The sequence below is a fragment of the Somniosus microcephalus genome, unplaced genomic scaffold (genome assembly GCF_052327205.1).
Source record: "Somniosus microcephalus isolate GS21.2 unplaced genomic scaffold, FLI_Smic_1.0 unresolved_chr1, whole genome shotgun sequence".
NCBI classification, from domain to species: Eukaryota; Metazoa; Chordata; class Chondrichthyes; order Squaliformes; family Somniosidae; genus Somniosus; species Somniosus microcephalus.
In genome coordinates, this window is record NW_028225179.1 from 44,316,378 (window position 1) to 44,388,466 (window position 72,089).

A 72,089-nucleotide genomic window follows, 5' to 3' on the forward strand; every position below is an offset into this window, starting at 1 on the left:
TCCAAATCGTTAATATAGATTGTAAAGAGTTGGGGACCCAGCACTGACCCCTGCGGAACACCACTAGTTACTGATTGCCAGTCTGAGAACGAACCATTTATCCCAACTCTCTGCTTTCTGTTAGAGAGCCAATCCTCTATCCATGCCAGAATATTACCCCCAATCCCGTGATTTTTTATCTTAAGCAATAATCTTTTGTGTGGCACCTTGTCAAATGCCTTTTGGAAGTCTAAATACATTACGTCCACTGGTTCCCCTTTATCCACCCTGTATGTTACTTCCTCAAAGAACTCAAGCAAATTTGTCAAACCTGACTTCCCCTTCATGAAACCATGCTGAGTTTGTCCAATTAAATTATGTTTATCCGCACTGTGACACCCGGTCTTAGAGGGGGAAAGCACAGTGTATCTATCGAACTGTGACATCTGGTCCCAGAGGGGGAAAGGACTGTGTTTCTGACGCACTATGACACCCGGCTCCAGAGGGAGAAAGGACAGTGCATCTAACGCACTGTGGCACCCGGCTCCAGAGGGAGAAAGGACAGTGTATCTAACGCACTGTGACACCCAGTCCTAGAGGGGGAAAGCACAATGTATCTATCGCACTGTGACACCCGGTCCCAGAGGGGGAAAGGACAGTGTATCTAACACACTGTGACACCCAGCTCCAGAGGGGGAAAGGACAGTGTATCTAATGCACTGTGACACCCGGTCCCAGAGGGGGAAAGGACAGTGTATTTAACGCACTGTGACACCCGATCCCAGAGGGGGAAAGGACAGTGTAAATTGTAATGTATATACCTTTAAGGGGGGGAACTACTTTTTACAGCTCATGTATACTGTAGTACCGGCAGTGACCACACCTGTATATAGCACTGAGTAGTAATCTGTACCGTTCAGTTCCAGAGTGAGCCACGTTGAGTAAACACCTGTTGTACCATTCTCCTGCAGTCTTGTGTCTTACTACTGACGGACACAACATTAGCGACGAGGCAAATTCGATCCTACCTGCAACTCTGCATCACCTCCCACGGATTCGTTCCTGGAGACCAGTAGATTGGAGGTCAAGGCCAGAGACACGGGCGTCGACCACGGGCAACCGCCCAGTCATCCAGCAGAGACTCGAGAATTGCGGGGGAGGCTGTTGAGAGCCAGGCTTGGCTTTCCAGTCATGGTGGTCCAGCGAAACGGGCTGGCAACAGGTAGTGCGCAGACCCTTCCCGGACAGCGGCAGGGTAGAGCCCGACCGAGCGGCACAGCAAAGGGCCGAGCAGCATCAATGGGAGAGAGAGAGAGAGGGCAGAGTGCACAGGGCGCAGCCGGTGTTCAGGGGCCGAGCAGCGTCGAGGAGAGGGAGAGAGACGCGCAGAAACCCGCGAGGCGCCGCCATTGCCACGAGGACCGCCGAGAGCGGCGTTGGCAGCAGCGCAGGAGAAGCGTGCGAAACCCACAGGGCGCTGCCATTGCCACGAGGACCGCCGAGAGCGGCGTTGGCAGCAGCGGGGGAGGAAGGAAAGCGCGGGAGATGCCATTTTAGGCCATTTTAAACCACACCCAAAATGCCGAAGAGTGGCAGTATCACCGCATTTGACAATGAAGTCGAAGATTGGACTACATATGTCGAACGAATAGAGGTATACTGCAAGGCAAATGAGGTGTCAGGTGACAAGAAAGCGCCGCTATTGTTAAATTTAATGGGTGCAAAGACGTATGGCTTATTACGAAATCTAGTAACCCCAGCGAAGCCAGTGGAAAAGAGTTTTGGAGACATAGTGACGATACTACAGGAACATTTAAACCCCACACCGCTGCTGATAGCAGAAAGATTCAAGTTTCACAAACGGAACCAGCATAAGGATGAAAGCAATGCTGATTATTTAACAGAACTGCGCAAACTACTGAAACACTGCCAGTTTGGAACGGGACTGGCAGATACCTTAAGGGACAAGTTTGTGTGTGAGCTTCAAAGTGAAGGAACCCAGAAACGGCTTTTATCTGAAAAGGACCTTATGCTGGAAAAGGCTTTCAGCATTGCGGTATCATATGAAGCAGCAGCACGGGGCGCTGCAGAGATACAACGGAGACCGCAAGAATATGGCACAAATGAAATGTCATACAGAACAGAGAAGTGCTATCGCTGCGGCAGAACAACACACGACCACAATGATTGCTGGTACAAAGACAAAGTGTGCAGACAGTGTGGAAAAGTAGGACACATAGCACAAGTCTGCAGGTCGGGAAAGAAAACCAGCAATAAGAAATCTCCAAAAGAAAAGTACAAGAAGGTACATAAGGTGACGGAGAATAGTTCAGACGAACAAAAGAGTGATACCGACTCCAAAAGCAGGGAGCTGAGTTGTCTGAAACTACATAATGTGATCAAAACGGAGGATCACCGAACCATTTGGGTCACTCTCAAGATAGCAGGAGTCCAGGTAAAAATGGAATTGGACACAGGATCAGCCCTAACAGTCATAAACCGACGGGACTACGAGCGGCTATTCTCACACATACCCTTGAGAGACACAAAAATTATTTTGAAGATGTACACGGGGCAAAAAGTCTACCCCATAGGAAAAATAAGGGTGACCGTTATATATAATGGTAAGGAAACACCAAAACTAGACCTGTATGTATTGCAAGATGGAGGACCACCATTACTGGGACGTGAATGGATCCGGAAAATACAGCTGGATTGGCATTCCATACAAGCACTGTCTGTGGCTGCCAAAAAGGATGACGACGTCACACCTGGGCGACTGTCAAAGATCCTAACCGACGTGCAAGAAGTGTTCCAGCAAGGACTCAGAACACTAAAAGGCATGACAGCATCAATTAAAAGTGAAGAAAACGGAAGCCCGAAATTTTTTAAGGCCAGACCGGTACGTTATGCGATCCGCCCAGCCGTCCAAGCAGAGCTGGAGAGTTTGGAACATTCAGGAGTACTGTCCAAGGTAGACTGGAGCGAGTGGGCTACACCCATCATCCCTGTGATGAAAAAGTCATTGAGCAGCACGCCTGGGGAACCAAGGAAGGTTCGCATCTGTGGGGACTTTAAGGTGACAGTGAACCCAGTCCTTCATACCGTGCAATATCCACTTCCGCAGATTGAAGATATTTTCGCCTCGCTATCTGGAGGGAAACGCTTCACTAAGATTGATCTGGCCCAGGCGTATCTGCAAATGGAGGTAGAAGAAGCATCAAAAAAATACCTCACAATCAACACCCATAAAGGTCTCTACCAATACAACCGGCTGGTATTCGGGGTAGCATCAGCTCCGGCTATTTGGCAAAGGGCAATGGAACAAGTCCTGTAAGGGATCCCAGGGACCCAGTGTTATTTGGACGACATCCTGGTCACGGGCGAAAATGACAGTGATCACCTCGCCAACCTGGAGCAGGTGCTCATTAGATTGAAGGAATATGGGCTCCGAGCTAACCGCCCCAAATGCGAGTTTTTTAAAAAACATATTTCGTATTGTGGCCACGTTATCGATAAAGAGGGGTTACATAAGTCCCCAGAAAAGATTGAGGCAGTAGTCAAGGCTCCAGCACCGGAAAACGTGTCACAACTGAGGTCGTTCCTCGGGCTAGTAAACTACTACCATAAGTTCTTGCCAAATTTGTCTACAATACTACACCCACTGAACACCCTACTGCAAACTGGAGTGCCATGGAAGTGGAGTGACGAATGTAAACGAGCTTTCCAGAAGAGCAAAACACTAATCACATCGAAAGAGATGTTGGCCCATTTCAACCCAGCACTACCAATTCGGTTGGCGTGTGACGCGTCACCCTACGGCATTGGAGCAGTGCTGTTGCACAAATTCTCGGATGGCTCAGAGAGGCCAAAAGCCTTTGCGTCACGATCACTAACCTCAGCCGAGCGTAACAACGCCCAGATTGACAGGGAGGCCCTCAGCCTAGTGTGGGGAGTGAAAAAGTTCAATCACTATCTGCACGGGCAGAAATTCACCTTGCTGACTGACCACCAGCCTCTTGTCTCCATTTTTAATCCGAAGAAGTGCGTTCCGGTGATGACTGTGCAACGACTACAAAGATGGTCACTCTTTCTAGGGGCGCACCACTATGAGATTGAATATAAGGCACGAAACAGCATGGAAATGCTGATGGGCTATCACGCCTGCCACTGCCTACTGCGGAGGGAGCACCAGCAGTGGATCCTGTCGAAATATTTCATTCGACTATAGTTGAATACCTACCAGTAACTAACGCTCGTATAGAAAAGGAGACCCGAAATGACCCGACACTGTCTCGGGTATATGATTTGACGGTGACGGGATGGCCAGCACATGGCGACTCACTGTTGCCAGCATTCTCGACAAGAAGAGAACAGCTGTCAGTGTGCCGGGGGACCTTGATGTGTGGATCCCGAGTGGTAATTCCACCCAAGTTAAGGGATAGAGTGCTCAATGAGCTTCATGAGGGTCATCTGGGAGAGGTAAAAATGAAAAGCCTTGCCAGGGCTTATGTGTGGTGGCCGGGAATTGATAAACAAATCGAGGACCTGACCAAGAGCTGCTCAGGATGCCAGAAAGTCCAAAATGCACCACCACATGCCCCTCTACACCCATGGGAGTGGCCCTCATCTCCATGGCAACGGGTACATATTGATTTTGCTGGTCCATTCATGGACTTAATGTTTTTAATAGCCGTGGATGCGCACTCGAAATGGCCTGAGGTCATCAAAATGTCCTCCACCACCACGGAGAAAACTATTGCAGTCTTACGGACCAATTTTTGCCAGGAATGGCTTGCCAGAACAGATTTGCTCCGATAACGGACCACAGTTTGTGTCCGAAGAGTTCTGGAGGTTTATGAAGAAGAATGGGGTAAGGCATTACACATCCGCCCCGTATCATCCAGCCACAAATGGATTGGCTGAGAGGTTCGTACAAACCTTTAAGAAGGCAATAAAGGCTATGTACAATGACAACATTCCGCTGCAGCATAAGGTGGACAATTTCCTGTTCGCCTACCGGAATGCGACACATGCAGTCACCAACCAGGCCCCAGCCATGATGTTCTTTAACCGGAGGTTAAGATCTCGCCTGGATTTGCTCAGACCAAACGTACGAAGAGATGTTGAGAGTAAGCAATTCCAGCACATCCATGAGAAGCCAACAAGGAGCTTCAATGTAGGGCAACCAGTCTTGGCCCGCGACTACCGAACAGAAAAATGGCAGCCAGGAACGATATGCACATGGCAGGGCCCACTAATGTACACAGTGGACGTTGGGGAGAACATCGTGAGACGCCATGCTGACCAGATCCTAGAGTCACAGGAACAAGTCAACCCCATGCCTCGCCCATACGTACCTGGTGAGGAACCCGACGTACAGGTCGCATCTACCCCAGAAACAGTAGCATCGGAAGCTGATGACCCAACCGACGACAGGGTGCCAGAATCGCCTCCGCACCAAGAGCGAGACACTCGGGAAAGGCGCTATCCAGAAAGGATCAGGAAGCCTCCCCAAAGACTGAATATATAAATGGACTATTTTCAGTTAACATTGTATGTTAAAAGTGTTAATTGTAATTAGTTTGATATTTAATTGTTAAATGAGTGTTATGGTACTGTTAATCTAAAAGGGGAGGAATTGTAATGTATATACCTTTAAGGGGGGAACTACTTTTTACAGCTCATGTATACTGTAGTACCGGCAGTGACCACACCTGTATATAGCACTGAGTAGTAATCTGTACAGTTCAGTTCCAGAGTGAGCCACGTTGAGTAAACACCTGTTGTACCGTTCTCCTGCAGTCTTGTGTCTTACTACTGACGGACACAACATATCTAACGCACTGTGACACCTGGTCCCAGAGGGGGAAAGGACAGATTATCTTTATGACTAAGCTACAGATTTCCTGCGTTCTTACCGCTCTCCTGTGTGTCACCCCACCCAGTCAGCCAACATTTGGCTCCACAGTCGATCTGGAAGGTAGAGCTTGGTAGGCAGATGGGCTGGATGTAGTCGGTGTACGAGATTCGAAGAGTAAGTCGCAACAAAGCGATGTCATAGCCATCTTGGCCTTCGACGTATTTCTGATGATGGATGATTTCTCTGACTGAGGAAAGATCTTCATTCCAATTCACACCCCCCTGCTGATATCTTCCAAAGTAGATGGTGTATCTCTTCATCTTGCGACTGCACAATGCAACAAACACATAAGTTTATTTTCGAGATTTCCAAACTGTGCTTAATTGCTGACATCGAACACTCCTGGCGATGGTGAAGTACCGAGTAAAACTCGCACTTAACTGTCCCAGATACAGAGTAAAGCACCCTCTACACTGTCCCCATCACACACTCCCAGGGCAGGTACAGCACGGGGTTAGATACAGAGTAAAGCTCCCTCTACACTGTCCCCATCAAACACTCCCAGGGCAGGTACAGCACGGGGTTAGATACACAGTAAAGCTCCCTCTACACCGCCCCATCAAACACTCCCAGGGCAGGTACAGCACGATGTTAGATACAGAGTAAAGCTCCCTATACACTGTCCCATCAAACACTGTAAGGGCAGGTACAGCACAGGGTTAGATACAGAATAAAGCTCCCTCTACACTGTCCCGTCAAACACTCCCAGGGCAGGTACAGCACGGGGTTAGATACAGAGTAAAGCTCCCTCTACAGTCTCCCATCAAACACTCCTAGGGCAGGTAGAGTGCTGGTTAGATACATAGTAAAGCTCCCTCTACACTCTCTCATCAAACACTCCCAGGGCAGGTACAGCACGAGTTAGATACAGAGCAAAGCTCCCTCTACACTGTCCCATCAAGCACTCCCAGGGCAGGTACAGCATGGATTAGATACAGAGCAAAGCTCCCTCTACACTGTCCCATCAAACACTCCCAGGGCAGGTACAGCACGGGTTAGATACAGAGTAAAGCTCCCTCTACACTGTCCCATCAAACACTCCCGGGGCAGGTACAGCACGGATTAGATACAGAGCAAAGCTCTCTCTAAGCTGTCCGATCAAACACTCCCAGGGCAGGTACAGCACGGGTTAGATACAGAGTAAAGCTCCCTCTACACTGTCCCATCAAACACTCCCGGGGCAGGTACAGCACGGATTAGATACAGAGCAAAGCTCTCTCTAAGCTGTCCGATCAAACACTCCCGGGGCAGGTACAGCACGGGTTAGATACAGAGTAAAGCTCACTCTGCACTGCCCCATCAAACACTCCCAGGGCAGGTACAGCACAGGGTTTGTAAGTGGTGGTGTGTGTGGTCAGCTTTGCCTCTGACTCCTGAGTGGTTCGAATCGTTCCCACTCCTTTGGTTCGAGACTTTGGACGTATTTGGGGGTTGTAATGAAATTGCAACAGACAACTGAGTTGGTGAAAAGAACTTGGATTTTTATTTGAGACAGGAAAATATGCACAACACAATAATCTTATCACTCTAAAAGGGGGAACACTTCAGAATATACGAGGGAGAATGACAATAGACAAAATACTTCACCCCTCCCAATCCCACTACACTAACTAGGTTGGATTCCAGAGGACCAGGGAAAATGCGCACCACATGACTTTCTTGACAGTTGTAGAGGTTCGCGATTTCGGGGTTCTCTAGGTGTGGCAGTTGGGGCCTGCCGTACCCCGGACATGGTAGAAAACTTCACCTGCGTTGGGTTTTCAGTCTTCGCGTGTCCGCTGACGCGGTCGGGTGCGTATTGGATCTATTGGGTAAGTACCCAATTTCCTTTGGTTAGGTATAGCGTTTAGAGTCTTTTTCATCAAATCTTACCCAGGGGTAAGTCAGGATAGCTTGTAGAGTGGAAACAAACTTGCGAATCTTCGGTTTCTTCCAGGTTGGTTTCTTGTTGGTCACGGTGGCCCAATATTACCTAGTTGTTGGTAATATTGTTAGTTGTTGGTTTCTTTGGGCCCTTGGTTGCCGCGATTGATTGTCCCGAGGTTGATGTGTCTTTCGAATGAGCTGTGCCTCTGTCTGTATGAACTGTTTCAACTGAAAAAGCAGGCCTCAATTATACCGTTTGAGGCCTTGCTTACCTGCCCACCAAATCTTCTCTGGGCTATTGTCATTTTTGGCGGGCTCATTAACGTTAATAATTTTAAATTCTTTAACGGGTTCCGAGCTGGTCCCATCTAATTTTAATTGACTTAAGTTGGTGTAAACTAGTTTCGGGATGGTCCGTCGAAACCTAAATTAGCGTTTAATGGCTGTTTAATCTTTGGTCCGATTAGTGAGTTTTGTCTTTTCCTGCTGGGGTCAGGGTCCCTTTTGTTGATCAGTGGTATGTACTGCATTATGCATACTCTTGATGGCTCTGTAATTTTGGTGGGAACTGTCCTTCCATAGGCCTATTGTCATTTATGTGGAATGACTGAGACGGTCCAGAACATTCCCAGAAAATTTGGCCTATGCCAATACTCAAACTGTTTGTTTTACAGAGGCCCATCCCAACTCCTTTATTGCAGCCTTCCACAGGCCTGGACATGTCCTTTTTAAAATAACCGAAATCTTGGGGTTTTAACTTTAAAACCCTTTTTGGCCCAATATTCTTTAAAACAGTAATCTTCTTGGTTTGGGGGAATCTGTAGAATTTTGCGAACCTTACACGTTAGATCCAGAGTAAAGCTCCCTCTACACTGCCCCATCAAACACTCTCAGGGCAGGTACAGCACGGGTTACATACAGAGCAAAGCTCCCTCTACACTGTCCCATCAAGCACTCCCAGGGCAGGTACAGCACGGGTTAGATACAGAGTAAAGCTCCCTCTACACTGCCCCATCAAACACTCTCAGGGCAGGTACAGCACGGGTTACATACAGAGCAAAGCTCCCTCTACACTGTCCCATCAAGCACTCCCAGGGCAGGTACAGCACGGGTTAGATACAGAGTAAAGCTCCCTCTACACTGCCCCATCAAACACTCTCAGGGCAGGTACAGCACGGGTTAGATACAGAGCAAAGCTCCCTCTACACTGTCCCATCAAGCACTCCCAGGGCAGGTACAGCATGGGTTAGATACAGAGTAAAGCTTTCTCTACACTGTCCCATCAAACACTCCTGGGGCAGGTACAGCGCTGGTTAGATACAGAGTAAAGCTCCCTATACACTGTCCCATCAAACACTCCCAGGGCAGGTACAGCACGGGTGAGATACAGAGTAAAGCTCTCTCTACACTGTCCCATCAAACACTCCTAGGGCAGGTACAGCACAGGTTCGATACAGAGTAAAGCTCCCTCTACACTCTCTCATCAAACACTCCCAGGTACAGCACGGGTTATGTGGTGTATGTAACCTGTTCCACCTTAAGAGAACTACCTTAAGAGATGTACTACTTTCTCTTGGCTGCTGTATACTGTAATACCGGTGGTATATAAACGTTGTGTAGGGATTTGCTGGGCAGTTCAGCCCTGACCTCCGAATAGTAAAGACCTGTTAAAGTTATTCTTGTGGTCTGTGTCCAGTGATTTATAATAAGCATAACTGGGACACACAGACTTAACAGTGGCGACGAGTCCGATCTTACCCTGCGGCAGTTTTACATCCAAGGCAGCTTCGTCCTCAGAACGGGCATCGAGAAGAGGCATCCGCCCTCATCATCCTGCTGAGCACCATCGCACGGGAGGCATCGAGAACCCGGGTTAAAAAGAAAAATTCTGACCACGAAGCCCTCCATCAGCGACAGGCAGTGATCATCCCTTCTACCACGGTGGTGGGTAAGCCAATCAGCGACACGAGCAGAAAGTCGGCCGCATTGACTGTGGAGTGGGGGAGGGAAAACGGAGGAAAAAGGGCGGAGAGCTCGACCACGGCCGGTGAAAAGGGCCGGGCTGCAATCGAGGCCGAGAGGCGCAGCGACTGGGGCAGCTTAAGGCACGAGAGCCGCGGAGAACTCAAACGCAGCCGGTGTAAAGGACCGGGCTGCATGCGGGGCTGAGAGGCGCAACAGCAGGGGAAGCGTGAATGCCCACGGGAACCGCAGGGGAGTAAAAGCAGCGTTGGGGAATTGCGAACCGCTGGGGAGGCGAGAACGGCAGCAGCACGGCAATCGCCATTGCAGCCAGCGGGGGAAGAAGGCAAATGCGGGAATCCGCCATTGTAGTCGGCGGGGGAAGAAGACGAGCGCGGGAAAGACCACCAAGCGCAGGAAGCCGCCATTTTAGTAGGCGGGGGAAGAAGACAAGCGCGGGAAGCCGCCATTTTGAGAAAAAGAAAAATTAAAAAACTTGCAAGGATGCCTAAACATGGGAACATTAATACCTTTGATAGCGATATCGAAGATTGGACCACGTATGTAGAACGCATGGAAGTTTATTGTAAAGCAAATAAGGTACCAGATGAAGAGAAAGCACTAACCTTATTAAGCTCAATGGGTGCGAAGACATACGGGCTATTGAAGCACCTTCTATCACCAGATAAACCGGCGGATCAGACTTTCGCGAATATTGTTACTGTCCTGAAAAATCATTTAAACCCCACGCCGCTGATGATAGCGGAACGATTTAAATTTTACAGAAGAACGCAGCTGAAAGACAAAAGCAACGCTGAATTTTTAATTGAACTGCGTAAGCTATCAAAGTACTGTCAGTTTGGAACAGGGCTAGCAGATGCGCTGAGAGATAAATTTGTGTGTGGATTGTTAAAAGAAGGAACACAAAAGCGACTGCTTGAGGAGAATGATCTTACGCTTGATAAAGCTGTCACTATTGCAGCATCGCACGAAGCTGCAGTGAGAGGCACTGCAGGAATGCAGCTACGGTCACCGGAACTCAGCACCAATCAAATGGTCTTGGGTACAGTAAAATGTTATCGTTGTGGAAAGACAACGCACGATCAGAACCAGTGCTGGTTCAAAAATCAGGAATGCAGAAAATGTGGCAGGCTTGGTCACATAGCTAAAGTATGCCGGTCAGGAAAGAAGACCAGCAACAAAAAGTCACCGCAGGAAAAGTACAGAAAGGTACACAAGGTGACAGAGAACAGTTCGAACGAACAGAAGTCAAATTCAGACTCCAGCAGTAATGAACTGGGTAGTCTAAGAGTACACAATGTTGGTAATGAAGCAGACCTCCAAACAATCTGGGTCACACTTCAGATAGCAGGAGTCCAAGTGAAGATGGAATTGGACACTGGATCGGCATTGACGGTCATGAATAAGCAAGATTACAAAAGGTTATTCCCACATATTCCCCTACGGGATACGGAGATTGTATTGAAAACATACACGGGGCAAAGAGTATACCCCATCGGGAAGATAGAGGTAAAGGTGGTCCACAAGGGCAAAGAAAGCCGAGGAATGGACTTATATGTGCTACCTGAGGAAGGTCCACCACTACTGGGACGGGAGTGGATTAGGAAAATAAATATGGACTGGCATTCCTTAAAAGCACTAACGGTAGATTCCGGTAAAAAAGATGTCAAACCTAAACGATTGTCCAGAATATTGGACGATGCTAAAGAGGTGTTCCAACAGGGACTGGGAACACTGAGATGAATTACGGCAAACATCAAGGTTGAAGAACATGCAAACCCAAAATTTTTCAAAGCCAGACCGGTACCTTATGCGATACGACCTGCTGTGGAAGCTGAGCTGGAAGGGCTAGAACGTTCAGGAGTACTGTTGATATACCTATCAATTCGTCCAATGAAAAGCGACGAGTTAAGAAAGTAACTATAGGTTTTTATTGACTAAATAACAGAGCCCACCCTCGTGGGTGATCGGATCCAAGAAGGAGGAATACCAGCCAGTCGACCACCTTTATACCCGGGCAGGTAGGTGGAGCCATGGGCGGAGTCGGCAGTGGTCAGCCCAGGTATAGCAGCGTGACAAGAGGCGACCTCGTACAGTGATACAACAATGTGAACAGTGATAACTATAGGGAAACGATCTAACAGTGATAACTATAGTGTAACGATAGTAAACGGTAAAAGTGGTTTACCACATTCACCCCTTGTTTAGATTTGAGTCCGGCGGGGTGAAGTGTACTACCAGTTCTGGTATGTCAGTCTGTCCGGAGGCCTCGTAAGCCTGTCTGATCGTCGCAGCGGCGGTGTTGCGTTCTCCGGTGTTAATGCTGGCGTCTGCGAGGTAGGCGAAGGCTCTTGGGGTTCCGGCGTACCGTCTACCTGGGCTGGAATTGGGGGGGTGGTGGGGGGGGGTAGCGGTGGTGTCTCCGGAGTGCCCGAGGGTGCGAGGTCTCGTAAGGAGACTGTGTCCTCCCGCCCATCTGGGTATGCCACGTAGGCGTACTGGGGGTTGGCGTGCAGGAGGTTCACCCTCTCGACCAGGGGGTCCGTTTTATGGGCCCTCACGTGCTTTCGCAGCAAGACAGGCCCCGGAGAGGTCAGCCAGGTTGGTAGCGTGGTTCCCGTAGTCGACTTCCTGGGGAAAATAAACATTCGTTCATGGGGGGTGGCGTTAATGGCAGTGCAAAGTAGTGACCGGGTGGAATGCAGCGCCGCCGGGAGGACCTCCTGCCAGCGAGAGGTTGGGAGGCCCTTAGACTTTAAGGCTAAGAGGACGGCCTTCCATACCGTCGCGTTCTCTCTTTCCACCTGGCCGTTCCCTCGGGGGTTGTAGCTGGTGGTCCTGCTAGTGGCGATGCCTCTCGCTAGTAGGAACTGACGGAGTTCCTCGCTCATGAAGGAGGCGCCCCGGTCACTATGTATATAGTTTGGGAACCCGAACAAGGCAAAGAGGTCGTTCAGGCATTTAACGACCGTGGTGCTGGTCATGTCTGGGCAGGGAAAGGCAAAGGGGAAACGGGAGTACTCATCAACAATGTTGAGGAAGTACACATTACGGTCAGAGGACGGGAGGGGCCCCTTAAAATCGATGCTCAAGCGCTCGAAGGGGCGGGTGGCCTTGATCAGGCTTGCTCTGTCCGGCCTAAAGAAGTGCGGTTTGCACTCGGCACAGGTCTGGCAGTTCCTGGTCATGGTCCTGACCTCCTCGATGGAGTAGGTCAGGTTGCGGGCCTTAATGAAGTGGTAAAGCCTGGTGACCCCGGGGTGGCAGAGGTCGTTGTGGAGGGTCTGAAGTCTATCAATTTGCGCGTTGGCGCATGTAATTCGCGATAGAGCGTCAGGGGGTTCGTTCAGCTTACCAGGCCGGTACAAGATATCATAATCGTAGGTGGATAGCTCAATTCTCCACCTCAAGATCTTGTCGTTCTTGATTTTACCCCTCAGCTTGTTATTAAACATAAAAGCGACTGAACGCTGGTCGGTGAGGAGGGTAAATCGCTTGCCTGCGAGGTAATGCCTCCAGCGGCGTACCGCCTCCACAATCGCCTGGGCCTCCTTCTCGACCGAAGAGTGTCGGATCTCAGGGCCCTGGAGGGTCCTTGAGAAGAAGGCCACCGGTCTCCCCTCCTGGTTGAGGGTAGGGGCTAGGGCGAAGTCGGATGCATCGCTCTCCACTTGGAAGGGGATGGACTCATCCACTGCGTGCATAGTGGCCTTAGCAATGTCTTCCCTGATGAGGGAGAAGGCCGCGCGCGCTTCTTCCGTAAGGGGGAAGGAGGTGGACTTCATGAGGGGTCTGGCTTTGTCCGCATAATTCGGCACCCATTGGGCATAGTAGGCGAAGAGCCCCAGGGTTCTCTTCAGCGCCTTTGGACAGTGGGGAAGGGGTAGCTCCATGAGGGGATGCATTCTTTCGGGATCGGGGCCGATGATTCCGTTCTCTACTACGCAGCCGAGGATGGCAAGGCGCGAGGTGTTAAACACACATTTCTCCTTATTGTAGGTGAGGTTCAGCCGTTGGGCCGTACAGAGGAATCTTTCCAGGTTAGCGTCATGGTCTTGCCGGTCGCGGCCGCAGATGGTGACATTATCTAGATAGGGGAACGTGGCTTGCAGCCCGTTCTGGTCAGCCATCCGGTCCATCTCCCTTTGGAAGACCGAAACCCCGTTGGTGACGCCGAAGGGGACCCTAAGGAAGTGGTAGAGGCGGCCATTCGCCTCGAAGGCGGTATACTGGCGGTCCTCGGGGCGGATAGGGAGTTGGTGGTAGGCCGACTTAAGGTCGATGGTAGAGAATACCCGGTATTGAGCAATCTGATTGACCATATCAGATATGCGGGGAAGGGGGTATGCGTCCAGCTGGGTGTACTGGTTTATGGTTTGGCTGTAGTCGATGACCAGGCGGTTTTTATTGCCGGTCTTAACGACTACAACCTGGGCACGCCAGGGGCTGCTGCTCCCCTCGATGATGCCCTCCTTCAGGAGACGCTGCACCTCAGAGCTAATGAAAGCTCTGTCCCCGGCGCTGTACCGCCTGCTCTTGGTAGCGACGGGTTTGCAGTCGGGGGTGAGGTTAGCGAACAGGGAAGGTGGCGGGACCTTGAGGGTGGATAGGCCGCAGGTGTTACGCGGTGGGCGATTTAAAGGCTGCTGGTTGTCGACTGTGAGCGGGGGGAGGGGTCCACCGTATGCTAGAGTGACGCTTTGGAGGTGGGATTGAAAATCCAGCCCTAGTAGGACGGCAGCGCATAGCTGGGGCAGGACGAGGAGTTTAAAGTTTTTATACTCCGTGCCCTTAACCGACAGGGTCACAACACAGTAGCCGCTGATGTCTGTGGCGTGGGACCTCGATGCCATCGAGATCCGGTTGCACGTTGGCTGGACAGTGAGGGAGTAGTGGCTCACCGTGTCTGGATGTATGAAGCTCTCCGTGCTTCCGCTGTCGAACAGGCAGGTCGTGGCGTGGCCGTCTACTTTGATGTCCATCATTGACTTGGACAGCTGATGCGGGCGAGCTTGGTCCAGTGTGACGGAGGCTAGTGTGTGGCTGAGCGGGTCGCTGTAGTCTGTAGGTGAAGCGGTCGTCAGGTCTGGAGGTAAGGTGGCGGTCGAGCGTGGTGGGTAAAATGGAGGCACCCACGAGGTGGGGCAAAATGGCGGAGAAGATGGCTGCCCCCACAACCCACATGAGGCACTGCTGGCGTCGGTTGCCTGGATCAAAGATGGCCGCCCCCATTGCTCATCTGTGGCCTTGATAGAAGATGGCCGCCCCCACAGTTCGCATGAGGCACTGCTGGCCTCTGCTGCTCTCCCTCTGCAGGCCTTCGCGAAGTGGCCTTTCTTCAGGCAGCTGGAGCACGTCGCGTTTTTGGCTGGGCAGCGCGACCTCGGGTGTTTCGCCTGCCCACAGAAGAAGCAGCCGGCGGCCCGGTCGCGGGGGTCCGAAGTCGCAGCCGGTACCGGGGGTGGCGGTCCCGATCGGGTCCGGGACGCCGACGCTGAGGTAGGTCCCGGGGGCGGCGCTACGAGGGGTATTGCGGTCGGGGTCGGGCCCGAGTCCCAGAGTCGCAAACTGTACCTGGAATACACCTCGAGGTCCCGCTGGGTCACTTCTAGGGAGTAGGCCAAGGCTGCAGCTGTGTTCAGGTCGAGGTCCTTTGATTCCAGCAGTCTCTGCCGTGAGTAGTCGGACCGAAGGCCTTTCACGAAGGCATCGCGGATGTTATCTTCAGTGTTTTCTGCAGCCGATACTGCTTTAAAGTCACAGTCCCTGCCGAGTGTTCATAGCGCCCGTAAAAATTCAGCTACAGACTCTCCTGGCTGTTGCGGGCGGGATCTTAGGAGGTGTCTGGCATACATGGAATTTACCGGGCTCCGGTACTGTTGTTTCAGTAGGTTGATAGCGGCCTCGTAAGTAGTAATGTCCTGGATGAGTGCGTATACTTTAGGGCTCGCTTGGGCGGTCAGAACTCTTAGTTTGGATCTCTGAGGGACGCCGGATTCTTCCAGGTAGGATTCGAAGCAGCACAGCCAGTGTTTGAAGTCGAGGGCTGCATTTGTTGCTTGTGGGTTTAGATCCAGGTACGGTGGTTTGAGGGCTCGCAGCCAAGCCGGCTGCTGTGGCTGTTGTAGCTGGGCGTCTGGCTGGTCGTTTGGCTGCTCCGTTGACTGGTTGTTTGGCTGCTCAAGTGACGACATTTTAAAATTTAGTCAATAAAATTGATATACCTATCAATTCGTCCAATGAAAAGCGACGAGTTAAGAAAGTAACTATAGGTTTTTATTGACTAAATAACAGAGCCCACCCTCGTGGGTGATCGGATCCAAGAAGGAGGAATACCAGCCAGTCGACCACCTTTATACCCGGGCAGGTAGGTGGAGCCATGGGCGGAGTCGGCAGGGGTCAGCCCAGGTATAGCAGCGTGACAAGAGGCGACCTCGTACAGTGGTACAACAATGTGAACAGTGATAACTATAGGGAAACGATCTAACAGTGATAACTATAGTGTAACGATAGTAAACGGTAAAAGTGGTTTACCACAACTGTCTAAGGTAGACTGGAGTGAGTGGGCCACGCCCATTGTCCCCGTCATGAAGCGTTCATCGAGCAACAAGCCGGGAGAACCGGGGAAGGTTCGCATCTGTGGAGATTTCAAGATCACTGTTAATCCGGTGCTTCACACGGTGCAGTATCCGCTTCCGTGGATTGAGGATATCTTCGCTTCGTTGTCTGGCGGGAAACACTTCACCAAGATAGACCTGGCGCAGGCGTACTTACAGATGGAAGTTGAGGAAGAGTCACGCCAGTATCTCACGATCAACACGTATAGAGGCTTGTACCGGTATAATAGACTGGTTTTTGGAGTGGCATCGGCTCCAGCAATTTGGCAGAGGGACATGGAGCAGGTATTACATTAAATTCCAGGCACACAATGTTACCTGGACGATATTCTGATTATAGGAGATGATGACGAGGAACACCTTGCAAATTTGGAACTGGTGCTCACCAGATTGAAAGAAGATGGACTTCGAGTTAATCGCCAGAAATGTGAGTTCTTTCAGAAGCGGATCTCGTACTGTGGTCATGTCATTGACCAGGAGGGGCTTCATAAGTCTCCTGACAAGATCGAAGCTGTTGTGAAGGCTCCCGCTCCGGATAATGTATCCCAGTTGAGGTCGTTCCTAGGGTTGATTAACTATTACCATAAGTTTCTGCCAAATTTATCCACGGTGCTGCACCCGCTGAATGCTCTTTCGCAGAAGGGAGTACCATGGAAGTGGAGCGAGGACTGTAAGAGGGCCTTTCGCAAAAGCAAGGCATTGATCACCTCAGAGGAAGTGTTGGCTCACTTCAACCCAACGCTGCCTATTCGTTTGGCTTGTGATGCTTCTCCATATGGTATTGGGGCAGTACTCTCACACAAGTTGCCAAATGGCCTGGAGAGGCCAGTTGCGTTCGCATCCAGATCATTGACCTCCGCTGAGCACAACTATGCTCAGATAGATAGGGAGGCTCTCAGCCTTGTGTGGGGAGTAAAGAAGTTTAATCATTACCTGCAGGGCCAAAAGTTTACGCTTCTGACAGACCACCAGCCGTTGGTATCCATTTTTAACCCTAAGAAGGGTGTTTCGGTGATGACAGCACAGAGACTGCAGAGATGGTCCCTTTTCCTAGGGGCACATCAATATCAGATCGAATTCAAAGGTACAAAGCAGCATGGTAATGCTGATGGGTTGTCGCGCCTGCCACTACCTACAGAGGAGGAGGCACCGACGGTTGACCCTGTTGAGTTATTTCACTCGACCATCATCGAATGTTTACCAGTCACCAATGCAGGTATTGAAAGAGAAACCAGGAACGACCCGACACTGTCCCGGGTCTACGAAGTGACAGTGAAGGGATGGCCAGCACATGGTGATCCACTGTTACCGGCATTCTCAGCAAGACGAGAACAGCTGTCCGTCTGTCAAGGAACATTGATGTATGGAACAAGGGTGACAATTCCTCCTAAGTTAAGAGAGAGAGTTCTAAAGGAACTGCATGAAGGTCATCTGGGGGGAGTCAAGATGAAAAGCCTTGCTAGGGCTTATGTGTGGTGGCCGGGTATCGACCAACAGATAGAGGATCTGACGAAAAGCTGCTCAGGGTGCCAAAAAGTGCAAAATGCACCTCCGATTGCACCGCTGCATCCATGGGAATGGCCTTCAACCCCATGGCAACGTGTACATATTGACTTTGCTGGTCCATTCATGGACTCCATGTTTTTAATTGCGGTGGACGCACATTCTAAATGGCCAGAAGTGATTAAGATGACTACCACTACCTCGGAAAAGACGATCGCGGTGCTAAGAACGATATTTGCAAGAAATGGATTGCCAGAACAAATATGTTCAGACAACGGACCGCAGTTCGTGTCAGAAGAATTCCAGAAATTCATGAAGAAGAATGGGGTGAAACATTATACCTCTGCCCCATATCATCCGGCTACAAACGGGTTGGCCGAGAGATTTGTACAAACGTTCAAAAAAGCAATAAAGGCCATGAGCGAAGATCAGATTCCACTACAACACAAGGTGGACAAATTCCTACTGGCATATCGAAACGCCACTCATGCAGTGACAAACCAAAGTCCTGCCATGATGTTCTATAACAGGAGGTTGCGGTCCAGGTTGGACTTGTTAAAACCAAATGTGCGGAGGGAAGTTGAAAACAAACAGTTCCAGCATATAAATAACAAGACCACTCGGAGTTTCGAAATAGGACAACCAGTGTTAGCCCGGGACTATAAAAACGAGAAATGGCAATCTGGAACAATTCGGGCCAGACAAGGACCCCTGATGTACACGGTAGATATTGGTGAAAATGTAATACGGCGTCATGCTGACCAACTGGTAGAATCGAGAACAAGGGTCGAACCCAGGGTTACGGTAGAGACAACCGTGGAAGAAGTTAGTGAACCTGAAGCATCTACCTCAGAAGTGAATGTACCTGAGGATGATGTCCAATCCATAAGAGATCAACTAGATGAGTCACCCCAGCAACGAGAATCAGAGACCCCTGAAAGGCGTTATCCAACTCGAATCAGGAGGCCTCCTCAGAGACTGAATCTTTGAACTGTTTTGCATGAAGTTGTATATATATATATCTATATGTTATTATGTTATGTTAAATGGGGATATAACTGTTAAGCTAAAAAGGGAGGATTGTGGTGTATGTAACCTGTTCCACCTTAAGAGAACTACCTTAAGAGATGTACTACTTTCTCTTGGCTGCTGTATACTGTAATACCGGTGGTGACCACACCGGTATATAAACGTTGTGTAGGGATTTGCTGGGCAGTTCAGCCCTGACCTCCGAATAGTAAAGACCTGTTAAAGTTATTCTTGTGGTCTGTGTCCAGTGATTTATAATAAGCATAACTGGGACACACAGACTTAACAGGTTAGATACAGAGCAAAGCTCCCTCTACACTGTCCCATCAAGCACTCCCAGGGCAGGTACAGCACGGGTTAGATACAGAGTAAAGCTCTCTCTAAACTGTCCCATCAAACACTCACAGGGCAGGTACAGCACGGATTAGATACACAGGAAAGCTCACTCTACACTGCCCCATCAAACACTCCCAGGGCAGGTACAGCATGGGTTAGATACAGAGTAAAGCTCTCTCGACACTGTCCCATCTGTAATGTATACAACATTGAAGGGACTACTTTGTTTTGCGGATGTACATCCTTAGTTGCGAGTGTATATAACAGACGCGTATCGATTTGTATAGTCAGTGCCAAAGTTCCAGTTAACCAGTAAAGATCACTTGAAGTTACTCTCAGTCTCTGCTGCTTTATTATTTTATGTAGTTGTGTATAGCGGTACAAACACAACAAATTGGCGACGAGAATTATGAACCTACGTCTTTCTATTCTGGCATCGCATCCAGAGGACACCGAAACTTGGAAGGAGCGAGAAGGTAGAGAAAACGGAGCACGCTTGCTAAGCTAGGCAGGGGATACGTAAGTCAAGTGAAAAGTGCACAGGACTTGCATGACGCTAGCTAACTAGTAAAGGAAGAAAAACGGGTTTGGAAAAAAAAAAGGCGATGATTGGCACGATTGCAGCATTTGATAGCAGCATTGAAGACTGGGCAACTTACATTGAAAGAGTGGAGTTGTACTGTGAGGCTAACGGAGTGGAGGTAGAAAAGAAAGCCACTGTTTTGCTGAGTGTTATGGGCGCAAAGACATCTGGGCTGCTACGTAGTTTACTAAGCCCTGAAAAGCCAGCAAACAAAACATTCAAACAAATAGTGGACACACTCCAAGACCATTTAAGCCCCAAACCACTGCTCATAGCTGAAAGATTTAAATTCCATAAACGGAACCAGAGCAAAAATGAAAGCATTTCTGAATATTTGGCAAAGTTGCGCAAATTATCAGAACATTGCCAATTTGGAGTGGGCTTATCAGACGCATTGAGGGACAGATTTGTGTGTGGTATGCAAAGTGAAAGCACACAAAAGAAGCTCCTGTCTGAAAAAGACCTCACATTGGAGAAGGCTCTGAGTATCGCAATATCAATGGAAGCAGCAGCACGTGGCGCTTTAGAAATTCAACAAAAATCCCTGGAATATTCCACTAATAAAATGTCACTGAAACAAGAAAAGAAGTGCTATCGCTGTGGCAAAATGTCACATGACCACAATGACTGTTGGTTTAAAGATAAAGGCCTAGAAATTCAGTATAGCCACTTTTGGGGCGCTAAAGTCGGGCGGCTGCTAAAGTTTGTGCCCGGCGCAAAGTCGCACCCCCTTTGCCAATATTCAGTCGCATCGCCCCAAGAGGTTGCTGCTGCACTAAAACAGGCGATGCATGACTATCTTTAGGCGCTAAGCCGGCGGTGCTGAGCGATACCCCCGAGGCCGGGCGCAGCGCAGGTGCGGCGAGTTGTTGGTTGACGGCAGACACTCTGGCGCCGGTCATCTCTTAAAGGGGGAGGGTGGATTTGTTTGCCTGCCACGCCCTGCACACTGCAGCCCTCAACCTAGGCCTGACCACTTCAGCTTCACCTGTACAACGCCCAGGACTATGGAGAAGGCCAGGGAGAGAGCGCAGCGCTTCAGCAACGGAGACCTGAGGGCACTGGTTGGCGGAGTGAAGCGCAGGCGCCATGTTTTGTTCCCAGAAGGTGGCAAGAGGCCGCTGCCCAGCGCCTACCGGAAAGCCTGGAGGGAGGTGTCCAACAGGGTGTCTTCCAACAGCGTGGTTGCCAGGACTCCTGTGCAATGCCGGAAGAAGTTCAACGACCTCACTCGGGTTGTCAGGGTGAGTACCCTTTCCAGTGTCCTCCTCATCCTTGCATGTGCACCTCACATTATGGGCAAAGGGACCTGAAAGCCCTAATGGCCAGCCCTCATCCAGCAGCTATGGGACTGGCATGAAAATCAATTGCACATTCAGCACTTTACACACTGTCCAAGCTATTCGACCATGGGAGGCATTGCAGACAAGATCAGGGCGACACACTGTCCAAGCTATTCGACCATGGGAGGCAGTGCAGACAAGATCAGGGCTACACACTGTACTTAGAGGCCGTCCTTTCTCTTGCAGGCCAAGGTTGCGCACAACCGGCACAACCGAACTGACACCGGCGGAGGCCGTTCTGACCTCAAAGAGCTCTCCGACCTCGACCAGCGTGTGGAGCGCATTATGGGAGGCCGGCTGATTGGCCCCGTCGCCAGTGGAGATGCCGACCCTGTTCTGGGCACCAATGGTAAGGGCATCACCTTTTGGACCTCTCTCGTTCCACTTGTGCATCAGATCAGCATCCTTTGCCACTGTCCGACCAATGCGGTGAATGGCACCACTCATGCCTCCCTCGCTGCCGCCCTGTCCTCACTCTAAAGCTACTCTTGTGCCTTCCTGCTTTCAGATGGTGAATCGCCAGGTGAGGAGGCGGGCCCTCAAGCTGCCACTGTCAGCCCTTCGGAAGACGAGGAGGAGGAAGAGGAAGCCGGCCCATCAGTGCCACCCTCAGCCGCGCCAGCCCATGGCGATCTAGGGGACACGTCTTCCCTGGAGGGGAGCCGGGGGGAAGGGTCGGAGGAGAGTGAAGCTCCGGGGCCCAGCGGCCTGCAGCAACGCGGGAGGGGTGGGGAAGCTCGGCAGACTTCTCCCCAGAGGGTGAGTGCGGCCTCCAGTCCTGCGACGGTGAGCGCAGAGGAGGTGCACCTCCTAGAGGAAATGGCCGTCCAGGCTGAGTGCAGGCACACTGAGCTCATGGCTGCAGTGGCAAGGATGCCTGACTCCATAGAGTCACTGGCAAGCAGTGTGCAGGAATTCGGGGCAGCACATGCCAGGAGTCTGCAACAATTCAGTGCAGCACAGGCCAGGAGTCTGGAACAATTCAGTGCAGCATAGGCCAGGAGTCTGGAACTCTTCAGTGCAGCACAGGCCAGGAGTCTGCAGGACATCGCGGCAGCACAGGCCAGGAGTCTGCAGGACTTCACAGCAGCACAGTCGGCTTCTAGCCAAGTGCTCAGTCGTGCCGTCCATTCACTGGCTGGTGTCATGCGGACACAGACCAGGGCCACACGGGCACTAACTGCTGCCACCCTCGCTGGATCAGCCAGGCATCGCCAGGGCACTCGCCGCGCAGCAGCAGCCCAGCAGTCTGTCCTTCAGCTGTTTGCTGCGCATGCTGCAGTGCTGGCCCGTGCGAGTGCCAATGTGTCAGGCGACCAGCGAGCACCTGCGATCTGCCAGGTTGCCACCATTCCTGCAGCCGACACTGCCACTCCGCCATTGCAGCTGCCACGAGCTGCTGGACAGACTGCTGCCGCCCAGCCAGAGTTGGAGCAGTCAGCAGCCGGCCACTCCAAGGCCAGAGCTGGTGCAGGCCGACCCCCAAGGGCATCTGCCGTCTCGCCATCTGCCCCTCAGCAGCCTTCCCCCAGCCTTGCTGCAGCCACTGGGCTCCCATTGAGGAGGAGCTGCAGGGCGGGCAGGGGCCAGGCAAGGATGCGCAAGGCATCGCCCTCGCAGGGCAAAAAGTAGAGGCATGCACAAATGCCTGGTGCTTGTTGTAAGGCCGACACTGGTGCAGTTGTTTTTATGTAAGGCCGAGACTGGTGTCTTTCTTTCTTTATGTAAGGCCGAGACTGGTGTCTTTCTTTCTTTATGTAAGGCCGAGACTGGTTTCTTTCTTTCTTTTTGTAAGGCCGAGACTGGTAGTTTTGTGTTTTTGGAGGGGGCTTCTCCACATGAGCATGTAATGTGGGAAGGGCAGAGGTTTTCAATAAATTATTGTGGTTAAATTGCAGTGTGCATGGTTTTTTGGTTAAGTCCTGGTTGCCCTGCTCGGCTGAGGGCTTGTGGAGCGGCTACATTCATCTGCTGACATTGGCACAAGCCAGTCCCTGAGAGGGGGCCTAGAACCGATGTTCAATAAGCTGGCGACGGGCGGCCCTTGCACTGTGTGCCTCCCTCCTGTGCTGGTCCTCCTCCTCCTCCTCCTCCTCCTCAGGTGGTCCTCCAATCTCTGGTGGCAGTGGCTGAGTCCTGCGGATAGCCAGGTTGTGCAGCATGCAGCAAACGACCACGAAATGGGAGACTCGCTCTGGCGAATACTGTAGGGCTCCACCGGAACGATCCAGACAGCGGAACCATTGCTTCAGGACGCCGATTGTTTGTTCGATAATGTTCCTGGTCGCTTGATGGCTCTCGTTGTATCTCTCTTCAGCAGGGGTGCTGGGCGCACGGAGCGGGGTCATCAGCCAGGTACACAAAGGATAGCCTTTGTCCCCGATAAGCCATCCGCGTGGGTGAGGCTGGGCCTGGAACATGTCTGCCACAGAAGTCTGTCGCAGGATGAAGGCATCGTGGCTGCTGCCTGGAAAGCGGGCATTGACAGCTAGGATGAGCTGCCTGTGGTCACACACCAGCTGGACGTTCAGCGAATGGTAGCCCTTCCGGTTGCGGTAATCCTCGGCATTCTCCAGAGGTGCCCGCAAAGCCACATGCGTGCAGTCAATGGCGCCCTGCACCATGGGGAAGCCCGCGAATGCTGCAAAGCCCATTGCACGCTGTTGCTGCTTGGCAAGGGCCATGGAGAAGGAGATGAACTGACATCTCCTTTTGAAAAGGGCATTGGTGACCTGGCGGATGCAGCAATGCACGGCGAACTGGGAGATGTTGGCAATGTCCCCAGTAGCGGATTGGAAGGAGCCGGTGGCATAGAAGTTGAGAGCCACCGTCACCTTCACTGCCACCGACAGAGACGTCCTGCTCCTCAGCTGTGGCTGCAGATCACCGCCAAGCAGCTGACAGATCTCTGTGACCACCTCCCTTCGGAATCGCAGCCTCCGAACACACTGCTCCTCAGACATGTTGAGATAGGAGAACTGCTGGCGGTATACCCTGGGTGGGTAAGGCCTCCTTTGCCGACGCCTGTTGCCCCCTCTCCGTCTAGCCAGGGCTGCCACTCTCTCACGGCGTCTGTGAGCCCTTTGGATGTAATTGAGAAAGCCTGCGTTGACACCCATTGCAGCCCCCATAATATGCTGGCAAACAATGAGATGTCAATGAAGGCAAAGACTAGTGGAAATCTGTGGCCTGAAGCCAGAAGTACCTGTCCGAGTGTTGGGCCAAAGCAGAAAGCTATCTACCTTGGTCTCTCTCCAAAGATCCGTTTCGCAAGAGGGAGTGCTGCGAAATGGCAGCCTTTTATATTGCAGGAGGAGTGCCCTTTAATTTGCGCCCCCCGCGCCCCGCATCGGCTGAGCACCGTTCCACTTAACAGTCGCTAGGGGCGCCAGGCGCACAATGGGGCGTTGCCACTGAAGTTCCGGTTGGGGGCGCACAAAGGGCGTTGCACGAGGAAATGACGTCATGATCTGCGCGCGCAGCTGAGCGCGCGCAAAGACTTTGCGCCGCCGCTAAATCTCTAGTGAAGTTGGGGCGAGGCGCAGTTCTCGCTGCGCCCGGGCGCTACCCACCTAGTGCCCAACATCTCCTCCTCCTAAGGTGCTAACGGCTGGCGCAACCAACTGAATTTCTAGGCCAAAGACTGCAGACAATGTGGCAGACGAGGGCACATTGAAAGAGTCTGCAAAGCAAAGAAGAAGCAGAAAACTGATACAATACAGAGTAACAAGAAGGTACATCAAGTGACTGAAAACAAGAAACCTTTCAAAGATAGATACAAGAAGGTACACCATGTGACTGGAGACAGTTCAGGTAAAGAAAAAAGTGACATAGACTCAGGAAAAGGATCTGGCTTGTCTAAAACTACACAGTGTGAAAGAGACAGGGGATCACAGAATAATATGGGTTACTCCAGAAGTGGCAGGAGTTAGGCTGAAAATGGAGTTGGACACAGGCTCAGCTTTAACAGTGATCTCTGTACATGACTACAAATGACTGTTTTCACACATACTGCTAAGGCCAACTAAAGTACTGTTAAAGACATACACAGGACAAAGAGTGTGCCCCAAAGGTAAAATAAAAGTGACCGTGACATACAAAGAAAAAAAATACCACAATTGAACCTCTATGTAGTGGAAAATGGAGGACCACCATTGCTGGGACATGAATGGCTCAGGAAAATACAGTTGGATTGGCACACCATCCAAGCACTGTTTGTGTCAGCAAAGGAGGACAGCAACGCCACTCCTGTGAGACTGTCACAAATACTCTCTGACTCTCAGGAAGTGTTCAAGAAGGGAATAGGAACACTTAAGGGCATGAAAGCAAAAATTAAGATTGAGGAGAACGCAAATCCAAAGTTCCACAAGGCCAGACCAGTGCCTTATGCAATTCACCCTTCAGTAGAAGCAGAGCTGGAGAACTTGGAGCAGTTTGGGGTCCTGTCCAAGGTGGATTGGAGTGAATGGGCCACACCAATAGTTCCAGTGATGAAGAAAACCTCCTGCACAAAACCAGGAAAGCCAAGAAAGGTGCGCATCTGTGGAGACTTTAAAGTGACTGTTAACCCAGTCCTCCACACAGTACAGTACCCATTGCCTCGCATTGAGGACATCTTTGCTTCCCTGTCAAGAGGGGAACGCTTCACAAAGATTGACTTGGCCCAGGCCTATCTCCAAATGGAAATTGATGATGTATCAAAGAAGTACCTGACAATAAATACACACAAAGGCCTTTACCAGTACAATCGGCTGGTATTTGGAATAGCATCAGCTCCTGCAATCTGGCAAAGGGCAATGGACCAAGTCCTGCAGGGGATCCCAGGTACTCAGTGTTATCTTGATGACATCATCATTACTGGCAAGAATGACAACGACCACCTTTCCAACCTTGAACAGGTGCTCATCAGGTTACGGGAGCATGGGCTCCAAGCGAACCGAGACAAGTGTGAGTTTTTCAAAAAGGAAATCTCATACTGTGGACATGTGATTGACAAGGACGGTTTACACAAGTCTCCAGACAAGATTGAAGCTGTGATTAATGCACCAACACCTGAAAATGTGTCTCAGTTGAGATCATATCTTGGACTGGTGAACTACTATCACAAGTTCTTGCCCAACCTATCCACAGTGTTACATCCACTAAATGCACTGCTACAGACAGGGTCACAATGGAAGTGGAGTGACAGCTGTGAACAAGCTTTTCAAGAGAGTAAAAGACTCATTACTTCAGAAGAGGTGCTAGCTCACTTTGACCCATCCTTACCTATTCGACTGGCATGTGATGCTTCACCCCATGGCATTGGTGCCGTGTTGTCACATAAGTTCCCAGAAGGCTCAGAAAGACCAATAGCCTTTGCCTCAAGATCATTGACTACAGCTGAACGCAATTATGCACAGATTGACCGAGAGGCCCTCAGCCTTGTGTGGGGAGTCAAGAAATTCAACCACTACTTGTATGGTCAACAGTTTACACTGTTAACTGACCACCAGCCTCTCGTTTCAATCTTCAACCCAAGGAAGGGCGTTCCAGTGATGATGGCACAACGGCTACAGCGATGGTCACGCTTCCTAGGGGCTCACCTGTATGATATTGAATACAAGGGGACCAAGCAACATGGCAACGCCGATGGTTTGTCACGTTTACCACTGCCGACCTCCAAGAGAACTACAACAGTTGACTCAGCAGAGGTATTTCACACAACAATAGTTGAGCAGCTACCAGTGACAAACTCCCTCATTGAAAGAGAAACACGCAATGACCCTACATTGTCAAAAGTTTATGACATCACTGTGAAGGGATGGCCAGCGCTTGGTGACTTATTGTTTCCAGCATTCTCAGCTAGGACGGAGCAGTTATCAGTGTGTCGGGGAACACTGATGTGCGGCTCACGAGTTGTGATTCCTCCCAAGCTTCGTAATCGAGTGCTAGATGAACTGCATGAAGGCCACTTAGGTACGGTAAAGATGAAAAGCCTTGCCCGTGGATACGTGTGGTGGCCGGGAATTGACAAACAGATCGAGGACCTGACAAAGAGCTGCTCAGGATGTCAAAAGGTCCAGAACGCACCACCACAAGCCGCTCTCCATCCATGGGAATGGCCCTCATCGCCATGGCAACGTGTGCACATCGACTTTGCTGGACCGTTCATGGACTCCATGTTCTTGATTGCAGTCGATGCATATTCCAAATGGCCCGAGGTCATTAAAATGAAATTAACCACATCTGAAAAGACCATTTCAGTTCTGAGGACCATGTTCACTAGAAATGGCCCACCAGAACAAATCTGCACAGACAATGGATGACAATTTGTCTCTGCCGAATTCCAAGGTTTCATGAGGAAAAATGGAATCAAGCACTACACATCTGCTCCGTACCATCCAGCTACAAATGGCTTGGCTGAAAGATTCATACAGACTTTCAAGAAGGCCATCAAAGCAATGTACAGCAAGAATCTACCACTGCAACACAAGATAGACAATTTCCTCTTTGCTTATCGGAACGCAGTACACGCAGCCACTAATCAGACTCCAGCGATGATGTTTCTGAACAGGAACCTGAGATCTCGCATGGACCTTCTTAAACCGAATGTACGTCGTGATGTAGAGAACAAACAGTTCAAACATTTGAATGCTAAGCCAACAAGAAGCTTCAGTGTGGGACAGTCGGTTCTTGCTCGTGATTTCTGGACGGAAAAGTGGCAACCAGGGACAATATCCACAAGAGAGGGACCACTGATGTATACTGTGGATGTGGGAGAGAATGTTTTGAGACGTCATGTGGACCAAATTCTGGATGTTCAGGTGGAAAACACCCCTATACCTCGCCCAGACTCACCTGACATGGAAACAGACACTCCTGATTCATCTGCATCAGCACCAGCCTCATCCACAGCTGAGAGCTCTACCTGTGCTGATAGTTCACCTGATGCACCTGTACCTGTACAGTCTCATTCCCCAAAGCAAGAGAGTCTAGAGAGACGTTACCCAGAGAGGCAGAGGAGGCCTCCCCAGAGACTTGACTTGTAAAAGGGCTGTTGACAAAATAAATGTTATGTTGGAATTTGAATTTTGTTACTGTAAATAATGTTAATTATAGAAATTTTGCGTTAATATACTATTAAACTAAAGGGGGAGGAAGTGTAATGTATACAACATTGAAGGGACTACTTTGTTTTGCGGATGTACATCCTTAGTTGCGAGTGTATATAACAAACGTGTATTGATTTGTATAGTCAGAGCCGAAGTTCCAGTTAACCAGTAAAGACCACTTGAAGTTACTCTCAGTCTCTGCTGCTTTATTATTTTATGTAGTTGTGTATAGCAGTACAAATACAACACCATCAAACACTCCTGGGGCAGGTACAGTGCTGGTTAGATACAGAGTAAAGCTCCCTATACACTGTCCCATCAAACACTCCCAGGGCAGGTACAGCACGGGTTAGATACAGAGTAAAGCTACCTCTACACTGTCCCATCAAACACTCCCAGGGCAGGTACAGCATGGGTTAGATACAGAGTAAAGCTCCCTCTACACTGTCCCATCAAACACTCCCAGGACAGGTACAGCACGGGTTGGATACAGAGTAAAGCTCCCTCTACACTGTCCCATCAAACACTCCCAGGGCAGGTACAGCACGGGTTAGATACAGAGTAAACCTCTACACTGTCCCATCAAACACTCCCAGGGCAGGTACAGCATGGGTTAGATACACAGTAAAGCTCCCTCTACACTGTCCCATCAAACACTCCCAGGGCAGGTACAGCACGGGTTAGATACAGAGTAAAGCTCCCTCTACACTGTCCCATCAAACACTCCCAGGACAGGTACAGCACGGGTTAGATACAGAGTAAAGCTCCCTCTACACTGTCCCATCAAACACTCCCAGGGCAGGTACAGCACGGGTTAGATACAGAGTAAAGCTCCCTCTACACTGTCCCATCAAACACCCCCAGGACAGGTTCAGCACCGGTTAGATACAGAGTAAAGCTCCCTCTACACTGTCCCATCAAACACTCCCAGGGCAGGTACAGCACGGGTTAGATACAGAGTAAACCTCTACACTGTCCCATCAAACACTCCCAGGGCAGGTACAGCACGGGTTAGATACAGAGTAAAGCTCCCTCTACACTGTCCCATCAAACACTCCCAGGACAGGTTCAGCACCGGTTAGATACAGAGTAAAGCTCCCTCTACACTGTCCCATCAAACACTCGCAGGGCAGGTACAGCACGGGTTAGATAAACAGTAAAACTCCCTCTAGACTGTCCCATCAAACACTCCCAGGGCAGGTACAGCACGGGTTAGATACAGAGTAAAGCTCCCTCTACACTGTCCCATCAAACACTCCCAGGGCAGGTACAGCACGGGTTAGATACAGAGTAAAGCTCCCTCTACACTGTCCCATCAAACACTCCCAGTGCAGGTACAGCACGGGGTTAGATACAGAGTAAAGCTCCCTCTACACTGTCCCATCAAACACTCCCAGGGCAGGTACAGCACGGGGTTAGATACAGAGTAAAGCTCCCTCTACACTGTCCCATCAAACACTCCCAGGGCAGGTACAGCACGGGTTAGATACAGAGTAAAGCTCCCTCTACACTGCCCCATCAAACACTCCCAGGGCAGGTACAGTACCAATAACCTGCTCACCGTTCCCCAGTTTGGGTTCCACCAGGACAACTCGGCTCCCGACCTCATCACAGCCTTGGTCCAAAAATGGACAAAGGAGCTGAATTCCAGAGGTGAGGTGAGAGTGACTGCCCTTGGCATCAAGCCAGCATTTGACTGAGTGCGGCAGCCAGGAGCCCCAGTAAAATTGAAGTCAAAGAGGATCAGGGGGAAAAACTTTCACTGGCTGGAGTCATACCTTGCACAAAGGAAGATGGTTGTGGTTGTTGGAGGCCAATCATCTCAGTCCCAGGACATCGCTGCAGGATTTCCTCAGGGCAGTGTCCTAAGTCCAACCATCTTCAGCTGCTTCATCAATGACATTCCCTCCATTATAGGGTCAGAAATGGGGATGTTCGCTGATGATTACATAGGCCCAGAAATTCGGGTCGGGGGCTTCCCGCGGGTGCGAGCCCCCGACCTGCACTTACCTAGTGCGCCGGCCGTTGAGCTGTGGGCCCCCATGGGATTCCGATCCTGGGCCCACTCCAACTGCCGGCGCGCAGTGCTTGCGTATCCCAGGGGCGCAGTTAGTTCGATGCGTCCCCTGGGATCACGTGGGCCATGGGGAGCCAATCAGAGCAGGGAATGCTCCATTCATAAGTTTGACAGGAAAAGCTGTCAAAACTTAGAAATACTACTGTTGTGTATGTAACCTGTTCCACCTTAAGAGAGCTTAAGCCTGTTCCACCTTAAGAGATGTACTACTTTCTCAGGCTGCTGTAGATGTAATACCGGGGGTGAACACACCGGTATATAAGCACTGTGCAGTAATCTTGTATTCAGTATAGTCCCTACCTCCAACCAGTAAAGACCTGTTTTTATTGTTACTCATTAGTCTGCTTTAATTAACTAAATAATTCACAGACTTAACACTGGCGACGAGTCAGGTTCTTACCCTGCGGCAGTTATTCCATGGCGGTTGAAGAGAGGTTTCAAACCTCACCACTCACCACCCCACTGGAAGTGACAGGCATTAGGACCCTGAAGCCTCCATCAGCTTGTGAACCGGAGTAGAAGACAGGACTGAGGAAGAGAGAGGTATAGGGCGATAGCGATCGGCAGATAAGGGCCGGGCCGCTTTCAAGTGCGAGGCGCAGCCGGGCCATCGATCGCATCCGCTGATAAGGGCCGCACTCGGGGGCTGAAGGGAGACGGCGTCGGGGGACGGGTGAAGACCGCCAAGCGCGGGAAAACCGCCATTTTGTGGGCGGAGGACGACGGCAAGAGCGGGAAGCCGCCATCTTTGATAACAAGTAAAGAAAATAAAATCTGAGAAATTGCAAATCTACAATGCCTAAACACGGGAATATTAGCACCTTTGATAGTGACCTCGAAGATTGGGCCATATATGTTGAAAGAGTAAAAAATTATTGTAAGGCCAATAAAATTCGTGACCAAGATAAAGCTCTAACATTATTAAATTTAATGGGTGCGAAGACATACGGGCAATTGAAACACCTGTTATCACCAGATGAACCAGCGGATAAGACGTTCGATGAGATTGTTACTCTCCTGAAAGATCATCTAAACCCCACGCCGCTGATGCTAGCGGAACGATTTAAATTTTACAACAGAAGGCAGCTACAGCATGAAAGCAATGCTGAATATTTGCTGGAATTGCGTAAATTAGTGAAATATTGCCAGTTTGGAACGGGACTGACAGAGGCACTTCGAGACAAATTTGTGTGTGGTTTATTTAAACAGGATACACAAAAGCGACTGCTCGAGGAGAATGAGCTGACGCTTGAGAAGGCGGTCACTATGGCAGCAGCACACGAAGCCGCAGCGAGAGGCACGGCAGTAATGCAGCTACGGTCACCGGAGCTCAGTGCACACAAATTGGGTGTGAGTTCTGGCAAATGTTATCGTTGTGGAAAGACAACGCATGATCAGAACCAGTGTTGGTTTAAAAACCAAGAATGTAGAACTTGTGGTAGGCTTGGACATATAGCTAGAGTATGCAGGTCAGCGAAGAAGACCAGCAACAAGTAGTCACCGCAAGGGAAATACGCAAAGGTACACAAGGTGGCCGAACAGGAGTCCGATTCAGACGCAAGCAGTATTGAACTGGCTAGCTTAAGGGTACTCAACGTTGGTAAGGGTGCAGACCTCCAGACAATTTGGGTTACTCTTCAGATAGAAGGAGTCCAAGTAAAAATGGAATTGGACACTGGATCGGCATTGTCGGTCATGAATAAGAAAGATTACAGAAGGTTATTCCAACATATTCCCCTACAGGATACGGAGATTATATTGACAACCTACACGGGGCAGAGAGTGTACCCCATCGGGACAATAAAGGTTGCAGTGGCCAACAAGGGCGAAGGAAGTCAAATAGTGGACTTATATGTGCTACCGGAGGGAGGTCCACCACTACTAGGCCGGGAGTGGTTTAGAAACATAAATATGGACTGGCATTCGCTAAAAGCCATAAAGAGTGAGAACTCGGTGCAGATAATCAGCCCAGACTCTAGAACTGATGATGGTAAGACCAACCCATGTGCAAAAGACAAAGTTTCAGCACAGAATTCCACTGAGCAACAACAACATAGTTTAACAGAGAATTCTGAGTCTGTCAAGTCTACTGATATGCACATTTTTGAGGGACACTGGGCTCGAACTCAACTCCATTTCAAACTACAACAGCAATTAGAACAAATGATTCGCCGTTTTGAGCAAGAGATGAATGAAATAAAAAAGTTCTTTGTTACAGAGTGGGAGAATCTGGAAAGTCAACAGAAGCAACTGATGGAGAAAATGGAGCAGGAGCACACCAACCATCTGCGCGAGGAGGCCGAACGAATCAAAGCTGATTCAGGTTCTGAAGGTGCGTGCCATAATCTGGTGTCAGAAGAGTTAACGGTCAGCCAACTCCTTCATATGCTGAGGGACAAGACTCTGAAATGGGAAAAACTCGAACACGAGCTGCGATCTTCAAAGGAAAAGGGTTCGGAGCTCTCAAAAGTCATTGAGATGGCTGATGTGACGACACAGACTGAAACGACTGCAACAGAGCAGCCATTGGATGCCAAAAGTACGCTGACTCACGTCAATGTAGAACAACAGACCGCTGAAACAGCTGCCCCGGTAGAGGGATTGCATAGTCCGATCAATCAATCTCCAAAGGAAGTTGAAGTATTAAAATCACAAATGAGGTCACTAGTAAACGACTTGCTGAAAGCCCAGAAAAAGCTGGATGCAGAGGTACACATGAAGAAGTCTCTTCAGGAAAGATGTCTGGATTTGGAACAAGAGCTGGCTAACGTCCAGCTGGGTATGGAGGAAATAGACGACCCTCTCACTGGTCTAGCTCAGGAGGACACCGAATATTACCATGACCTGGTGGACGACACCGAATATTACGATGTCCTGTCCTGCCCAGCTTGTAACTTCGACTCCCAAAGTGCAGAAATCATGGAGGAGCACCAAAAGTCTACGGAACATCGGGAGAAGCTGGCTCTACGACGGAAACAGGAGGAAGAGAAGGAGGAACTGCGCATGCAGCTGGCAGCTGTGGCAGCTGACAATGGAGCCCAGAGAGTCTCCAAGAAGCAGAAAAGGAAAAGTAAAAACAGAAGATGACCCATCTGAACCATTATCACCTCAACCAGATCACACACGTGGTCCCTCCGAACGGAGCCAAATCAGTTCGGAAGTTCAAGCTGTTAAATCCATGAAAGGACTATTGAATGAGTAACGTGAACCGACTACACCACAGAGATTGAATCTGTGAACTGTTTTCCGCAGAGACTGAATCTGTGCTATGTTACGTTAAACATGAAGTTATATATGTATATATGTTATTACGTTATGTTAAATGGGGGGGATGACTATAAAGCTAAGAAGGGAGGAGTGTTGTGTATGTAACCTGTTCCACCTTAAGAGAGCTTAAGCCTGTTCCACCTTAAGAGATGTACTACTTTCTCAGGCTGCTGTAGACGTAATACCGGGGGTGAACACACCGGTATATAAGCACTGTGCAGTAATCTTGTATTCAGTGTAGTCCCTACCTCCAACCAGTAAAGACCTGTTTTTATTGTTACTCATTAGTCTGCTTTAATTAACTAAATAATTCACAGACTTAACAACTACGGGCCCCAAAACATCACCAAATCTTCAAATAATTTTTTTTTTTTAATCACATTTTTTAAACTATAAATTACATGAAATAACTATTTCAAACTGTAATGTATGTACCTTTAAGGGGAGAACTACTTTTTACAGCTCCTGTATACTGTAGTACCGGCAGTGACCACACCTGTATATAAACCCTGAGTAGTGATCTGTATAGTTAGTTCTAGAGTAACCCTCATTCAGTAAACACCTGTTGATCGTTCCCTGCAGTCTCTTGTCTAATTATTGAAGGACACAACATCAAGATATACGGATCTAACATTGGCGACGAGCAGATTCAAACCTACCTGCAACTCTGCATCACCTCCCAGGGATTCGCTCCTGGAGAACAGTGGAAGAAGGCCGAGTCCAGAAGCACGGGCATCGACCACGGGAAACCCCCCAGTCATCCAGCAGAGATTTGAGCATCGCAGGGGAGGCTGTCGAGAGCCAGGCTTGGCTTTCCAGTCACGGTGGTCCAGCGAAACGGGCTGGCAACAGGTACTGCGCAGACCCTTCCCGGACAGCGGCGGCTAGAGCCGACCGACGGCACAGAAAAAGGCCGAGCAGCGTCGACGGGGGAGAGAGAGAGGGTAGAGCGCACAGGGCACAGCCGCTGTTCAGGGCCGAGCGGCGTCAACGGGGGAGAGAGGCGAGAGAGACCAGAGCGCAGCCGGTGTTCAAGGGCCGAGCAGCGTCAACGGGGGAGAGAGGCGCGCAGGAAAATGCACGGAGCGCAGCCGGTGTTCAAGGGCCGAGCAGCGGCAGCGGGGAAGAAAGGAAAGCGCGGGAGACGCCATTTTGAGCCAGTCTAACCACACCCAAAAATGCCGAAGAGTGGCAGTATCACAGCGTTCGACAATGAAGTCGAAGATTGGACGACATATGTCGAACGCATAGAAGTATACTGCAAGGCGAATGAAGTGCCAGATGACAAGAAAGCGCTGGTATTGTTGAATTCAATGGGTGCAAAAACGTATGGCTTACTACGAAACCTAGTAACCCCAGAGAAGCCAGTAGAAAAGGATTTTGAAAACATAGTGTCAATCCTACAGGACCACTTAAACCCCACACCGCTGCTGATAGCAGAAAGATTTAAGTATCACAAAAGGAACCAGCATAAAGATGAAAGTAATGCTGAGTATTTAACGGAACTGCGCAAGCTATCGAAACACTGCCAGTTTGGAGCGGGACTAGCAGATACTTTAAGGGACAAGTTTGTGTGTGGGCTTCAAAGTGAAGGAACCCAGAAACGGCTTCTATCAGAAAAGGATCTTATGCTAGACAAGGCTTTCAGCATTGCAGTATCACACGAAGCAGCAGCACGGGGCGCGGCAGAGATACAATGGAGACCGCAAGAATATGGCACAAATGAAATGTCATACGGAACAGTGAAGTGCTATCGCTGCGGCAGAACAACACACGGCCATAATGATTGCTGGTTCAAGGACAAAGTGTGCAGACAGTGTGGAAAAGTAGGACACATAGCAAGAGTCTGCAGGTCGGGAAAGAAAACCAGCAGCAAGAAATCTCCACAGGAGAAGTACAAGAAGGTACATAAGGTGACAGAGAGTAGTTCAGACGAACAGAAAAGTGATACAGACTCCGGAAGCAAGGAGCTGGGTTGTCTGAAACTACATAATGTGATCAAAACGGAGGATCACCAAACTATTTGGGTCACGCTCAAGATAGCAGGAGTCCAAGTGAAAATGGAATTGGACACAGGATCAGCCCTAACAGTCATAAACCGAAGGGACTACAAGCGGCTATTCTCACATATACCCTTGAGAGATACAAAGATTGTCTTGAAGACGTACACGGGGCAAAAAGTCTACCCCAAAGGAAAAATAAGGGTGAACGTTATATATAACGGCAAGGAAACACCAAAAATGGACCTATATGTATTGCCAGATGGAGGACCACCACTACTAGGACGTGAATGGATCCGGAAGATACAGCTAGATTGGCATTCCATACAAGCACTGACTGTAGATGCCAAAAAGGATGACGACGTCACACCTGGATGACTGTCAAAAATGCTAACTGACGCACAAGAAGTGTTCCAGCAGGGACTCGGAACACTAAAAGGCATAACAGCGATGATCAAAATAGAGGAAAATGCAAGCCCAAAGTTTTTTAAGGCCAGACCGGTACCTTATGCGATCCGCCCAGCCGTCGAAGCAGAGCTGGAAGGTTTGGAACGTTCAGGAGTACTGTCCAAAGTGGACTGGAGCGAGTGGGCTACACCCATCGTTCCTGTAATGAAGAGGTCATTGAGTAATACGCCTGGGGAACCAAAGAAGGTTCGCATCTGTGGGGACTTTAAGGTGACAGTGAACCCAGTCCTTCACACTGTACAATATCCGCTTCCGCGGATTGAAGATATTTTCGTCTCGCTATCTGGAGGGAAACGCTTTACTAAGATTGATCTGGCCCAGGCGTACCTGCAAATGGAGGTAGAAGAAGCCTCGAAACAGTACCTCACGATCAACACTCATAAAGGTCTCTACCAATACAACCGGCTGGTTTTCGGGGTAGCATCAGCTCCGGCTATTTGGCAAAGGGCAATGGAACAAGTCCTGCAAGGGATTCCAGGGACCCAGTGTTATTTGGACGACATCCTGGTCACGGGCGAAAATGACAGTGATCACCTCGCCAACCTGGAGCAGGTGCTCACTAGATTGAAGGAATATGGGCTCCAAGCTAATCGCCACAAATGCGAGTTTTTCCAGAAGCTGATCTCGTATTGTGGCCACGTTATTGATAAAGAGGGGTACATAAGTCCCCTAAAAAGATTGAGGCAGTAGTCAAGGCTCCAGCACCGGAAAATGTGTCACAACTGAGGTCGTTCCTCGGGCTAGTGAACTGCTACCATAAGTTCTTGCCGAATTTGTCTACCGTACTACACCCACTGAACACCCTACTGCAAACGGGGGTACCATGGAAGTGGAGTGACGAATGCAAACGAGCTTTCCAGAAGAGCAAAGCATTGATCACATCAAAAGAGGTGTTGGCTCATTTCAACCCAGCACTACCAATTCGGTTGGCGTGTGATGCATCACCCTATGGCATTGGAGCAGTGCTGTCGCACAAATTCCCGGACGGCTCGGAGAGGCCAGTAGCCTTTGCGTCTCGTTCACTAACCTCAGCCGAGCGTAACTACGCCCAGATTGACTGGGAGGCCCTCAGCCTAGTGTGGGGAGTGAAAAAGTTCAATCACTATCTGCACGGGCAGAAGTTCACCTTGCTGACTGACCACCAACCACTTGTCTCCATCTTTAATCCAAAGAAGGGCGTTCCGGTGATGACTGCGCAACGGCTACAAAGATGGTCCCTTTTTCTAGGGGCGCACCAATATGAAATCGAGTATAAGGGCACGAAACAGCATGGAAACGCTGATGGGCTATCACGCCTGCCACTGCCTACTGCGGAGGAAGCACCAGCAGTGGATCCTGTTGAAATATTTCATTCAACTATAATTGAATGCTTGCCAGTAACTAACGCTGGTGTAGAGAAGGAGACCCGAAATGACCCGACACTGTTTCGGGTATATGATTTATGATTTGACGGTGAAGGGATAGCCAGCACATGGCGACTCACTGTTGCCAGCATTCTCATCCAGAAGAGAACAGCTGTCAGTATGCCAGGGGACCTTGATGTGTGGATCCCGAGTGGTAATTCCACCCAAGTTAAGGGAGAGAGTGCTCAATGAGCTTCACGAAGGTCATCCGGGAGGGGTGAAAATGAAAAGCCTTGCTAGGGCTTAAGTGTGGTGGCCGGGGATCGATCAGCAAATCGAGGACCTGACAAAGAGCTGCTCAGGATGCCAGAAGGTCCAAAATGCACCACCACATGCCCCTCTACACCCATGGGAGTGGCCCTCATCTCCATGGCAACGGGTGCATATTGATTTTGCTGGTCCATTCATGGACTCAATGTTTTTAATAGCCATGGATGCGCACTCGAAATGGCCTGAGGTGATCAAAATGTCCTCCACCACCACGGAGAAAACTATTGCAGTCCTACGGACCATTTTTGCCAGGAACGGCTTGCCAGAGCAGATTTGCTCTGATAACGGACCACAGTTTGTGTCCGAAGAGTTTCGAAGATTTATGAAAAGGAATGGGGTGAGGCATTACACATCCGCCCCGTATCATCCAGCCACAAATGGATTGGTTGAGAGGTTCGTACAAACCTTTAAAAAAGCAGTAAAGGCCATGTGCGATGGCGACATTCCACTGCAGCATAAGGTGGACAATTTCCTGTTAGCCTACAGAAATGCGACACATGCAGTCACCAACCAGGCCCCGGCCATGATGTTCTTTAACCGAAGGTTGAGATCTCGTCTGGATTTGCTCAGACCAAATGTACGAAGAGATGTTGAGAATAAGCAATTCCAGCACATCAATGAGAAGCCGACAAGGAGCTTCAATGTAGGGCAACCAGTCTTGGCCCGCAACTACCGAACAGAGAAATGGCAACCAGGAACGATATGCACACGGCAGGGGCCACTAATGTACACAGTGGATGTTGGGGAGAACATTGTGAGACGCCATGCTGACCAGATCCTAGAGTCACAGGAACGAGTCAACCCCATGTCTCGGCCATACGTACCTGGTGAGGAACCCGACGTACAGGTCGCATCTACCTCAGAAACAATAGCATTGGAAGCTGATGAATCAACTGACGACAGGGTGTTAGAATCGCCTCCGCACCAAGAGCGAGACACTCGGGAAAGGCGTTATCCAGAAAGAATCAGGAAGCCTCCCCAAAGACTGAATTTATAAATAGACTATTTTCAGTTAATGTTGCATGTTAAAAGTGTTAATTGTAATTAGTTTGATATTTAATTGTTAAATGAGTTTTATGGTACTGTTAATCTAAAAGGGGAGGAATTGTAATGTATGTACCTTTAAGGGGGGAACTACTTTTTACAGCTCCTGTATACTGTAGTACCGGCAGTGACTACACCTGTATATAAACCCTGAGTAGTGATCTGTACAGTTAGTTCTAGAGTAACCCTCATTCAGTAAACACCTGTTGATCGTTCCCTGCAGTCTCTTGTCTAATTATTGAAGGACACAACATCAAGATACACGGATCTAACATAAACAATAATTTAAAGGTTTTAAAAGAATAATTTTATTTTCTAACGGGGCTAAAAATAAACTTACCTTTCTTTAAAGTATTTAAAAATAATAAACCTGTGGAAAAAATGTTTTAATTTTAATTAATTCACCACTTACCTTGTAAAAAGCAGGCCTAACTTCTGGAGACTTACCCTCCCGGGTAAACCTGTAAAAAAAAACGTAAGTTCGATGCGCACGCGCTGCCTCTCCCGCGCACGCGTTCGAACTCTGAACCCCTTCGCTCAGGGGAACGGAAGTGCCGGTTTCCCAGGCATTCGCAGTGCATGCACGAAACCGGCACTTCCATTGGGCCTACGGGTGAGTACCCCGTGCGTACTCGCCTGTGGAGACCCGAAGTTCTGGGCCAATATTGTGTTCAATTGCATTTGCAATTTTTTTTCATGGGATGTGGGCGTCGCTGGCAAGGCCAGCATTTATTACCCATTCCCAATTGCCCTCGAGAATGTGGTTGTGAGCCTTCGTGAACCGTGCATGCCGTGTGGTGATGGTACTCCCACAGTGTTGGTTAGCGAGGGAGTTCCAGGATTTTGACCCAGCGATGATGGAGCCTGGGCTAAAGTTTCCTGCTCTGTGTGTCTGTGAGTGTGTGTCGTGGCTCAGTCCCCACACCGGGTGTGTGATCAGACTTACTCAGCGCTAGGCCGGGGATGGAGCCTGGGCCTTTCCTGCTCTGTGTGTGTGTGTCGGGGCTCAGTCCCCACAACGGGTGTGTGATCAGACTTACTCAGCACTAGGCCGCGGATGGAGCCTGGGCCTTTCCTGCTCTGTGTGTGTGTGTCGGGGCTCAGTCCCACACCGGGTGTGTGTGGTAAACCACTGTATTGTATATTGCCACCTCTGGGTGGCGCTGTGTATGGAGGCATGCCTCAGCTGACTCCACCCACCACTGTGTGGGTTTCGTTCAGACTTGTTCAGTCACTCACGAAGAAGCATGGTCTCTTCTTAGCTAATAAAAGCCTTATTCATCTCTTCTTTCGACTCGTCATCTCTTCTTCGACTCATCACCTTTTATGAAGTAATTGATAAGCGTATCAATTTTATTAGCTAAAAGTTAAATGGCGACACCTGAGGAGCAACAACAGCAACGGATACAGCAGACATTGCTGAGAGCCCTCAGACCACCACGCCTGGACCTCGACCCTCAAGAGGTGGGTGCATCAGCCAAGTTTGAACACTGGCTGAGCTGCTTTGAATCCTTCCTCGCAATCTCACAGGTTACAGAGGAGGATCACAAACTGAAAATTTTGACCGCCCAGGTGAGCCATCAAGTATATATGCTAATCCGGGACTCTAATACGTACGTGGCGGCCCTCGAGCTACTAAAAGGGCAATATACGCGCCCAGTGAACACAATTTACGCCCGACACCTCTTGGGATCCCGCAGGCAGCAACCGGGAGAATCGGTAGGGGCATTTGCACGGGCGCTACTGGCACTCTGCAGAGACTGCGATTGTAAAGCGGTAACGGCTGTGGAGCACGCGCAGGGACTCGCCTGTGATGCCTTCGTCAGGGGCCTCCAGTCAGACCACACCCGGCAGAGACTGCTAGAAAGCAAGGAACCCGACCTGAAGACGGCCATTGCCCTTGCGCTCTCGTTAGAGGAGGCCCACCGAAACCTCGAGGCATACCCCCGTAACGGCGCCGAGACATGGCAATTGAAACCGTGGGACACGGGACCGCCGCCCCCGGCACCAACCGCTGCAGCGACCCAACCGAGACAGCAGCCTCCGGTAAGAACTGCTTCGATGCCCAGTAACCAGGCCCAAAAATGCTATTTCTGTGGCCAGTTAAAACATCCCAGAGCGCACTGCCCAGCTAAGACAGCTACCTGCTCGGGCTGCGGGAAGAAAGGCCATTACGCTAACGCCTGCAAGGGGAAGCCAGCCAGCAGCGCAGCGTGCGGGCCGTGGGAGCAGCCATCTTATCCGCCATTTTGTGTACCCCCGGCCGCATGGCATCCGCCGCCATCGTATCCAACGCACTCAACCGCCATTTCGTCACCGGAACCGACCACCGTCTCGGCGGATGACTATAGTGACTCACTAAGCCACATACTGGCCTCCGTGACGCTGGATCAAGCCCTCCCTCACCATCTATCCAGCTCCATGATGGATATCGCGGTAAACGGCCGCGCCACCAGTTGCCTGATCGACAGCGGGAGCACAGAGAGTTTCGTCCACCCCGACACGGTACGTAGCCACTCCCTCACGATTCTGCCAACGCACCATCGCATTTCTATGGCGTCCAAGTCCCAGTCAATGGACATCAGCAGCTACTGTGTGGTGACCCTGTCAGTAGGGGGCACTGAATATCAAAAATTTAAACTGCTAGTCCTGCCCCGTCTTTGCGCTGCCGTCCTGCTAGGGTTGGATTTTCAGTGCCACCTTAAGAGTGTCACACTAGCATACGGTGGACCCCTCCCCCCACTCACAGTCTGCAACCAACAACTTTTAAATCGCCCGCTGCAAACCACCTGCAGCCTTTCCACATTAAAAGTCCCCCCCCCTCCCCTGTTCGCTAACCTCACCCGCGACTGTAAACCCATCGCTACCAAAAGCAGGCGGTACAGTGCCGGGGACAGAGCTTTTATCAGCTCTGAGGTGGAGCGGCTCTTGAAGGAGGGCATTATCGAAGGTAGCACTAGCCCCTGGCGAGCCCAGGTTGTAGTCGTTAAAACCACTGCAAAACGCCGCATGGTAATCGACTACAGCCAAACCATAAACCGGTACACCCAGCTGGACGCGTACCCCCTCCCTCGCATATCTGATATGGTCAATCAGATTGCGCAATACAAAGTATTCTCCACCATCGACCTTAAGTCAGCGTACCACCAGCTGCCCATCCGCCATGAGGACCGCCAGTATACTGCCTTCGAGGCAAACGGCCGCCTCTACCACTTCCTTAGGGTCCCCTTCGGCGTCACCAACGGGGTTTCGGTCTTCCAAAGGGAGATGGACCGAATGGTTGACCAGAACGCGCTGCGGGCAACCTTCCCCTATTTGGATAACGTCACCATCTGCGGCCACGACCAGCAGGACCACGACGTTAATCTAGCAAATTTCCTCCGTACGGCCCAACGGCTGAACCTAACGTACAATAAGGAAAAATGTATGTTTCACACCAAGCGCCTGGCCATCCTCGGCTGCGTGGTGGAGAACGGAGTCATCGGGCCCGACCCCGACAGAATGCGCCCCCTAATGGAGCTACCCCTTCCCCACTGCCAAAAAGCACTGAAGAGATGCCTGGGGTTTTTCTCCTACTACGCCCAGTGGGTGCCCCTCTATGCAGACAAAGCCAGGCCCCTCATCAAAGCCACCTCCTTCCCCCTGACACCAGAGGCGTGTGCAGCCTTCACTCTTATCAAGAACGATATCGCGAAGGCCGCAATGCACGCGGTGGATGAGTCCATCCCCTTCCAAGTGGAGAGCGATGCCTCCGACTTTGCCCTAGCCGCGACCCTTAACCAGGCGGGCAGACCCGTGGCCTTTTTCTCAAGGACCCTCCAGGGCCCCGAGACGAGACACTCCTCCGTCGAAAAGGAGTCCCAGGCTATTGTAGAAGCGGTGCGTCACTGGAGGCATTACCTGGCCGGGAAACGATTTACCCTGCTCACTGACCAGCGTTCAGTAGCTTTTATGTTTAATAATAAGCAGAGGGGTAAAATCAAGAACGACAAGATCTTGAGGTGGAGAATCGAACTCTCCACCTACAATTATGATATCTTGTATCGGCCAGGGAAACTCAATGAGCCCCCAGATGCCCTATCACGTGGTACATGCGCCAACGCGCAGAGTGATAGGCTGCAGTCCCTCCACAATGACCTCTGCCACCCGGGGGTCACCAGGTTTTTCCATTTTATCAAATCCCGTAACCTGCCCTACTCCATCGAGGAGGTCAGGACCATGACCAAGAGCTGCCAAATCTGCGCCGAGTGCAAACCGCACTTCTATAGGCCGGACAGAGCAAGCCTGATCAAGGCCACCCGCCCCTTCGAACGCCTGAGCGTCGATTTTAAAGGGCCCCTCCCCTCCGCTGACCGCAATGTGTACTTCCTCAACATAGTTGATGAGTACTCCCGTTTCCCCTTTGCCATCCCTTGCCCAGACATGACCAGTACCACGGTCATCAAGTGTCTGAATGACATCTTCGCTCTGTTCGGGTTCCCCAGCTATATACATAGCGACAGGGGCTCATCGTTCATGAGCGACGAACTTCGGCAGTACCTGCTAACAAGAGGTATCGCCACGAGCAGGACCACCAGTTACAACCCCCGGGGGAACGGCCAGGTGGAAAGGGAGAACGCGACGGTTTGGAAGGCAGTCCTCTTAGCACTAAAATCTAAGGGCCTTCCGACCTCCCGCTGGCAGGAGGTCCTCCCTGCAGCGCTCCACTCCATTCGGTCACTGCTTTGTACTGCCACTAATGCGACCCCTCATGAGAAAATGTTCGTTTTCCCCCGGAAGTCTACATCGGGAACCTCGCTACCGGCATGGTTGACTTCTCCTGGGCCCGTCCTACTGCGGAGGCACGTGAGGACGCATAAAACGGACCCCCTGGTCGAGCGGGTGCACCTCCTACACGCCAACCCCCAGTATGCCTGGGTGACATACCCAGACGGGCGGGAGGACACGGTCTCCATACGAGATCTCGCACCCTCGGGTACCCCTGAATTACAACCGTTATCCCCCTTACCACCGTTATCCCCCTTACCACTGTTATCCCCCACCACCCCTCCCAACCCAACCCCTGCAGACGGCATGCCAAAGCCCCAGGAATCTTCGCCAACCACCCAGACACCAGACCCGACGTCAGATGCTGCAACACCACCGCCGCCACCACGACGATCAGGACGTCAGACAAGGCCTCCTGATAGACTTAACTTGTAGTACCCTTCACCCCGCCGGACTTCACATTAAACAAGGGGTGAATGTGGTAAACCACTGTATTGTATATTGCCACCTCTGGGTGGCGCTGTGTATGGAGGCATGCCTCAGCTGACTCCACCCACCACTGTGTGGGTTTCGTTCAGACTTGTTCAGTCACTCACGAAGAAGCATGGTCTCTTCTTAGCTAATAAAAGCCTTATTCATCTCTTCTTTCGACTCGTCATCTCTTCTTCGACTCATCACCTTTTATGAAGTAATTGATAAGCGTATCAATGTGTGATCAGACTTACTCAGCACAGGCCGCGGATGGAGCCTGGGCCTTTCCTGCTCTGTGTGTGTGTGTCGGGGCGCAGTCCCACACCGGGTGTGAGATCAGACTTACTCAGCACAGGCCGCGGATGGAGCCTGGGCCTTTCCTGCTCCATGTGTGTGTGTCGGGGCTCAGTCCCACACCGGGTGTGTGATCAGACTTACTCAGCCCTAGGCCGCGGATGGAGCCTGGGCCTTTCCTGCTCTGTGTGTGTGTGTCGGGGCTCAGTCTCACGCCAGGTGTGTGATCAGACTTACTCAGCACTAGGCCGGGGATAGAGCCTGGGCCTTTCCTGGTCTGTGAGTGTCTGTCGGGGCTCAGTCCCACACCGGGTGTGAGATCAGACTTACTCAGCACTAGGCCGGGGATGGAGCCTGGGCCTTTCCTGCTCCATGTGTGTGTGTGGGGCTCAGTCCCACACTGGGTGTGAGATCAGACTTACTCAGCACAGGCCGGGGATGGAGCCTGGGCCTTTCCTGCCCTGTGTGTGGGAGGATAAATATGCGGTGAAAGGGCCAACGGGAGGAATTAAACCATTCGATCAGCAGTGCATTCGCAGACTCTGTCACCGCAGTAACATCCTAAGCTGTTGATTAAACGCTGTATGATAGAACTCCCCACTCTGTGCCCTAAATTTCTACAATCCTAGGATAGACTTACTGGGAGACGCAGTGCACAGCAGTTAAGACCCAGGCCTGTGTGATGAGCGAACCTCCACGAATGTGAGTTGCGAAATCGTGGATGCTGACCTGCCAGGGCCATGTCCCCGCAATGGCATCCTTACCGCCCACTATCCGGTTCGCTATCACAGGACGACCGCAAGCTACAATATCAACGGTATAAATGAGAACCAATTAGCAAACAGGAGACCAACTATTGAACGTATACCCGCTCAAGGACCGAGTATAACAGTGCGTTAGATACACTGTCCTTTCCCCCTCTGGGACCGGGTGTCACAGTGTGTTAGATACATTGTCCATTCCCCCTCTGGGACCGGGTGTCACAGTGTGTTAGATACACTATCCTTTCCCTTACGGGACCGGGAGTCACAGTGCGTTAGATACACTGTCCTTTCTTCCTCTGGGACCGGGTGTCAAAGTGCATTAGTTACACTGTCATTTCCCCCTCTGGGACCGGGTGTCACAGTGTGTTAGATACACTGTCCTCTCTCCATCTGGGACCGGGTGTCACAGTGTGTTAGATACACTGTCCTTTCCCCCTCTGGGACCGGGTGTCACAGTGTGTCAGATACACTGTCCTTTCCCCCTCTGCGACCGGGTGTCACAGTGTGTTAGATACACTGTCCTTTCCCTCTCTGCGACCGGGTGTCACAGTGTGTTAGATACACTGTCCTTTCCCCCTCTGGGACCGGGTATCACAGTGCGTTAGATACACTGTCCTTTCCCCCTCTGGGACCGGGTGTCACAGTGCGTTAGATACACTGTCCTTTCCCCCTCTGGGACCGGGTGTCACGGCGCGTTAGATACACTGTCCTTTCCCCCTCTGGGACCGGGTGTCACAGTGCGTTAGATACACTGTCCTTTCCCCCTCTGGGACCGGGTGTCACGGTGCTTGAGATACACTGTCCTTTCCCCTCTGGGACCGGGTGTCACAGCGCGTTAGATACACTGTCCTTTCCCCCTCTGGGACCGGGTGTCACAGTACGTTAGATACACTGTCCTTTCCCCCTCTGGGACCGGGTGTCACAGTGTGTTAGATACACTGTCCTTTCCCCCTCTGGGACCGGGTATCACAGTGCGTTAGATACACTGTCCTTTCCCCCTCTGGGACCGGGTGTCACAGTGCGTTAGATACACTGTCCTTTCCCCCTCTGGGACCGGGTGTCACAGTGCGTTAGATACACTGTCCTTTCCCCCTCTGGGACCGGGTGTCACAGCGCGTTAGATACACTGTCCTTTCCCCCTCTGGGACCGGGTGTCACAGTGCGTTAGATACACTGTCCTTTCCCCCTCTGGGACCGGGTGTCACACTGCGTTAGATACACTGTCCTTTCCCCCTCTGGGACCGGGTGTCACAGTGTGTTAGATACACTGTCCTTTCCCCCTCTGGGACCGGATGTCACAGTGTGTTAGATACACTGTCCTTTCCCCCTCTGGGACCGGGTGTTACAGCGTGTTAGATACACTGTCCTTTCCCCCTCTGTGACCGGGTGTCACAGTGCGTTAGATACACTGTCCTTTCCCCCTTTGGGACCGGGTGTCACAGTGTGTTAGATACACTGTCCTTTCCCCCTCTGGGACCGGGTGTCACAATGTGTTAGATACACTGTCCTTTCCCCCTCTGGGACCGGGTGTCACAGTGCATTAGATACTCTGTCCTTTCCCCCTCTGGGACCGGGTGTCACAGTGTGTTAGATAAACTGTCCTTTCCCCCTCTGCGACCGGGTGTCACAGTGCGTTAGATAGATTGTCCTTTCCCCCTCTGGGACCGGGTGTCACAGTGCACTAGATACACTGTCCTTTCCCCCTCTGGGACTGGGAGTCACAGTGTGTTAGATACACTGTCCTTTCCCCCTCTGGGACGAGGTGTCACAGTCTGTTAGATACACTGTCCTTTCTCCCTCTGGGCCCGGGTGTCACAGTGTGTTAGATACACTGTCCTTTCCCGCTCGGGGACCGGGTGTCAAAGTGCGTTAGATACACTGTCCTTTCCCCATCTGGGACCGGGTGTCACAGTGCGTTAGATACACTGTCCTTCCCCCTCTGGGACCGGGTGTCACAGTGCGTTGGATACACTGTTCTTTCCACCTCTGGCACCGGGTGTCACAGTGCGTTAGATAAACTGTCCTTCCCCCTCTGGGACCAGGTGTCACAATGCGTCAGATGCACTGTCCTTCCCGCTCTGGGACCGGGTGTCACAGTGTGTTAGATACACTGTCCTTTCCCCTCTGGCACCAGGTCCACAGTGTGTAAGGTACACTGTCCTTTCCCTTTTAAGGGTCTCCCTCAGTACTGACCCTCCCACAGTGCAGCGCTCCCTCAGTACTGCCTCTCCGACAATGTGGCACACCCTCAGTACTGCCCATCCGACAGTGTGGTGCTCCCTCAGTACTGCTCCTCTGACAGTGCAGCGCTCCCTCAGTACTGACCCTCCGAAAGTGCGGCGTTCCCTCATTACTGCCCCTCCGATAGTGAAGTGCTCCCTCAGTACCGCCCCTCCGACGGATCAGCGCTCTCTCAGTACTGCCCATCCGACAGTGAAGCGCTCCCTCAGTACTGCCCCTCCAACTGTACAGTGCTCCATCAGTACTGCCCCTCCAACAGTGCGGCGCTCCCTCAGTCCTGCCCCTCTGACAGTGCAGCACTCCCTCAGTACTGCCCCTCCGACTGTGCAGCGCTCCCAAAGTACCACCCCTTCTGACAGGGCAGCGCTCCCTCAGTACTGCCACTCTGATGGATCAGCGCTCCCTCAGTACTACCCCTCTGACAATGCAGTGCTCCCTCAGTACCGCCCCTCCGACAGTGCAGCGCTCCCTCCGTACTGCCCCTCTGACAGTGCGGCACTCCCTCAGTACTGACCCTCCGACAGTGCAGCGCTCCCTCATTAATGACCCTCTGATAGTGAAATGCTCCCTTAGTACTGACACTGCGACAGAGCAGCACTCCCTCAGTACTGACCCTCCGAAAGTGCTCCCTCAGTACTGCCCCTCCGACCGTGTGGTGCTCCCTCAGTACTGCCCTTTCGACAGTGCAGCCCTCACTCAGTACTGCCCATCCGACAGTGTGGCGCTCCCTCAGTACTGACCCACCGACAGTGCGGCTCTCCCTCATTACTGCCCCTCCGACAGTGCAGCGCTCCATCAGTACCGCCCATCCGACAGTGCAACACTCCCTCAGTAATGCCCTTCCGACAGTGCAGCACTACCTCAGTACTGCCTCCTCCGAGTGTGCAGCACCCCCTCAGTACTGCCCCTCCGACAGTGTGGCGCCACCTCAGTACTGCCCCTCCTATAGTGCAGCGCCACCTCAGTACCGCCCCTCCGACAGTGCAAAGCTCCCTCAGTACTGACCCTCCGACAGTGCAGCGCTCCCTCAGTACTGCCCCTTTGACTGTGCAGCGCTCCCTCAGTACCGCCCCTCCAACAGTGCAGCACTCCCTCGGTACTGCACCTCGTAAAGTCCAGCCCTCCCACAGTACTGCCACTCCGACAGTGCGGCACTCCCTCAGTACTGACCTTCCGACAGTGCGGCGCTCCCTCATTACTGACCCTATGGTAGTGAAGTGCTCCCTCAGTACTGACGCCCCGACAGTGCACCGCCCCCTCAGTACTGCCCCTCTGACAGTGCAGTGCTCCCTCAGTACTGACCCTCTGACAGTGCGGCACTCCCTCTGTACTGCCCATGCGACAGTGCAGCTCTCCCTCAGTACTGCCGTTCCGACAGTGTAGTGCTCCCACAATACTGCCCCTCCGAAAGCGTAGAGCTCCCTCAGTACTGCCCCTCCGACAGTGCGGCAGTCCCTTAGTACTGACCCTCCGACAGTGCGGCGCTCCCTCATTACTGACCCTCCTATAGTGAAATGCTCCCTCAGTACTAACACTCCAACAGTGCAGCGCTCCCTCAGTACTGCCCCTCCGACAGTCCAGCGCTCCCTCAGTACTGCCCATCCAACAGTGCAGCTCTCCCTCAGGACTGCCCCTCCGAGAGTGCAACGCTCCCTCAGTACTGCCCCTCCGTCAGTGCAGCGCTCCCTCAGTATTGCCCCCTGACAGTGCGGCGCTCCCTTAGTACTGCCCCTCCGACAGTGCAGCGCTCCCTCAGTACTGCCCCTCCGACAGTGCGGCGGTCCTCAGTACTGCCCCTCTGACAGTGCAGCGCTCCCTCAGTACTGCCCCTCCGACGGTGCAGCGCTCCCTCTGTACTGACCCTCCAACAGTGCGGCGCTCCCTCAGTCCTGCCCCTCCGATAGTGCAGCGCTCCCTCAGTACCGCCCATCCGACAGTGCAACACTCCCTCAGTAATGCCCTTCCGACAGTGCAGCACTCCCTCAGTACTGCCTCCTCCGAGTGTGCAGCACCCCCTCAGTACTGCCCCTCCGACAGTGTGGCGCTCCCTCAGTACTGCCCCTCCTATAGTGCAGCGCCACCTCAGTACCGCCCCTCCGACAGTGCAAAGCTCCCACAGTACTGACCCTCCGACAGTGCAGCGCTCCCTCAGTACTGCCCCTTTGACTGTGCAGCACTCCCTCAGTACCGCCCCTCCGACAGTGCAGCACTCCCTCGGTACTGCACCTCGGAAAGTCCAGCCCTCCCACAGTACTGCCACTCCGACAGTGCGGCACTCCCTCAGTACTGACCTTCCGACAGTGCGGCGCTCCCTCATTACTGACCCTACGGTAGTGAAGTGCTCCCTCAGTACTGACACCCCGACAGTGCACCGCCCCCTCAGTACTGCCCCTCCGACAGTGCAGTGCTCCCTCAGTACTGCCCCTCCGACAGTGCAGTGCTCCCTCAGTACTGACACTCCAAAAGTGCAGTGCTCCCTCAGTACAGCCCCTCCGATAGTGAAGTACTCCCTCAGCACTAACGCACCGACTGTGCAGCGCCCTCTCAATACCGCCCCGCTAACAGTGCGGCCCACCCTCAGTACTGTTCCTCCAACTGTGCAGCGCTCCCTCAGTACTGCTCCTCCTACAGTGCAGTGCTCCCTCATTACTGACCCTCCGATACTGAAGTGCTCCCTCAGTACTGACACTCCGACAGTGCAGCACTCCCTCAGTACTGCCCCTCCAAGAGTGCAGCGCCCCCTCAGTACTGCCCCTCCGACAGTGCGGCACTCCCTCAGCACTGACCCTCGAACAGTGCGGCGCTCCCTCATTACTGACCCTCCGATAGTGAAGTGCTCCCTCAGTACTAACTCTCCAACAGTGCAGCGCTCCCTCAGTACTGCCACTCAGACAGTGCAGCACAGTCCCGTCATTCTGACAGTGCAGCGCTCCCTTAGTACTGCCCCTCCGACAGTGTAGCGCTCCCTCAGTACTGCCCCTCCGACAGTGCGGCTCTCCCTCAGTACTGCCCCTCCGACAGTGCAGCCCTCCCTCAGTACTGCCCCTCTCATAGATCAGCGCTCCCTCAGTACTGCCCCTCCGACAGTGCAGCGCTCCCTAAGTACCATTCCTCTGACAGGGCGGCGCTCCCTCAGTACTGCCCGTCCGACAGTACAGGGCTCCCTCAGTACTGCCCCTCCGACAGTGCGGCGCTACCTCAGTACTGCCCCTCTAACAGTGCAGCGCTCCCTCAGTACTGCCGCTCTGACAGTGCGGCACTCCCTTTCTAGTGACCCTCCGACAGTGCGGCGCTCCTTCATTACTGACCCTCCTATAGTGAAATGCTCCCTCAGTACTAACACATCAACAGTGCAGCACTCCCTCAGTACTGCCCCTCCGACAGTCCAGCGCTCCCTCATTACTAACACTCCGACAGTACAGGGCTCCCTCAGTACTGCCCCTCTGACAGTGCGGCACTCCCTTTCTACTGACCCTCCGACAGTGCGGCGCTCCTGTAGTGTATGTAACCGTTCCACCTTTAAGAGAACTATTTTAAGGGTTGCACTACTTTATCTTGGCTGCTGTATACTGTAATACCGGTGGTGACCACACCGGTATATAAGTGCTGTGTAATGATTTATTGGGCAGTTCCACCCTGACCTTCAACTAGTAAAGACCTGTTAATGTTTACTCTTGTGGTCTGTGTAGTAATTCTCAATATAACACACAGACTTAACAGTGGCGACGAGTACGCTCTTACCCTGTGGCAGAGATACATCCAAGGCAGTTTAACGGGCGTTGAGAAGAGGCATCCGCCCTCATCATTCTGCTGGGAGAAGACTCGGGTCTGCAGAGCAAAGGAAGAATTCTGACACGAAGCCTTCCATCAGCAACAGGCAGTGATCATCCCTTCTTTCACGGTGGTGGGTAAGCCGATCAGCGATGAGCAGCAAGTCGGCCACGTTGACTGTGAGTAGGGGAGAAAATAACAAAAAAAAACGGAGGATAGAAGGGCGGAGAACTCGACCACGGCCGGGGAAAAGAGCCGGACAGAAGTCGGGACCAGAGGCGCTGAGACTGGGGCAGCGTAGGCACGGGAGCCGCGGTGAATGCAAACGCAGCCGGTGTGAGAGACCGGGCTACAAGCGGGCTGGGAGACGCAACAGCGTCGAGAGAGAGCTCGACCGCGACCGGGGAAAAAGGCCGGGCAGCTACCGAGGCCGTGAGGCGCAGCGACCGGGACAGCGTAAGGCGCGGGAGAAAATTTTAAAAAACGCGGAGAACTCAGCCGCAGCCGGGGGGGAAAGGACCGGACTGCAAGAGGGGCTGGGAGGCACGATCGTAAGGCGCGGGAGAAAATTTAAAAAAAAGAAAAACCGCGGAGAACTCAGCCGCAGCCGGGGGGGGAAAGGACCGGACTGCAAGAGAACCGCTGGGGAGGGCGAACGCAGCAATACGGCAATCGCCATTACAGCCAGCGGGGGAGAAAGGCAAACGCGGGAAGCCGCCGTTTTCATAGGCGGGGGAAGAAGACAAGCGCGGGAAACCGCCATTTTGTAAAAGAAAAAAAAAATAATTATTTTGTTTCTCAAGAAGATCGCGAGGATGCCTAAGCGTGGTAACATCAACGATTTCGATCCCGATGTTGAAGATTGGGCCACGTATGTAGAACGCATAGAGATATATTGTAAGGCAAATAAAATATCAGATGAAGATAAAGCACTAACCTTACTAAACTCAATGGGTGCGAAGACATACGGGCTATTGAAGCATCTTCTATCACCAGCTAAACCGGCGGATCAGACTTTCGCTAATATTGTTGCTGTCCTGAAGAATCATTTGAACACCACACCGCTGATGTTAGCGGAACGATTTAAATTTTATGCGAGAACGCAACTGAAAGAGGAAAGCAACGCGGAGTATTTAATTGAACTGCGTAAGCTAGCGAAATACTGTCAGTTTGGGGAAAGCCTGACAGAGGCACTGAGAGACAAATTCGTGTGTGGATTGTCGAAAGAAGGAACACAAAAGCGGTTGCTTGAAGAGAATGATCTTACACTTGATAAGGCTGTCACTATTGCAGCATCGCACGAAGCCGCAGCGAGAGGCACCGCAGAAATGCAGCTGAAGGCAGCGGTACTCAGCGTAGATCAAATCGTTTCGGGTACAACGAAATGTTATCGTTGTGGGAAGACAACACACGATCAGAACCAATGCTGGTTTAAAAACCAGGAATGTAGAAAATGTGGCAAGCTTGGTCACATAGCTAAAGTATGCCGGTCAGGAAAGAAGACCAGCAACAAAAAGTCACCACAGGAAAAGTGCAGAAAGGTACATAAGGTGGCTGAGAAGAGTTCAGATGAACAGAATTCGGATTCAGACTCCAACAGCAAGGAACTGGGTAGTCTGAGAATTCACAACGTAAGGAAGCTGACCGACAAACTATCTGGGTCACACTGCAGATAGCAGGAGTCCAAGTGAAGATGGAATTGGACACCGGATCGGCGTTGACGGTCATGAATAAGCAAGATTACAAAAAGTTATTCAAACATATTCCCCTACGGGATACGGAGATAGTATTGCAGACATACACGGGGCAAAAGGTATACCCCATCGGAAAGATAAAAGTCAAGGTGATACACAAGGGCAAAGAACACCAAGGAATGGACTTATATGTACTACCTGAGGGAGGTCCACCACTTCTGGGACGGGAGTGGATCAGGAAAATAAATATGGACTGGCACTCCCTAAACGCAATAACGGTAGATTCCGGAAAAAAAGATGTCAAACCTGAACGATTGTCCAGAATATTGGATGAGGCTAAAGAGGTGTTCCAACAGGGACTGGGAACACTGAGAGGAATTAAGGCAAAAATCAAGATTGCAGGACATGCAAACCCAAAATTTTTCAAAGCCAGACCGGTACCGTATGCGATACGACCTGCTGTGGAAGCTGAGCTGGAAGGGCTAGAACGTTCAGGAGTACTGTCTAAGGTGGACTGGAGTGAGTGGGCCACGCCCATTGTTCCCGTCATGAAGCGTTCATCGAGTAACAAGCCAGGGGAACCGGGGAAGGTCCGCATCTGTGGAGACTTCAAGATCACAGTTAATCCGGTGCTTCACACGGTGCAATATCCGCTTCCGCGGATTGAGGATATCTTTGCTTCATTGTCTGGCGGGAAACGCTTCACCAAGATAGACCTGGCGCAAGCGTACTTACAGATGGAAGTTGAGGAAGAGTCGCGCCAGTATCTCACAATCAGCACGCACAGAGGCTTGTATCGATATAATAGACTGGTTTTTGGGGTGGCTTCGGCTCCGGCAATTTGGCAGAGGGCCATGGAGCAGGTATTACAGGGAATTCCAAGCACTCAATGTTACTTGGACGATATCCTGATTACAGGAGATGACGATGAGGAACACCTTGCAAATTTGAAACTGGTGCTCACCAGGTTGAAGGAATATGGCCTTCGAGTTAATCGCCAGAAATGTGAGTTCTTTCAGAAACGGATCTCGTACTGTGGTCATGTCATTGACCAGGAGGGGCTGCACAAGTCACCTGACAAGATCGAAGCTGTTGTGAAGGCTCCCGCTCCGGAAAATGTATCCCAGTTGAGATCGTTCCTAGGGTTGATTAACTATTACCATAAGTTTCTGCCAAATCTATCCACGGTGCTGCACCCGCTGAATGCTCTTTTGCAGAAAGAAGTACCATGGAAGTGGAGCGAGGACTGTAAGAAGGCCTTTCGCAAAAGCAAGACATTGATCACCTCAGAGGAAGTGTTGGCTCACTTCAACCCAACGCTACCTATTCGTTTAGCTTGTGATGCTTCTCCTTATGGTATTGGAGCAGTACTCTCACACAAGTTGCCAAATGGCTTGGAAAGACCAGTCGCATTTGCATCCAGATCATTGACCTCCGCTGAGCGCAACTATGCTCAGATAGATAGGGAGGCTCTCAGCCTGGTGTGGGGAGTAAAGAAGTTTAATCATTACCTGCAGGGCCAGAAGTTTACACTGCTGACAGACCACCAGCCGTTGGTATCCATATTCAACCCTAAAAAGGGCGTTTCCATTATGACAGCGCAAAGGCTACAGAGGTGGTCCCTTTTCCTAGGGGCACACCAATATGACATAGAATACAAAGGATCAAAACAGCATGGGAATGCTGACAGTTTATCACGCCTACCGTTGCCAACGGTAGAAGAGGCACCTACAGTGGACCCAGTGGAGATGTTCCACTCAACCATAGTGGAATGTCTACCAGTAACAAATTCTACGATCGAAAAGGAAACAAGAAATGACCCGACTCTCTCACGAGTCTACGATTTAACGGTGAAGGGATGGCCAGCACATGGCGAACCACTGTTGCCATCATTTTCGCAAAGAAGAGAACAGCTGTCAGTGTGCCGAGGAACTTTGATGTGTGGATCCAGAGTGGTGATTCCACCCAAACTCCAGCATAAAGTGCTAAAGGAGCTTCACGAGGGGCATCTGGGTGGAGTGAAAATGAAGAACCTAGCCAGAGCATTCGTGTGGTGGCCAGGCATCGATGGAGACATCGAAGAAATGACCAAGAGCTGTTTAGGATGCCAGAAGGTCCAAAACGCCCCACCACAAGCTCCTCTGCATCCATGGGAGTGGCCCTCATCTCCATGGCAAAGGGTACATATCGACTTTGCTGGTCCATTTATGGACTCAATGTTCTTAATCGCGGTGGATGCACACTCCAAGTGGCCGGAGGTAATAAAGATGTCCTCCACCACCACGGAAAAAACCATCACAGTATTAAGGACCATATTTGCCAGGAATGGGCTGCCGGAACAGATCTGTTCTGATAATGGACCGCAATTTGTGTCCGAAGAATTCAGGAAGTTCTTAAAAAACAATGGGGTTAAGCACTACACGTCCGCCCCATACCATCCCGCCACCAATGGATTAGCTGAAAGGTTTGTCCAGACCTTCAAGAAGGCCATAAAGGCCATGAGTAATGAAGATATAAATCTACAACATAAGGTAGATAACTTCTTGTTGGCGTACAGGAATGCAACACATGTGGTCACAAACCAAACTCCCGCCATGATGTTTTTCAATAGAAGACTAAGATGCCGGCTGGATTTGATCAAGCCAAACATCAGAAGGGACGTAGAGAACCGGCAATTTCAAGGCATGAATGAAAGGCCAACTAGAACCTTCCAGATAGGTCAACAAGTTTTGGCCCGGGACTACCGTACCGAGAAATGGCAGCCTGGAACTATTTGCACACGACTAGGACCGCTGATGTATACCGTGGACATTGGTGAAAACATAATAAGTCACCATGCTGACCAGATCATAGCGTCATCTGAAAAGGGACAACCTACACCACAACTCTATACGCCTAATGATGAAGCAGAGATACCCATAGGATCTACCTCCGATCCGGTGATACTGGAACCAGATGAACCCGACACTGACATTCAAGCCAAATCGACTTTGCCAAAAGAACCTACTACACCACCGAAAACTACTACACCACCGAGGCGTTATCCGGACCGAGTCAGGAAGCCTCCAGAGAGACTGAATCTGTGAACTGTTTTTACATTAAGTTGTGTATATATGTTATGATGTTATGTTTAATGGGAATATATACTGTTAACCTAAAAAGGGAGGATTGTAGTGTATGTAACCGTTCCACCTTTAAGAGAACTATTTTAAGGGTTGCACTACTTTATCTTGGCTGCTGTATACTGTAATACCGGTGGTGACCACACCGGTATATAAGTGCTGTGTAATGATTTATTGGGCAGTTCAGCCCGGACCTTCAACTAGTAAAGACCTGTTAATATTTACTCTTGTGGTCTGTGTAGTAATTCACAATATAACACACAGACTTAACAGCTCCTTCATTACTGACCCTCCTATAGTGAAATGCTCCCTCAGTACTAACACATCAACAGTGCAGCACTCCCTCAGTACTGCCCCTCCGACAGTCCAGCGCTCCCTCATTACTAACACTCCGACAGTGAAGCGCTCCCTCAGTACTGCCCCTCCGACAGTGCGGCGCTCCCTCAGTACTGACCCTCCGACAGTGCGGTGCTCCCTCAGTACTGCCCATCCAACAGTGCAGCTCTCCCTCAGGACTGCCCCTCCAACAGTGCGGTGCTCCCTCAGCCCTGCCCCTCTGACAATGCAGCACTCACTCAGTACTGCCCCTCCGACCGTGCAGCACTCCCTCAGTACTGACCCTCTGACAGTGCAGCGCTCCCTAAGTATCATTCCTCTGACAGGGCGGCGCTCTCTCAGTACTGCCCATCTGACAGTGCAGCACTCCCTCAACACTCACCCTCCGACAGTGCAGCGCTCCCTCAGTACCGCCCCTCCGACAGGGCAGCGCTCCCTCAGTACTGCCCCTCCGACAGGGCAGCGCTCCCTCAGTACTGAGTGCAGTGCTGAAGAGATCGCAAAGTCTCTGTTTGATGAATGGACTCAGTCGAGTATATTTTTGTGGGCTTTATGGGCTGAGGGTGTTTTCCCTGTGGTGGGATCGCCCTGTGCAGTTGCGTGGGGGACTGGTTTGTTAAAACACCAGAGAACGCATGGCAGTTGGCTGTGACAAAAGAACTGTCAGTCATCCAGTGTGTATGGGTTCGCCCGACAGTTCTGGAAAAAGGAAGGGGGCCATTGAACTTGATTAGAAAAACCACTCTAATATGCAAAAGCACTTCTCACCTCCATCTCAGAAGAGAAGCAGAACAATGAACCCACTGGCCTCAGCCAGCCGAAAAGGAGCCAGTTTTTTACCACACAAAGACCGAAAGATATATTGTCCCAAACTTAGGGCCATTAAGCCAATCACGGAATACTCATGGGTCCGAGGACGACCCATCACTGATTAAGCACTGGAGTGCTTAGAAACAAAAGGATTTTAAAGATTGGTGGTAAAGATAGGGGTAGCCAGACTCCTGTAAAAGATAGGTTCTTTTCCACCATTCTTTCTCTCTCTCTCACTCTCGCTCCACCAAGATCGACTTAACAAGAAGTACCAGAGGAAGAAGCTGCTGAGCGAAGCGATCGAGCCAAGCCGGTAACCAGATATCCCAGGCGAGCTGGGTGAGGTGTAAGGGGCTCAGGGCTTTTCCTCAGAAGTGAAGTTTTTGGGCTATTCCGAGGGGGGGAGCTTCGTTTGGTTCAGCCAGGCGAAAGGGTTTATGCGACTGGGTAATTCGTTGGTCAGGGTGGAATTAGAGTCCACCATAGCAACAAGGCAATTACTGCTTGTTATAGTCTCCAGTTGTGTACTGTATGTATGTTGATTGTAACCTGGATCTTATTCTCCACAGGGACAGTGATTTCGTTTAGTGCATGTTTTAGCCAGTGTATGTTAGACCAAATAAATACAAGTTTGATATTTCACCGAAGCATTCCTGTCCGTGACTTATCCCATTTACACTCTGAATAATTCCTGGGTATAGAACTTTCGTAAGGCGGGGGAGATTCGAACCGTCCATCTAGCAATTGGGCTAGGATCAAAAACCACTTACAGTGCTCCCTCAGTACCGCCCCTCCGACAGTGCAGCGCGCCCTCATTACTGACCCTCCGATAGTGAAATGCTCCCTCAGTACTAACACTCCGACAGTGCAGCGCTCCCTCAGTACCGCCCCTCCGACAGTGCAGCGCTCCCTCATTACTGACCCTCCGATAGTGAAATGCTCCCTTAGTACTAACACTCCTACAGTGCGGCGCTCCCTCAGTACTGACACGCCGACAGTGCGGCGCTCCCTCAGTACTAACCATCCGACAGTGCAGCGCTCCTTCAGTACTGCCCCTCCAACAGTGCAGTGCTCCCTCAGTACTGACACTCCGACAGTGCGGCGCTCCCTCAGTACTGACACTCCGACAGTGCGGCGCTCCCTCAGTACTGACCATCCGACAGTGAAATGCTCCCTTAGTACTAACACTCCTACAGTGTGGCGCTCCCTCAGTACTGACACTCCGACAGTGCGGCGCTCCCTCAGTACTGACCATCCGACAGTGCAGCGCTCCTTCAGTACTGCCCCTCCAACAGTGCAGTGCTCCCTCAGTAATGCCCCTCCAACACTGTGGCCTACTGTCAGTACCGCCCCTCCGACAGTGCAGCACTCCCTCAGTACTGACCCTCGAATACTGCGGCGCTCCCTCATTACTGACACTCCGATAGTGAAGTGTTCCCTCAGTACTAACTGTCCAACAATGCAGCACTCCCTCAGTACCGCCCCTCCGACAGTGCAGCACTCCCTCAGTACTGACCCTCTGACAGTGCAGCGCTTCCTCAGTACTGACCCTCTGACAGTGCAGCTCTTCCTCAGTACTGTCCCTCCGACAGTGCAGCGCACCCTCAGTACTGCCCCTCCAACAGTGCAGCATTCCCTCAGTACACCCCCTCCGACAGTGCAGCCCTCCCTCAGTACTGTCCCTCCGACAGTGCAGCACTCCCACAGTACTGACCCTCGAACAGTGCGGCGCACCCTCATTACTGACCCTCCGATAGTGAAGTGCTCCCTCATTACTGACCCTCCGACAGTGCAGCGCTCCCTCAGTACTGCCCCTCTGACAGTGCAGCGCTCCCTCAGTACTGCCCCTCCGACACTGCAGCGCTCCCTCAGTACTGCCCCTCTGACAGTGCAGCGCTCCCTCAGTACTGCCCATCCGACAGTGCAGTGCTCCCTCAGTACCGCCCCTCTGACAGTGCAGCGCTCCCTCAGTACTGCCCCTCCGACAGTGCAGCGCTCCCTCAGTACTACCCATCCGACCATGCAGCACACCCTAAGTACCACCCCTCCGACAGTGCAGCGCTCCCTCAGTACTGCCCCTCCGACACTGCAGCGCTCCCTCAGTACTGCCCATCCGACAGTGCAGTGCTCCCTCAGTACCGCCCCCTGACAGTGCAGCGCTCCCTCAGTACTGCCCCTCCAACAGTGCAGCGCTCCCTCAGTACTACCCATCCGACCATGCAGCACACCCTAAGTACCACCCCTCCGACAGTGCAGTGCTCCCTCAGTACTGCCCCTCCGGCAGTGTGGCGCTCCCTCAGTACTGACACTCCGAAAGAGCAGCCCTCCCTCAGGACTACCACTCCGACAGTACGGCGCTCCCTCAGTGCTGACCCTCCGATAGTGAACTGCTCCCGCAGTACTGACAACCCGACAGTACAGCGCCCCCTCAGTACTGCCCTTCCAATAGTGAAGTGCTCCTTCAGTACTGACACTCCGACAGTACAGCACTCCCTCAGTACTGCCCTTCCAATAGTGAAGTGCTCCCTTTGTACTGACACTCCGACAGTACAGCACCCCCTCAGTACTGCCCTTCCAATAGTGAAGTGCTCCCTCAGCACTAACACTCCAAAAGTGCAGCGCCCTCTCAATACAGCCCCTCCGACATAGAAACATAGAAACATACAAGATAGGAGCAGGAGTAGGCCATTCGGCCCCTCGAGCCTGCTCCGCCATTCAATGCGATCATGGCGGAGCGACAGTCGGCAGGAATCGCGGTGCGGCGGCAGTACAAAAGGCCCCCAGAGACCAGGTAGGCCTCAGTGCGGAGCGAGAGTCGGCAGGAATCGCAGAGAGGAGCGGCGAGTATAAAAGGCTCCAAGAGACCAGGTAGGGCTCAGTGGGGAGCGAGAGTCGGCAGGAATCGCGGAGAGGAGCGGCGAGTATAAAAGGCTCCAGAGACCCAGGTAGGCCTCAGTGCAGAGCGAGAGTCGGCAGGAATCGCGGAGCAGAGCGGCGAGTATAAAAGGCTCCAGAGACCCAGGTAGGCCTCAGTGCGGAGCGAGAGTCGGCAGGAATCGCAGAGAGGAGCGGCGAGTATAAAAGGCTCCAGAGACCCAGGTAGGCCTCAGTGCGGAGCGAGAGTCGGCAGGAATCGCGGAGAGGAGCAGCGAGTATAAAAGGCTCCAGAGACCCAGGTAGGCCTCAGTGCGGAGCGAGAGTCGGCAGGAATCGCGGAGAGGAGCGGCGAGTATAAAAGGCTCCAGAGACCCAGGTAGGCCTCAGTGCAGAGCGAGAGTCGGCAGGAATCGCAGAGAGGAGCGGCGAGTATAAAAGGCTCCAGAGACCCAGGTAGGCCTCAGTGCGGAGCGAGAGTCGGCAGGAATCGCAGAGAGGAGCGGCGAGTATAAAAGGCTCCAAGAGACCAGGTAGGGCTCAGTGGGGAGCGAGAGTCGGCAGGAATCGCGGAGAGGAGCGGCGAGTATAAAAGGCTCCAGAGACCCAGGTAGGCCTCAGTGCAGAGCGAGAGTCGGCAGGAATCGCAGAGAGGAGCGGCGAGTATAAAAGGCTCCAGAGACCCAGGTAGGCCTCAGTGCGGAGCGAGAGTCGGCAGGAATCGCGGAGAGGAGCGGCGAGTATAAAAGGCTCCAGAGACCCAGGTAGGCCTCAGTGCGGAGCGAGAGTCGGCAGGAATCGCGGAGAGGAGCGGCGAGTATAAAAGGCTCCAGAGACCCAGGTAGGCCTCAGTGCGGAGCGAGAGTCGGCAGGAATCGCGGAGAGGAGCGGCGAGTATAAAAGGCTCCAGAGACCCAGGTAGGCCTCAGTGCGGAGCGAGAGTCGGCGGGAATCGCGGAGAGGAGCGGCGAGTATAAAAGGCTCCAGAGACCCAGGTAGGCCTCAGTGCAGAGCGAGAGTCGGCAGGAATCACGGAGAGGAGCGGCGAGTATAAAAGGCTCCAGAGACCCAGGTAGGCCTCAGTGCGGAGCGAGAGTCGGCAGGAATCGCGGAGAGGAGCGGCGAGTATAAAAGGCTCCAGAGACCCAGGTAGGCCTCAGTGCGGAGCGAGAGTCGGCAGGAATCGCGGAGAGGAGCGGCGAGTATAAAAGGCTCCAGAGACCCAGGTAGGCCTCAGTGCGGAGCGAGAGTCGGCAGGAATCGCGGAGAGGAGCGGCGAGTATAAAAGGCTCCAGAGACCCAGGTAGACCTCAGTGCGGAGCGAGAGTCGGCGGGAATCGCGGAGAGGAGCAGCGAGTATAAAAGGCTCCAGAGACCCAGGTAGGCCTCAGTGCGGAGCGAGAGTCGGCAGGAATCGCGGAGCAGAGCGGCGAGTATAAAAGGCTCCAGAGACCCAGGTAGGCCTCAGTGCGGAGCGAGAGTCGGCAGGAATCGCGGAGAGGAGCGGCGAGTATAAAAGGCTCCAGAGACCCAGGTAGGCCTCAGTGCGGAGCGAGAGTCGGCAGGAATCGCGGAGAGGAGCGGCGAGTATAAAAGGATCCAGAGACCCAGGTAGGCCTCAGTGCGGAGCGAGAGTCGGCGGGAATCGCGGAGAGGAGCGGCGAGTATAAAAGGCTCCAGAGACCCAGGTAGGCCTCAGTGCGGAGCGAGAGTCGGCGGGAATCGCGGAGAGGAGCGGCGAGTATAAAAGGCTCCAGAGACCCAGGTAGGCCTCAGTGCGGAGCGAGAGTCGGCAGGAATCGCGGAGAGGAGCGGCGAGTATAAAAGGCTCCAGAGACCCAGGTAGGCCTCAGTGCGGAGCGAGAGTCGGCGGGAATCGCGGAGAGGAGCGGCGAGTATAAAAGGCTCCAGAGACCCAGGTAGGCCTCAGTGCGGAGCGAGAGTCGGCGGGAATCGCGGAGAGGAGCGGCGAGTATAAAAGGCTCCAGAGACCCAGGTAGGCCTCAGTGCGGAGCGAGAGTCGGCTGGAATCGCGGAGAGGAGCGGCGAGTATAAAAGGCTCCAGAGACCCAGGTAGGCCTCAGTGCGGAGCAAGAGTTGGCGGGAATCGCGGAGAGGAGCGGCGAGTATAAAAGGCTCCAGAGACCCAGGTAGGCCTCAGTGCGGAGCGAGAGTCGGCGGGAATCGCGGAGAGGAGCGGCGAGTATAAAAGGATCCAAAGACCCAGGTAGGCCTCAGTGCGGAGCGAGAGTCGGCAGGAATCGCGGAGAGGAGCGGCGAGTATAAAAGGCTCCAGAGACCCAGGTAGGCCTCAGTGCGGAGCGAGAGTCGGCAGGAATCGCAGAGAGGAGCGGCGAGTATAAAAGGCTCCAGAGACCCAGGTAGGCCTCAGTGCGGAGCGAGAGTCGGCAGGAATCGCGGAGAGGAGCGGCGAGTATAAAAGGCTCCAGAGACCCAGGTAGGCCTCAGTGCGGAGCAAGAGTCGGCGGGAATCGCGGAGAGGAGCGGCGAGTATAAAAGGCTCCAGAGACCCAGGTAGGCCTCAGTGCGGAGCGAGAGTCGGCGGGAATCGCGGAGAGGAGCGGCGAGTATAAAAGGCTCCAGAGACCCAGGTAGGCCTCAGTGCGGAGCGAGAGTCGGCAGGAATCGCGGAGAGGAGCGGCGAGTATAAAAGGCTCCAGAGACCCAGGTAGGCCTCAGTGCGGAGCAAGAGTTGGCGGGAATCGCGGAGAGGAGCGGCGAGTATAAAAGGCTCCAGAGACCCAGGTAGGCCTCAGTGCGGAGCGAGAGTCGGCGGGAATCGCGGAGAGGAGCGGCGAGTATAAAAGGATCCAGAGACCCAGGTAGGCCTCAGTGCGGAGCGAGAGTCGGCAGGAATCGCGGAGAGGAGCGGCGAGTATAAAAGGCTCCAGAGACCCAGGTAGGCCTCAGTGCGGAGCGAGAGTCGGCGGGAATCGCGGAGAGGAGCGGCGAGTATAAAAGGATCCAGAGACCCAGGTAGGCCTCAGTGCGGAGCGAGAGTCGGCAGGAATCGCGGAGAGGAGCGGCGAGTATAAAAGTCTCCAGAGACCCAGGTAGGCCTCAGTGCGGAGCGAGAGTCGGCAGGAATCGCGGAGAGGAGCGGCGAGTATAAAAGGCTCCAGAGACCCAGGTAGGCCTCAGTGCGGAGCAAGAGTCGGCGGGAATCGCGGAGAGGAGCGGCGAGTATAAAAGGCTCCAGAGACCCAGGTAGGCCTCAGTGCGGAGCGAGAGTCGGCGGGAATCGCGGAGAGGAGCGGCGAGTATAAAAGGCTCCAGAGACCCAGGTAGGCCTCAGTGCGGAGCGAGAGTCGGCGGGAATCGCGGAGAGGAGCGGCGAGTATAAAAGGCTCCAGAGACCCAGGTAGGCCTCAGTGCGGAGCGAGAGTCGGCAGGAATCGCGGAGAGGAGCGGCGAGTATAAAAGGCTCCAGAGACCCAGGTAGGCCTCAGTGCGGAGCGAGAGTCGGCGGGAATCGCGGAGAGGAGCGGCGAGTATAAAAGGCTCCAGAGACCCAGGTAGGCCTCAGTGCGGAGCGAGAGTCGGCAGGAATCGCGGAGAGGAGCGGCGAGTATAAAAGGCTCCAGAGACCCAGGTAGGCCTCAGTGCGGAGCGAGAGTCGGCGGGAATCGCGGAGAGGAGCGGCGAGTATAAAAGGCTCCAGAGACCCAGGTAGGCCTCAGTGCGGAGCGAGAGTCGGCAGGAATCGCGGAGAGGAGCGGCGAGTATAAAAGGCTCCAGAGACCCAGGTAGGCCTCAGTGCGGAGCAAGAGTCGGCGGGAATCGCGAAGAGGAGCGGCGAGTATAAAAGGCTCCAGAGACCCAGGTAGGCCTCAGTGCGGAGCGAGAGTCGGCAGGAATCGCGGAGAGGAGCGGCGAGTATAAAAGGCTCCAGAGACCCAGGTAGGCCTCAGTGCGGAGCGAGAGTCGGCAGGAATCGCGGAGAGGAGCGGCGAGTATAAAAGGCTCCAGAGACCCAGGTAGGCCTCAGTGCGGAGCGAGAGTCGGCAGGAATCGCGGAGAGGAGCGGCGAGTATAAAAGGATCCAGAGACCCAGGTAGGCCTCAGTGCGGAGCGAGAGTCGGCGGGAATCGCGGAGAGGAGCGGCGAGTATAAAAGGCTCCAGAGACCCAGGTAGGCCTCAGTGCGGAGCGAGAGTCGGCAGGAATCGCGGAGAGGAGCGGCGAGTATAAAAGGCTCCAGAGACCCAGGTAGGCCTCAGTGCGGAGCGAGAGTCGGCGGGAATCGCGGAGAGGAGCGGCGAGTATAAAAGGCTCCAGAGACCCAGGTAGGCCTCAGTGCGGAGCGAGAGTCGGCGGGAATCGCGGAGAGGAGCGGTGAGTATAAAAGGCTCCAGAGACCCAGGTAGGCCTCAGTGCGGAGCGAGAGTCGGCAGGAATCGCGGAGAGGAGCGGCGAGTATAAAAGGCTCCAGAGACCCAGGTAGGCCTCAGTGCGGAGCGAGAGTCGGCAGGAATCACGGAGAGGAGCGGCGAGTATAAAAGGCTCCAGAGACCCAGGTAGGCGTACTAATCTCCGAACTCCGAACTCAGAGGGAAGGAGCGAAGTAAAAAGTAATCGAAGTGTGACATCACCAGAAAGCTGGTAAGTGATTGGTTGGTGAGTATTTCTCTCTTTTTTAAACTTAAACTTCGTGGTTTATAGTTTGTAAAGTCTCTGTGGTGTAGCGGGGGCTGTTTGTAAACCAGGGCCCTTAAATATACCATTTAACTGTAGTGTAATTGGTGGGATTGATTTGATTTAATTTAATTGCAATTAATTAAAGGGTAAGTCATGGCAGGACAGCCCGGTGCCATGGTATGCTCCTCCTGCTCTATATGGGAGCTCAGGGACACTTCCTGTGTCCCTGACAACCATGTGTGCAGGAAGTGTGTCCAGTTGCAGCTACTGGCAGACGGCATTGCGGCGTTGGAGCAGCGATTGGATACATACTGGACCATTCGCGATGCTGAGGACATCGTGAATAGCACATTTAATCAGTTGGTCACACCGCAGATAGAGGTGGCACAGGCAGAAAGGGAACGGGTGACCAACAGGCAGAGTAGTAGACACAGGCAGGTAGTGCAGGGGTCCCCTGTGGCCATCCCCCTCTCAAACAGATATACCACTTTGGATACTGATGGGGGGATGGCTTTCCAGAGGAAGGCAGCAGCAGCCAACTTCCTGGCACCAGGGGTGGCTCTGCTGCACAGGACGGGAGGAAAAAGAGGGGTAGAGTCATAGAGTCATAGAGTTTTACAGCACAGAAAGAGGCCCTTCGGCCCATCGTGTCTGCGCCGCCCATCCATCCCTGTCCAGTCTAATCCCATTTTCCAGCATTTGGTCCATAGCCTTGGATGCAATGGCATTTCAAGTGCTCATCCAAATGCTTCTTGAATGTTGTGAGGGTTCCTGCCTCCACCACCCTTTCAGGCATTGAGTTCCACATTCCAACCACCCTCTGGGTGAAAAAGTTCCTCCTCAAATCCCCTCTAAATCTAGAGCTATAGTAATAGGGGATTCTATTGTAACGGGAATAGATAGGCGTTTCTGCAAGGGTCAAGGATGTCTCAGAGCGGCTGCAGAACATCTTGGAAGGGGAGGGTGAACAGCCAGTTGTCGTGGTGCATATAGGTACCAACGATATCGGTAAAAAACGGGATGAGGTCCTAAAAGCTGAATATAGGTAGTTAGGAGGTCAATTAAAAAATAGGACCTCAAAGATAGTAATCTCAGGATTGCTACGAGTGCCACGTGCTAGTCAGAGTAGAAATAGAAGAATATTTCAGATGAATATGTGGCTAGAAGAATGGTGCCAGGGGGAGGGATTCAAATTCCTGGGACATTGGAACCGGTTCTGGGGGAGGTGGGACCAGTTCAAACCAGATGGTTTGCACCTGGGCAGGGCCGGGACCAATGTCCATGGGGAAGTGTTTGATAGTGCTCTGGGGGAGGGTTTAAACTAAAATGGCAGGGGGTTGGGAACCTGAGCAGGGGGATAGAGGAAAGGGAAACAAGGATAAAAGCAAAAGATAGGAAGGAGAAAAACAAAAGTGGCAGTCAGAGAAATCAACGGTTTAAATCAAACATGGCCACAGTAAATAATAATTCTAATAGGTCTAAGAGCGTTAAAAAAACAAGCTGAAGGCTTTGTGTCTTAATGCGAGGAGCATTCGTAAAAAGGTGGATGAATTAGGTGCGCAAATAGAGGTAAACGAGTATGATTTGACTGGGATTACGGAAACATGGCTCCAGGGTGGCGAAGGCTGGGAACTCAACATCCAGGGGTATTCAATATTCAGGAAAGATAGGCAAAAAGGAAAGGGAGGTGGGGTAGCATTACTGGTTAAAGAAGGGATTAACACAATTGTAAGGAAGGATATTAGCTCTGATGATGTGGAATCTGTATGGGTAGAACTGAGAAATACCAAGGGGCAGAAAATGTTAGTGGGAGTGGTATATAGACCTCCAAACAGTAGTGCGGAGGTTGGGGATGGCATTAAAAGGGAAATTAGAGAAGCGTGCAAAAAGGGCACAGCAGTCATCATGGGTAACTTTAATCTACATATAGATTGGGCTAACCAAATTAGTAACAATACTGTGGAGGAGGAATTCCTGGAGTGTTTGCGGGATGGTTTCCTGGACCAATATGTCGAGGAACCAACCAGAGAGCAGGCCATCTTAGACTGGGTATTATGAAACGAGAAAGGATTAATTAGCAATCTTGTTGTACGAGGCCCCTTGGGTCGGAGCGATCATAATATGATCAAATTCTTCATTAAGATGGAGAATAAAGTTGTTGACTCAGAGACTAGGGTCCTGAATTTAAATAAAGGAAACTACGATGGTCTGAGGCGCGAATTGGGTAGGATTGATTGGGGAATGTCACTCAAAGGGTTAACGATGGATAGGCAATGGCAAACATTCAAAGGCCGCATGGATGAACTACAGAATTTGTTCATCCCAGTTTGGCATAAAAATAAAACAAAAAAGGTGACTCAACCGTGGCTAACGAGGGAAATTAGGGATAGCATAAGATCCAAGGAGAGGACATATCAATTGGTCAAAAAAAAGCAGTAATCCAGAGGATTGGGAGCAGTTTAGGATTCAACAAAAGAGGACAAAGGGATTAATTAAAAAAAGGGAAAATAGAATATGAGAGTAAGCTTGCAGGGAACATAAAAACTGACTGTAAATGAAGAGAAAAAGATTGGTGAAGTCAAGCGTAGATTCCTTGCAGTCAGAATCAGGGGAATTTATATTGGGGAACAAAGAAATGACAGACCAATTAAATACATATTTTGGTTCTGTCTTCAAAAGGAGGACACAAATAGCCTCCCAGAGATGTCGGGGAACTAGTCACTGCCTGCCACTCGGAAAAAGACCCGTTTATTCCAACTCTTTGCTTTCTATCTGCCAACCAGTTCTCTATCCAAGTCAATACCTTGCCCCCAATCCCATGTGCCTTAACTTTACATGCTAATCTCTTATGTGGGACCTTATCGAAATCCTTCTGAAAGTCCAAATACACCACATCCACTGGTTCTCCCTTATCTATTTCACTAGTTACATCCTCAAAAAATTCCAGTAGATTAGTCAAGCACGATTTACCTTTTGTAAATCCATGTTGACTTTGTCCGATCCTGTCACTGTTTTCCAAGTGCTCTGCTATTACATCATTTATAATGGACTCTTGCATTTTCCCCACTACCGATGTCAAGCTTACTGGTCTATAATTCCCCGTTTTCTCTCGACCACCTTTTTTGAACAGTGGGGTAACATTAGCTACCCGCCAATCCATGGGTACTGTTCCAGATTCCATCAAATGTTGGAAGATGATCAGCAATGCATCTACTGTTTCTAGGGCCACTTCCTTAAGTACCCTAGGATGTAGATTATCAGGCCCTGGGGATTTATCGGCCTTCAATCCCATCAATTTCCCTACCATTTCCCTACAAATACTGATTTCTTTCAGTTCCTCCCTTTCATCAGACCCGATGTTCCCCGACATCTCTGGGAGGTTATTTGTGTCCTCCTTTGTGAAGACAGAACCAAAATATGTATTTAATTGGTCTGCCATTTCTTTGTTCCTCATTATAAATTCCCCTGATTCTGACTGCAAGGGACCTGCGCTTGACTTCACCAATCTTTTTCTCTTCACATATCTATAAAAGCTTTTACAGTCAGTTTTTATGTTCCCTGCAAACTTTCTCTCATATTCTATTTTCCCCTTCTTAATTAATCCCTTTGTCCTCCTTTGTTGAATCTTAAACTGCTCCCAATCCTCAGGTTTACTACTTTTTCTGGCCAATTTATATGTCCTCTCCTTGGATCTTATGCTATCCCTAATTTCCCTTATCTGAGGAAGGATGTTCTTGCCATGGAAGGAGTGCAGCGAAGATTCACCAGGCTGATACCTGGGATGGCAGGAATTACGTTTGAGGTCGATTGGGCTTGTACTCACTGGAGTTTAGAAGAATGAGAGGGGATCTCATTGAAACTTATAAAATTCTAACAGGACTAGACAGATTAGATGCTGGAAGGATGTTCCCGATGGTCGGGGAGTCCAGAACCAGGGGTCACAGTCTAAGGGTAAGGGGTAAGCCATTTAGGACAGAGATGAGGAGGAATTTCTTCACCCAGAGCGTGGTGAAACTGTGGAATTCTCTACCACAGAAGGCAGTAGAGGCCAATTCATTAAATATATTCAAGAAGGAGTTGGATATATTTCGTAAGGCTAAAGGGATCAAGGGATATGGAGAGAAGGCAGGGACAGGGTACTGAATTTGGATGATCAGTCATGATCTCATTGAATGGCAGAGCAGCCTCGAGGGGCCGAATGGCCTACTCTTGCTCCTATCTTCTGTTTCTAAACCTCTATTAGGTCACCTCTTAACCTTCTCTGTTCCAAGAACAGTCCTAACGTTTCCAATCTCTCCTCATCCCTGGTAACATCCTGGTAAACCTCCTCTGTACCCTGTCTAATGCCTTTACATCTTTCCTGAAGTGTGGTGGTCAGAATTGTCCACAACACTCCAGTTGAGGCCTAACCAGTGACTTTGCTTTTACATTCTGTTCCTCTGTTTATAAACCCAATGTGCATTTTTTAACCACTTTTATCAACTTGCCCTGCCAACGTTAAGGATTTGTGTATATGGACATTGATTTGATGCGCTATCAATAACTCAAAAGACTGAGATTAAGCGAGTAATTAACAGGCTTTTATTAACAAGAGAATGAAGGTGTGCCTCGAGTGGGCGACCGGTCTAGAATACAGAGGGACTGTGGAGCAGTCACCTTTATACCTGGACTCGTGGGAGGAGTCAGCCGAGACATGTACAGGCATGTACACAGTGGAATACAAACAGTGGTTTACCACATTCACCCCTTGTTTAAAAATGAATCCGGCGGGGTGAAGTCTATTAAAAGTTAGTGTATTGGAGTCTCTCCGGAGGTCTTGTCTGCCGCTGTGATCGACGTGGCGACGGCAGGGGTAGTGAAGCTTCTGGCGTCGAGTCCCGCGTAGGCTGGTGCACTGGTGTGTAGTCCTCGTAGGTGTCGAGCGGGTCGCCGGGCCCAGGCCCGCCGTCTGCTGGGGCTGGATATCGGGTCGTGGGGGGGGGTGGTAGTGGGTTACTGCGGCCCCCGAGGGTGCGAGGTCTCGTATGGAGACTGTGTCCTCCCGCCCGTCCGGGTACGCAATGTAAGCATACTGGGGGTTGGCGTGGAGGAGGTCGACCCTTTCGACCAGGGGGTCCATTTTATGGGTCCTCACGTGTCTTCTCAGTAGGACCGGCCCTGGGGACGTCAGCCATGGCGGTAGCGATGTCCCCGATGTGGACTTCCTTGGGAAGACAAACATTTTCTCATGAGGGGTGGCATTAGTGGCAGTGCAGAGCAGTGACCAAATAGAGTGGAGCGCATCGGGGAGCACATCCTGCCAGCGGGAGGTCGGAAGGCCCCTAGACTTTAAGGCTAGCAGGGCGGCCTTCCAAACTGTCGCATTCTCTCTTTCCACCTGTCCGTTCCCCCGGGGGTTGTAACTGGTGGTCCTGCTTGTGGCAATACCCCTGGCGAGCAGGTACTGACGGAGTTCATCGCTCATAAACGATGAGCCCCGGTCGCTATGGATATAGCTGGGGAAACCGAACAGGGTGAAGAGGTTGTTCAGACATTTAATGACCGTGGCACTGGTCATGTCCGGGCAGGGGATGGCGAACGGGAAACGGGAGTACTCATCAATAATGTTGAGGAAGTACACATTGCAGTCGGAGGAGGGGAGAGGCCCTTTAAAATCAACGCTCAGGCGCTCGAAGGGGCGAGTGGCTTTTATCAGGTGAGCCCTGTCTGGTCTATAAAAGTGCGGTTTGCACTCAGCGCAGACTTGGCAGTTCCTGGTCATGGTCCTGACCTCCTCAATGGAGTAAGGCAGGTTGCGGGCCTTGATGAAGTGGAAGAACCTGGTGACCCCCGGGTGGCAGAGGTCATTGTGGAGGGCCCGCAGTCTATCGATCTGTGCGCTGGCGCAGGTGCCACGCGATAGAGCATCCGGGGGTTCATTGAGCTTCCCGGGCCGGTACAAGATCTCGTAATTGTAGGTGGAAAGTTCGATTCTCCACCTCAAGATCTTGTCGTTTTTGATTTTGCCCCTCTGCTTGTTGTTAAACATAAACGCAACTGAACGCTGGTCAGTGAGCAGGGTAAATCGTTTTCCGGCCAGGTAGTGCCTCCAATGACGCACAGCCTCCACAATAGCCTGAGCCTCCTTCTCAACAGCGGAGTGTCTGGTCTCCGGGCCCTGGAGGGTTCGTGAAAAGAAGGCCACGGGTCTCCCCGCCTGATTGAGGGTAGCGGCCAGGGCAAAGTCGGACGCGTCGCTTTCCACCTGGAAGGGGATGGATTCGTCCACTGCGTGCATGGTGGCTTTGGCAATGTCTTCCTTGATATGGTGGAAGGCTAAGCGGGCCTCTGCCGTCACGGGAAAAGAGGTGGACTTGATCAGCGGACGGGCCTTGTCCACATAGTAGGGGACCCACTGGGCGTAATTGGAGAAAAGCCCTAGGCACCTCTTCAGGGCCTTGAGGCAGTGGGGCAGTGGGAGTTCCATAAGGGGACGCATCCGGTCGGGGTCGGGACTGATGACTCCGTGTTCCACAACACAGCCAAGGATGGCGAGGCGGGTTGTGCAGAATATGCACTTCTCCTTGTTATACGTCAGGTTGAGGAGTTGGCAGTGCAGAGGAATTTTTCGAGGTTTGCGTCATGGTCCTGCAAGTCATGGCCGCAGATGGTCACATTGTCCAGATATGGGAAGGTGGCCTGCAACGCATTTTGATCGACCATCCAGTCCATCTCCCTTTGGAAGACGGAGACCCCGTTGGTGACGCCAAAGGGAACCCTAAGGAAGTGATAGAGGCGGCCGTTTGCCTCAAAGGCAGTATACTGGCGGTCCTCAGGGCGGATAGGGAGCTGGTGGTACGCTGATTTCAGGTCAATGGTCGAGAAGACGCGGTACTGCGCGATCTGGTTGACCATATCAGCTATACGGGGGAGTGGGTAAGCGTCCAGCAGGGTGTAGCGATTTATTGTCTGGCTGTAGTCGATGACCAGGCGCTGCTTCTCGCCGGTCTTAACGACCACAACCTGGGCTCGCCAGGGGCTGGTGCTGCCCTCAATAATCCCCTCCTTCAGGAGCTGCTCCACTTCGGTTTTAATGAAAACCCTGTCCCCGGCACTGTATCGCCTGCTCTTTGTGGCGATGGGCTTACAGTCGGGGTGAGGTTAGCAAACAGTTGGGGGGGGGTGACTCTGAGTGTGGAGAGGTTGCACCTGGTGCGCGGCGGGCAATTTGGAAGCTGCTGGCTGCGGACTGTGAGTGGGGGGAGGGGTCCACCATACGCCATCGTAACACTTTTAAGGTGGCACTGAAAATCTAACCCCAGTAGAACGGCAGCGCAGAGGTGGGGCAGGACCAGAAGTTTAAAATTATCGTACACAGTCCCGTCTACTACGAGTGTCACCACGTAGTAGCCGCCAATGTCTGCCGACTGGGACACAGAGGCCATAGAAATCCGCTGGTGCGCAGGCAGGACTGGGAGAGAGCAACGCCGCACCGTGTCGGGGTGGATGAAGCTCTCCGTGCTCCC

The 72,089-nt window shown here is 51.8% G+C and overlaps 1 pseudogene; it reads right to left on the minus strand.

Moving 5' to 3' along the window:
* Nucleotides 1–5,877: 5,877 nt before the first annotated feature.
* Nucleotides 5,878–50,131, minus strand: LOC147094879 (uncharacterized; annotated as a pseudogene).
* Between the last annotated feature and the right edge of the window lie 21,958 nt (nt 50,132–72,089).